Genomic DNA, 72,089 nt, shown 5'->3' on the forward strand with positions numbered 1-72,089 from the left:
GTACTATCGGAGGAGGTTGCTGGTTTCGTAGAGCAGATGCTACTCCTGCTGCTACTGCTCGTGCAATGATATCAGCAACTTGAGGGGAAAATTCCTGATTCTCATTTTAAGTTGGGGAAATACTGCGATGCTGGTTCGCATCCTTGTCCCACGCCGAGACATCCTTTGTTTAAAAAAAAAAAAAAAAAAATCTAACGTCAGTACATTATAATGGACCGACTAAAAGAATACAAAGAACCCTAATACTTAGGCTCTAATTATCAGAATACACAACGCGGAAGTATAGTAATCACAGATCCCTAAGACACTCGAACCTGGAATGCTCTGATACCAACTGTCACACCCCCACATTTTTCACGCATAAGTTGATCAGGCTTATACACGAAAAACGAGGGATATCAAAAACAATTGGCAATATACAAGCATGGAATACAAAATGATGATAATAAAAGAATTTAGACAAGAAAGGAACACTAAATAATACAACATCCATCCATCCTTTATTTAATACAGTACTTCATTACAACTTGGAAATCCTATGTCAAGGATCCCTAAATATAACCCTGAGAGTTCAACGTCAAAAGTAAATAAAAACTGAAACTGAAGTAATACATAAAACTTCTACCCTGAACTGGATCGTAAGAGTAGATGAGTTCGGATGGTGGTCCCACACTGCTAACCTCAACCTTGGAACGGGTACTGACCGTATCCTGAAATAACAACAATGGTGGGTCAACCCCACGAGCAAGTCCTTTCTACTATGACCCAAATCAGAGAATCAAATAAATTAATCATTATGAATCGGTTGAGTACTATATCTGTATACATCCTAAGGGAACTATCCCATGTATAACATGACCTCAACCAGAATAGACGGTGATCACTTAGACTCATACTAAGTGGTTAAGTGTCGCCTTTCCCCACCCGGGAAATCAGCTATTATACATGGTGCACGGTACTGACAACACAGACTATAACGAACTACACAGTGATAACACCTCGCAAAGTACTGATGAATATACTGAGCATATAAGTTAGGCAACACATGCCAGCAATATTAATAAATATACCGAGTATGTTAATTAGGCAACACATGCCAATAATATTAAACCACATACCCCGACAGCCACACATCTGTCTATAGCAACGAATGCATAAGGTATAAATGGGTCTAACCTTATTAGCCAGCTCACATGGTTCTATATGGCAACACATCCATATAATATAAATGCGACATAATTGAAACAGTCCATTTATTTCCTGAAATGCACACAGCATAATAATCATGGTTGAAATATGATTAACAGTATAAATATCCCATAATATATATTGGATAATTTATATGACTAAAACATGGCATTATTTAATTTAATACCATTTAGTAAGATATTAACACTATTTATATTTAACAATGTCATTTAAATAAATCACATTAATATCCGTACTGTGAACGAGTCAATAAATGCTTAGAAAAGATTAATCGGTCATAAGAATAAGTAACGGGTATTAAAATAATAATTTCGTGGCCCGTTAAACCCGTAAATACCAACACAGTACCTAAAAATCCAAGTTTAAGGTTCTGGAATTTACAAAACAGGCCTTAGGGGTATTCTGGTAATTTTCAGCAGCTGTAGAGACCCCACACGCGCCTCCCAGAGCCTCCCACACGCGCCGCCACTTTTCTCACACGCGCACGCGCTTACACGCGCCTTCACGCGCGTCTAGAACCTCCCACGCGCCTCCACGCGCGTCTGGCATCAGCCACGCGTGCGCACGCGCTCCCACGTGCGCACCATGGCTTCCTGCAGACGTGTCACTTCCTGGTTGGTTGGCTGCATCCGGACTCCGTACTCGCGTCACACCGGATCATCTCACCCTATCTTCCCTCCATCCAACGCCCACAGATCCGGGTGTACCGCGGTAACATGGACCGCGGTGCACCGGATCAATCGCTGCTGTTTAATGGTCCAGATGCGCGTGCGTACCTCCTATGGTGCGCCGCATCACACCGGATCACTCCGGTCATCTCCCCCATTGCCGGCGACCGGAAAACTCGCCGGAAGGTCACCGGAAATTGCAGAAACTTACCGAAAAATTCTAGAAAATTCTAAAAAAAATCCCAAAGGCCATAATAATTATTTTTAGCTATATTTTGATTACATAGGCCATAAAATAATTATCGACCACCTTTAATAATTAAAATTTCCTTTCTTTAATAAATAAAAAAATTAATTTAATAATTTCCTAGCATGATCTCTAAGCTCTATAATTATTTAAATAATCTAAACAATTAATTTATGAATTCAAAGGGGAAAAGTAGATAATAACTTGCCTTTTTGGATTTAAAATAAATCCGCCGGTTGCGCGTAGTCGGGTAAATTCCCTACACCGGTCCAAGCTCCTTTCTTTCTCTCTCTTCCTTTCCACACTTTTACAATGGCTCACTAGAATTTATAATTTGTTTCTAACTCCCTTTCTTTCCTTCTAAGGTAGGCTAGCTAATTTATATACAAATTATATAATATAAATATTACAAATATCTATTTTTGCATTTAATTAACCACATTCCCAACCATAAGGCTTTAAGGCTAGCAAGCCAAGTCAAGCAAGATGTCCTAAGGTAAATCCTATCCTAAGATTTAATTTTTCATCATTACATTGATTTAATACTAATATTATTATTACTAATATTATTATTAATAAAACTTTTATAATTATTATATTATTATTATTATTATTATTATTATTATTATTATTATTATTAAACTATTATTATTATTATTATTATTATTACATAAGAATACATTATATCATTATAATACTTTATAACACAAATATAATACTTTAATTAACTAATAATGATTAATATAAGCATAACCAACAAATAAAATTATTAATAATAATACATGCATAATTAAATGAATACATTTACTATTTTAACATACACAATTAATTTACATGCACCATTAAATGATCTTAATATAACAATGTAGCATGCACAATAATAGGTAAAGGAATCCACACATAATTGAATTTAAATAAACTAAACTCTTTAATAAAATACGGGGTATTACAGTATGGTTGAAGCATTAAAGTTGAATGCAATATTTCATGAACAAATTTACAACAAAAACTAAAATACAAGCATTCAATACAGGAAATCAAATAAGAAATTCATATCACTATCTTAAGAAATACAATACAGGTAACGAAGTTAAAGAGAAAAATGCCAAACGAACCACAACATATTCTGCCAACAGTAAGTACCGAAGGCTAAACTTCAGCAGTTTTTTTTCACTTCTTTTCTCAAATCTACTATCATATTTTCTAACTCCAATAACCTTTCATCCTTCACATTCATGGGTGCCTCTGAAATTCGTGTTGATGTTTTAGCTTGTTGCAACTCTTGCACCTCTGTCATAAGATCTTAAACTAATTTACAGTAGTACTCGGGCAATTCTTTATCTTTCCACCTTAAAAAACCACATGAACCAGTTCTATAGTTTGCACAACCATAAAACCTTCTACCCAAATTTCTCTCTGTATTTGAAATCTTCAAAGGACTTCTAACTTTACAATGGCAGTAACATTCTTTCGCCCTTCCATATAAGTAAGAACGACTTCTTGAGGTTGCAGATTCTATGTAATATTATTGTATGTAAGCGGAAAGGAAAGATGAAGGGGGTTTGAGAAGTGGAAAAGAGCCCAACTGACGGAATGAGGCTCCCAGATTAGAACTAAAAGAATACTCACAGACAAGCAAGCATACCAAACATTCTCACTACCAGCAAAGCCGGACCAATATTCCCACTATCCTTCCAGCCAGACAAGAAGCTGTCTCTAGCTGAAAAAATATATATATAGAGAGAGAGAAATACAATGCTAGAAAGAGAGAAATGCTAGAGGAAGTATAGAGAGAGAAAACATTAAAAGGGGTATATATAGAGAAAAACACTAAATATATATATATATATATATTTATAAGGTAATGTGTACAAAACACCCCTATATTATGAGATTCATAACATATATACCCCTTTGGACATTTTGGAAAGAGTAAAAGGGCAAAATAGGTATTACAATAATAATTTATGTCAAATTTCTAACGGAGGGGTAACTTTACACAATTTTAAAAAATTAGGAACGTTTATTATATACTTTTTCAAATAAAAAATAAAAATGTTACGAAAAATATACGACATATTTTCTGCACTTCCCTTTTATGATAAATTATAGGAGAGGTGAGGATAATTTACACTTTTATTTTTGTTCGTCCTTACACACTCGTATGATTCTGATTGACAAAATCAAAATTCAAAATTTTTTTTTTTTTCCTTTCCCAATCCATTTACAACCATGCTATCTTGGGATTTGCGCACTGAAGATCAAGCATGTCTCTCAATTAAGTGGAGTGGGCTTAGCTTTAAGGACAGTGGAATCCTAAGATTGAGGCCCACAATTATGGGATTTTGGGGACATGATTAGAAGTTATGATGCGTAAACCTTCATTCATTTCATGATTGAGTGACAAGGCCTGCAACCCTAGTTGATGGTTAGTTTAACCAATACTACTTACAAGTATCATTGAAGTTTTCATACAATATAAAAAAAAGAAAAAAAAAAAATATTATGGAAGATTTCTCGCGGGGAATCTTTTCTACTTTCAGGTTTCTGTCAAGTTCCTTCTTTGTAGTGTCCCTTTTGCCATTTTATTTGTTCACACATTTTGAGATATTAATGGCAAAACTAGTAAATATGAGACAATTGAGCAATCTTATCCCACCCAGTTATCCTGTGACATGTATTATATTATTATTATTTATTAATCTTAATATATATATAATTTAGAGTTTGGTTTGTTCAGTCTTTTAATGGACTTGAATCCTGAATCCGCAATCGTAAACTAATGATTTTTAATTTTGAAATTGGAATCGAAATCAAAACCGAATCATGAAAAAACCAAACACAAGCGATGGTTTGTATCTACTTACTAGTTCTAATGGTTTTTTGTTCACCTCCGCGTACAATAGTGTTTGATATTTGATGTAAATACACGACCAAATACAATACAAAAAATATCCTTCAGAGATCAAACCAAAGATAGTTTTTATTAAAACATGGTATAGTTATACCTCTTCTGTAGATTGCAAAATAATAGGGATCGCCAAAATGATAGGGATCTCTCTTTTAGTTTCAAATATAATAGTACTTCTGTCCCTAAATAGAGGTCCATGTTTAGAAATTAGAGTTTTTAAGGGGACATGTAATTAATGCATTGTCCTCTTTTAAAATTATCAAATTGTTCTTTTTAATTTAAATATATATAGTTATAAAGAAATTTTTTAAAAAGATAAAGGACAATAATGAAAATATAATAAAAAGATACTTAGACTTTTCAAAGAGGATAACTAATTTGGGACATGTAAAAAGAAAAAAATGGACTACTAATTAAGGACTGATGAGCACTGATCTCCCATTTGGTTCAAGTTTGAGTAATACTACCTTTTTATCATAAAATTTAACAATCTTGTCTATTGATTTTATGTTCAAAATTTCTCTAAAACTTGAGAATATTTTAAAAAACTTTGAAAATGCTATTTTTTTTTTCATACACTAAATTAATAAAAGTTTAATAGATATAATAGTCGAAGTCAATGCTGACGGAGAAGGCAATATTATTTTAAAACAAAAAGTAAGGTCCTTATTATTTAGATAATCTATGGGAGAAGTAAGTATAATTATTCCTTAAAACATAATTGATTTATTTGTAAAGAAAAAAATGACAATTTTTTTTTAAAAAATTTTTTATTATGAAATTCCCAAAAAAGAATTCTTAAAAGAAAGGTACTGTACAACTTGCTGATACAATAAAAGTAAGTTTGGATTGCGAACTTTATTAATGGATATTAGTAATATTATTTGTCTCTAAGATTATTTAAACTTTTGATTTTAAAAAATAAATAAATAGATCATGAACTTTTTTCTTACCACCGTTAAGCCATTAGGATAATACTTTTTGTATTAATTCAGAACATTTGCAAACTTAAAACAAAAAATTGCCCAAATTAAATATATAGATTATAGACACACGTAGAAACTTGAAATTGAATACTAAGGAAGTAACTTGAAATTGAATACTACGGAAGTACGGAGTAGTATATACGTAGTAATTGTGTGGATGAGTATTTATCTTTTACTGAAAAAGATAAAAAGAAAAAGAAAAAGAAAAAGCTTTTATCTTTTCCCTGCTCAGTCGTTTCAAATTCAACAGGTCAGGATAAGAACTGACCATTTTACAATCATATCGATCAGCAGACATGTTTGTCAGTTTGTCTGTTTATCACTAACCAGCCATTTATACATACACACACACACACATATATATATATATATGTTCACGAACTTCACATGTACACATATAGATATAGTTATATAGATATCTATACCTGAGTGAAACCATGAAAATGTTTTGCTGTTTCAAATCAGCAAGCCTCTCTGCTCTTCTTTAGTTGCCATTTTTTTTTTCCCTCAGTGCGTAGTTGTGTGACACTGCTTAAACCACTTCACTATCACAGTCTTACGTTATTTGATATATCTTGCTCTTGATTGACGAGTATTGTTGTAAATATGGAGAAAAAGGAGGGCTTTTTTTCAGCGATGAAGAAGGAGGTGGAGGAGGTGGTCCGAGGACTGTCACCGAGGAGGTCCAGGGGGAAGAGCCCGAACCAGCTGCGAAATGGGTCGCCAAAGTCGGGTTTGCTTCCGCGGATGAAGAGGGCAAACCACCACGTGTCACATCCCGAGCCGTTGGTTATGAGATCGGGCAGTTTGAGGCCCGTGGAGGAAGGCCCACATCCGGATGGATCGGACGGTGGTGATTCGAGGTTGGAGAGGTGGTCCCACTGGATGAAGGGCCAGCGTTACAGGACACCACCACGCTCTGTTTCGTCCTCCACCAGTAGTACTGCTGGTTACCAACGGTCCGATCTGAGGTTGCTGCTCGGCGTTCTTGGTGCGCCGCTGGCTCCGGTGCACGTTAGCAACAATGACCCTTTGCCTCACCTTGGCATCAAGGACATCTCCATTGTTAGTCTCTCTCTCTCTCTCTCTCTCTCTCTCTAAAAATGCTACATTCTCTTTATCAGTTCATTTATCTGTCTTTCTTTCTTCTTTTATCCCTCATTTACTTTATTAAGAAAATTAAAGTTGTGAAGGGAATTTTGTTTCGGCCCGGGTTGTAGATTATCTCTCAATCTAGTGTTTAAGGGTTTTGTGGTACCAAAGAACATTGAAAGCTGTTTTAGAGGGTGGGAGTTACATAGGGTTTGGAGGTAAAATTTGTAATCTCTTATTTTTCGTCCTAGATTTTCATAATGGAGGAAGGCTTTATGTCGAATCACATGTAAATATTTGTATCTCGTGTTTTGTGTGATAAATATGATTTCTTGGGTAATGTACTTATAGGACCTGATAAGAGTCACGAGCTCTCCTATTTAATCATTAGATTGGAATAATATTTTTAGGTCCCTAAACAATCAAATATCTTTCGATCTAGTTAAATAGGGAGAGTTTGTGACTCTTTTTATGATATCAATACTCTTATTTTTGTTATTTTTGTGTAGTGTTTCTTGATTGTGATGTTGGTTTTGGGGCATTTGTTGTAACAAAAATATATTATAATCCTGTGTAGTGGACTATGGGGTCTCTACTTTTGGTAGTTTGAGATCAATATACATTGAACAGTTTGTTCTGTGACAACTCTTTTTATTCGTTTTATTTTTACTAGTTCATATAATAGTCTATTAGCAGTCAAGCTATGTTTGGTTGCATATAATGGTGTCTTGTCCTCAAATTTCAAATTTTCAAGGTGTTATATGCTTCCGGATGCAAAGTTATCTTGAAAACTGTTTCCACACTGAACCAAAATGGTCCTAAAGTTCTTTTGTCTGTATAGTAATTAAATGGTCCAATCCAACAAGTAGTTGTTTCTTCTTCTTCTTTCCTTTTAGCTTTCATGTACATGAACAATTTTATAAAAATAAGAATCTTCATCTATGCATCTCTATTGTCTTGTATTTCTAACATTATATGCTAATTGTGGCTCTTAATGAATATATATATTATATATATTTATATATAGATATAGTATGTTAAGGTGTAGATGTGTGCAATTTATGCTCATTCACGAGTTGCTTCTTTTTCAATTTATGCATATGATAATATCTGCAGCAGTGAAAGGGAGGTCTATATATAGAAATTATTGAGTGTATTTTTCTGGGTGGACAATCATTCTCTTCATTGACAAATGAAGAAAATTAACTCACTGAAAAGAATCAAGAATTCAAAAAAATAAAAATAAAAGAAAAGAAAGGAGAGATGGTCTAACATGCTGATTTATATGGAGCCCTTTGTATTTTGGTTAACTGATAGTGAGTAAATGTTGCTTGGTTATAGTTGCAGGAGAAATTGTCTGCTCAGTACATATTGCAGCAGTATGCAGCAGCATCGGGAGGACAAAAGCTTCAAAACTCAATTCAGAATGCGTATGTGATGGGAAAAGTGAGGATGTCAGCTTCAGACCTCGAGACTGCTACGAAGGTCATAAAAAGAAAGAATTCTTCCAAAGCAGCAGAGTCGGGTGGCTTTGTGCTTTGGCAAATGAATCCAGACATGTGGTATGTGGAGCTTGCACTTGGTGTCAGCAAGGTTCGCGCAGGTTGCAATGGGGAGCTTGTCTGGAGGCACACACCCTGGCTTGGTGCACACGCTGCAAAAGGGCCTGTTAGACCCTTACGCCGTGTACTTCAGGTGAAGATGTCTGCTTTAAATTAGCATTTTTCTTTATCTATTTGGTTTGCTCATTGCTGGTTGATAATTTGATGATCTATCCTCTGTTATATTTATAGGGGCTTGACCCAAGGACTACTGCAAGCATGTTCATTAATGCAAGGTGCAGTGGGGAGAAGAAGATCAATGGAGAGGATTGCTTCATTCTCAAGCTCTGCGCTGATCCACAAACATTGAAATCCAGGAGTGAAGGACCGGCAGAGATTATAAGGCACGTTTTGTTTGGCTATTTCAGCCAGAAAACCGGACTCCTTGTGCACTTGGAAGATTCCCATTTGACCCGCATCCAAACCAATGGAAGTGATGCTGTGTACTGGGAGACCACTATTGGTTCATTCCTTGACGACTACAGGCCTGTTGAGGGAATAATGATTGCTCACTCTGGCCGATCAGTGGTAACTCTTTTCAGGTTTGGAGAAACAGCAATGAGTCACAGCAAGACCAGGATGGAGGAAGTGTGGACAATTGAAGAAGTGGCTTTCAATGTCCCAGGCCTGTCGGTAGACTGTTTCATTCCTCCTACCGAACTAAGGTTTGGTACTATTAGTGAAACCTGTGAGTTCACTCAGGGAGAGAGGGTAAAGACTGCAGTGGCAGTTGCTGCTGCAGCCGCTTATCAAGCCAAAATTGCAGCACGGCGGAAATCACATGATGGTAATGCCAACAATATGGTTTATAAGAGGAATATTTAAGAGAAGGAAAGTGTTTTGTGGAAAATATTCGTCCTATAGGCTAGCCTGTTGGTATGAATTAGGGATAAATTGTCAAGGTAGACACTCAATTGATAAGGAATTTTGAAGTTGGGTTCACGTTTCTTCAAATCTCTGTAAATAGACCAAATGGTTCACAAGGTGTCTGAGGGGCCTGGGTCGATCTCTGTACTCAATGCAGAGTTCCATTATGGAGTTGAGGCATGTTTCCACTTTCAAATAGGATATGGAGCTAATGGAGGTTTGTTTTTCCAATTCACCTTCCCGTATGTGGATGTTGTGTCACACAGTCTCACTGATATCTGAGATTCACTTTCGTAAAATCTGTAAAGGCTTTCATCTGTGATGCCTGAGAATCTTATCTTCTATGATTTTATAAAAAATGGGAAAGCATACAAGAAGCGTTAATGAATGAGCTTTATATTTTGAATCTGTTTATGCAATTTGTTTTGTGCCATGGAAATGAATTTGAACGTCTGAAGCAAGGAACTGTTAGTAGAAGTTGCCCAATCCCATGTATTTATCCCTTCCTCTCTGCAGTTGTTGGGTGCAATACAAATTTGTGGGTGACGAGAAACTTTTACGAGGGTGGGTGAGAAGTTTACCCTTCCTCCAAACCAGTTGTATTAGAGGCTACATTATTGGTTCTGAGCAGGTTTCTGTACTTACAATGACAATGACTGCTGTTGATAAAAATGCAAGCAGCACAGTATTGTTCAGGACACATGATGAATCTTAGAAATAAGCTTTCGTTTTCTCTCTTGTTTTGTGTAAGATGACCAATGAGTGATGCTTAGGGGCATAGTGTCCCATGAAGATTAATTTCTATCTTCACTAACCACTTTGCTAATGTTTTCAGCTTCATCCTCACATTTCACTCTAGATTTCTGAAGAATGTGCTTTTGTTGTCGCTTGTCTGTTTACTTCTCTGTGGTAATTATTGTCCTAGCTTTTTATCAGATGAAACTCCCCTCTTTAGAAATTCCCTATGTTTTTGTGGTGTATGAGTTGATTTTCTCAAGCTATATATGAATGTTAATTTTTGCATCTCCTACAATTATTCTGTTAACTTGTTTGTCTAGCTAAAGCCTATATTCCTAGTTTTGTTGTCTTTAACCATTAATCAATTAAATGGGATCCATCAGGCAGTGGTTTTGGTCCTTATTCAAAACAAAAGGGGAGGATTAGTTGTAACATTAGCTAGGTTTTGCAGGAAAGCAAGGTAAGTGGTGTATACACAAGTGGGCTTCCTTTGTATTTTCAGCACCTTCACAGTTGATTTAGAGGATACGAGTGACCTTGAATCAGTAATGACCTGAGTGCCATTTTTGTTAAGCATTCGGAAGTACAGCATGTGTAAATTCGAGTACTAATACTTAAAGATTTTGTTTGAATTGATGCTGTAACATGCGTTTTGAGTTGATTATGAAAATAGCAACCTGAAGGATTGAACAGCTTACTTGTTTCCGACCTGTACAATTGGATCTATGATTATCTAGGATAATTTGGTTAGCTTAACGTTCTTATTGCAAGAATTATTCATTGATCTACCGTATTGATACCAAGCCTTCTTGTGTCTTCTTGGGTAACATGCTATGTTCGAAGCTTGTTGGCCCAAGGCTCAAGGCTCGGTGGATGATGGAGAAAAAGATCATGAAAATGGGTCATCAAAATTGTTGCAAATTACACAAGGAAGTGAGATAATCCATATTTTAAGAAATATGAGGGAAAGCTCAGTACGTGAAAGTAAATTGGTACTTATGTTATGGATGTTGTATGTAGCTCTGCAACTTTAATAAACAATTTAATTTTGATTTAAGGGGCTAGATGCAAATTGATACATATATTGACTTGGAGCATATTTTTTTCTCTTCTGATAAGTAGATATATTAGCTTAGAGCTCGCATCTGTTAGATTATCGTTATGGCAGTAAAGTTTATACTATGTTAATGGTATTTTTTTTTTTTTTTTTTCCAACATTAAACTAGTTGCTTTTCAGTGAGTTGTGTATTTTCAATAAAATCATATATTAAACTGGTTGCATCAACTATTTAATTGTTAGCGCAAACTTTTTTTGGTGAATATCTAAAGGTAACATTTTTATTTTTTGGACTAAGGTTTATAGGATTTTATTCTTTGTGTTATAGGTAGTATATTTTTTTGTTTAATTATGCAAAGTTATATAGCTATTCAGTTGCCTTTGTTACAAATGCTTGTTAATCTGATTGGGATTGCCTGAAGTTATGAAATTTTAAACAGATCTGTTTGTCTTAAATATATATGAGAATAGGATTTTAGTTCCTCTTATGACATGCTTGGTATTCAATTATGAGCCCTCAAGGGAGTAGATGTACTCTCATCACTTGATGGTAAGTGAAAGCTTATTTTTAAGTATTTCCAACTGATCTTGGCAAATTCTCGAGAGGTTAAATTAAACTGTGACTGTTAGCGCAAGGAAAGCTATGCAGCCTTCAGTTAAGTCATGCCAAGCTGTTTTGAAGTATTCCTAGTTGATCTATGCTCCCATTGTGTTGATCGGATTAGAATTTTCAACAGAACGAAGTCTGCTTCATACCAAATGTTTCAGTCCATATTCAAGTCGTGGCGATATAGTCTGTGTTTTAAAGACAAGTTGCATATTGTTTGTTTGATAGAACAGCTAGGGATGTAGTATGATTGTTGAGCTTTGATTAACATGTGTTAATCTTTCCTAGTCTTAACAATACCGTTTAGAAAAACTAGATGATGCAATGCTTATTTTTGTGGCCAATAGCGATCAACAAAGAATCAATAATACATGGCAGCTTGTAGTTGGTTTATTTGTTATATCTGGACTTGGGTGATCTAGCTCAATTAGAAGGAGATTGTAAAAAAGTTTCCCCTGTTATCATGGATGGATTTAGCCTAAATTTGTATGTGTTTTGAGTGCTTTTGTATGGTATAATTATATGTTTTCTGCAAAGTAGGGAACTTTAACTTCATAACTGAACATGCTGCAATTTTCAAAATGCACAACTAGCTTTTAAAATTTTGATTTAAAAAAAATAAAACTCGCTTTAAAATTATCTAGCATAGAATTAGCTGCTGTTTGCTTTTCAGTAACTTCACCACATTGGCTTCTTTTGGGGATGCAGTGCAGAGTTATATCCAGAGTAAATGCCTCCACACCATACCAAAATATTCTAGTATTTCATTTCACACAAGAAATAAATTTCACATGATCTCCGTATGGCCTTTATTGATTCTTAACTGGTCATACGTTCACTCACTTAAAATTTCCAGACGGTTTTCTATGCCTAATGCACAGTTATATATGTTGGTGGTCTGGTCCTTTGGCATCTTGAAGTTTTGGGGGAAATCAGGTATGTTAAACTACTACTACAAGTTATTCACTATGGTTTTCTATTGCTCCTTACTGGGAACACTCCCAGGCTTGGCTTGATTTTCAGTTCTGTGCTTTTACTTCACACCAAAACCTATTCCTGTTTATTTTGCTCATGAATGTGAATTAATTTTACAGTTTTTACTTCACCACATGTCTTAATGTTTTCTTTCCCTGACCCCATCCTAGAGCCTAATCCTGTTTATTTGCTCATGAATGTGAGTTACCTTTTTTTGTCTTATTCGATGCTGAGGAATAGTCAAAGCTTCTTTACTAGGTGGGACATTATTTGATTAGAAAAATAAGCAGAAGAAGAAAGAAAACATTTAAACTTTCAAATTGGAACACTGCAGAAACTAAACTTTCAGTTTCACCTTGTTTATGGGGATAAGATTTAGTCGTATGCTTTACTTCAGAACATGTACTGTATTAATTTTCTTTCCCTGAAACCATCCTAGAGCCTAATCCTGTTTATTTGCTATGTGAGTTACCTTTTATTTATTTATTTATTTTTTTGTCTTATTCGATATTGAGGGATAGTCGAAGCTTCTTTACTAGATGGGACATTGTTGATTCATTAGAAAAATAAGCAGAAGAAAAAGGCATTCAAAATTTCAAATTGGAACTGAAGAAATTAACCTTTTAGTTTCACTTTGTTTACAGTGATTAGATTTAGTTGCATGCTTTTACTAATCCTGTTTATTTGTTTATGAATGTGAGTTACAATATATATATATTTTTTTGTCCTACTAGATTCTGAGGAACAGTTGAAGCTTCTTTAATAGGTGGGACATTGTTGATTCATGAGAAAAATCAGCAGAAGAAAGAAAGCATTCAAACTTTCAAATTGAAACACTGCAGAAACTAAAAACCTTTCAGTTTCACCTTGTTTACTGTGATTAGATTTAGTTGCGTGCTTTTACTTCAGAACATGTGTTAATTTTCTTTCCCTGACACCATCCTAGAGCCTAATCTTGTTTATATGCACACGAATGTGAGTTACATTTTTTTTTTTTTTGTCTTACTCGATACTGAGGAACAGTTGAAGCTTCTTTAATAGATGGGACATTGCTAATTCATTAGAAAAATAAGCAGATGAAAGAAAGCATTCAAACTTTCAAATGGAACAGTGCAGAAACTAACCTTTCAGTTTCATCTAGTTTACTGTGACTAGATTTCGTATCAAGTCTCCCTAATCATGAGCTTAGGAATTATCGTAGTAATTTTCCACGCGACTGCACAGCAAGCAATAAACAAAACTAAGTTATGCATCGCGACAAAACCAGATGTCGGTATGGCAAGTACACCATTCCTAAATCATCATGATCAAAACACCATGAAAGGTACCAAGGTCTTGGGCAAGTGCCAATTATTTATGCAGTTTACTATTACTTAATGAAGATTAATGTCTGTAAATCTGCTTTTAATGCTTTCTGTCTGTATATAGTATGATTATATAGTAGCCGCATATTATTGAGACCTTCCCCAATTGTACTTGACACTGTTCTTAATCTATTTATTGCTTCTATTCTCTGCTTTGTTGAGCTGTGGAGTAAATATTTATTTGAAGATACAAATTCAGAATCAGGAAGGGACCACAATCTCACTTGACACTCTTCTTAATCTATTTATTGCCTCTATTCTCTGCTTTGTTGAGCTGTGGACTTAATATTTATTTGAAGATATAAGTTCATAATCAGTAAGGGACCACAATGTCACTTGTGATTTTGAATTTGACAATATCCCAATTTCAAGCTGTGGTCCCTCGCCCCTTTTTTGCAGCCCATTTGTATTTTTATTGCAGTTTAACAATCTCAAAAGTATTATCAGAGGCAATTGGAAACTATGGGCTTCAGGGTTTTAAACTACTCTGTCTGATCTTCATCATTGGTCACCCTCATTTGAAGTTAAGATTTGAAGTATCAATATCTAAAGCTCAAGATTACTGTGGGATTCTGTGAGAATTGAATCCAGGAGGTCCGAGTTTATGGACCGCCCTAGGAGACTACTTATCCACTTGGCCATCCCTGTGGGTCACGTCTATTCTTACGTTGATTATATATTAAGGAATATGTCGAGAAGGAGGGGTGTTTTTTTATTTTTATTTTTATTTTTTTTAACTTTGAGTAGCCTTTAGTGCAATTGACAAGAGATTGTCAAATAAGAAAGCTCTTTCACAGACAAGAAAGTTTGTTAGATCTGCATGTTGCCTTGGGATGGTTGTGAATATTTTGACATATCTGTCTTTTTGGTTTATATTCTTACCTAGGGAGGAAGAAAAACACTTAAGGAGATTTAAAGACCTATTAACCTACTTCTGCTATTCTTTGTCACAATAAAAAAAGAAAAAGGTTGTACCAGAAAGGGAAAAAGTGGAGTGAAAATTGCGATAAGGATTGAAAATTGTCCCAGGGAAAGGCGGTGTTAACTGGGAGTCACTTGTTTTGCTGAGGTGGAAAGCATTCTCATGACAAGATTATAAGACAAATTAGCAAAAGAAATGATTTTTTATTATATAAATTCAAATATAGAGAAATTTCATGTTTAGAAATGACGTGCTGTATAGTCATATGATTCACCTTTGATCCATTTTTGCCACTGGCTGTTGCAGGACTAACAACTAGTGCTCTGGTAGAAAAAGAGGGTTAGCATAGGGCATGAGACTTTTGTGATATGAAAAGGATTAGATGTGCGCAGTCTATCTTAGTATGCAGTGATGCTGTTTCCGTGATTCAAATCCGTGACTTCCACATCACAATGAGCTTTAATTTTGTAACTTCTTGGCCAAAGATTCTTAAATTACTGTAAGACGGATGAATGGGGTGAAAGCATAGCAAGGCATCATGAAGCTTGGATACAAAACATGGATGTGACATGACACGTAGATTTCGAAAATTTTGGCCGAATAATATAAATGGCTATTTACTAACCTAGCACATTAGCATAAATGCCTACATTACCTTTTATACAAATGTTCATGAGTGCTTTTTCTTTTACTTTAGTGTTGGTTCAATAATTTCAACCTAACAACAGAAAACTCTTACAATTGGATAACATCCATTCCACAATGTCTGCTAGTGACAATTAGGTCAAGATAGTAGTAAGATCACTACTAATAAAAAGATTAATACACTTGTCTAATTGTTTGTTGTAGGGACAGAAAGTACTATAATCCACCCTTCTCTTGAAAAGAAAGTCCCATACATATACATATGCATATACATATACATATATATCCATGAAAAGAAGTTTTCAACATTTTGAATGTCTATAATTTTTCAAATGCGCTGTGAGGTGTCACAAGACTCACTGCACAAATTTGACCTATTCCAGTAATGCTCTAATCTTTCCATATTTTATATGTTCTACATATAAAACTCCAAACCCTAATAACCCAATGTCAAATCTTAGTCTGAATCTTTTTCACTCAACCATGGATTCTCAAAAGGAGAAAATGAAAATACCCACCACAATCACTAACATGGGCACAGACCAGACTTGCACCAACCCCTCTTGTTTCTTCTGCATCATGAAGGAACCAGACTCATCAGTTAGGAGAGTAGGAATCAAAAACTACCTCAAAAAAATGCCTCTCATGGACAGCCAAGAACATGTTTTGGTGCTGAGTGGTCTATGGCACATAGCCATGACTCAACCTGATGATCCAGAGTTCCCCTTTCTCGGCGTCTTCGGGTGCATGGCCAGGTTGATCCACAGGGGCATCAATGATACAGATTGGCTTCTTAGAGATCAGAACATATACATTCCCTACTATGCAGCTCATGTCATTGGTTCCTACACCATGAACAAGGCTGAGTTCGCGGAGAAAGCTGTGGACTCTGGTGTGATTCCACCCCTATTGGAGCTTTTGAGGGGGAAGATGAGTTGGGTTGAGCAAAGGGTTGCAGTTCGAGCCCTCGGACACCTTGCCAGCTACGAGAGAACCTTTGAAGCCATGGCGTTGCGCGAAGAAGAGCTTGTCAAGTTGTCCATGCACTTGGCTTCTACCTGTCCTGAAGTGGTGTATGCAAAGTTCGTAGGAGTTAAGGATAAGAGTAAGAGACTGAAATATCATAGTGACTTGCTTACTAGAGGAGTAGGAGGGTTAGAGATGGAGAATAGGAAGGCTGAAGAATGGGCTAGCCAAATGCAGTGCTGGTCCCTCTATCTTCTCAACTGTTTTGCCATTAAAGAAAGGTCTATTGGTCTCATGTGTGAGGAACATTTCTTGAAGGACTTGTGCAAAATGTGGGGTGGATTGGTAAATCACACGTCACCTTCTGGGGTTGGACTCATTAGGATATTCTGTTACAGCAAACTTGGAAGAAAAAACATCGCAGCATCAAAAGAGGTCATAGAATATCTATGTAATCTTTCAAGATCATCGGATGATTGGCAATATATGGGCATAGATTGTCTTCTGTTACTTCTCAAGGACACGAATACGAGGTACGGAATTATTGAAATTGCCACTTTGCATCTCATTGATCTGATTGAAGTTAAAAGCATTGGAGGAAGAACCAACATAGGTGATACAATCACAAGAACACTCCTTAGTGACTATAAACGGCGAAAATCGAAAATCAAGAACCATAGTACTGTTCAAAGAGCACTAGAAGAGATATGGGGTTTAAAGGTGGAGAGAAGAAAGAAAGAGAAAGTGATGTCTGAAGTTAAAGTTGAGGAGAAAAGGGTTTTGGTGAGTCTCATAAAACAACGAGGAAACAATAGCTTTTGGTTGGGAAAGGTTGAAGAAGCTCAATTAAAGTATTCAGAAGCTTTAGGATTGTGTCCACTAAGGTTAATAAAAGAGAGAATTGTTCTTTACAGCAATAGAGCTCAGTGCCATTTGCTGCTTGGAGATCCAGATGCTGCCATTAGTGACGCAACGCGAGCTCTTTGCCTCTCAACTCCACCAAACAGTCACAGTAAAAGCCTTTGGAGAAGATCACAGGCCTATGACATGAAAGGGTTGGCCAAAGAGAGCTTGATGGACTGCATAATGTTCATTAATGCCTGCATGAAATCAGAGGCTACAACAAAAAAGCATGTCAAGGTCCCATACTACGCAGCGCGAATGATCAGCAAGCAGATGGATGCTACATGGCTGTTTGCTGCTGCAAGATCAAAGTCACCAAACAATCATGTGGACGAAGTACAACAATCGGACGGTGATGATGAGCTTAGCAAGGAGAAAGGCCTAAATGATGAAATGATGAGAATGACGGTAGAGAACAAAGGTTTCACTTCAGGTAATTAAGTTCCATATATATTTTCTCATCACATATAGTTCCATATATAATTATACATATGCAATCATATCTTTTTGAAATGGGTAATTGATGTATATATTGGCAATCATTTTGAATTTGAATTGGGTTTTTACTTTCTTTTGCTAGCATGCATGGTGTGCTCGTAATTTCAAATTTGTGTATATTATTTGTATATGTGAATTGCTTTAGCTTGTCAACTTTTTTCAGGTTTGTCCACCAGAATAGAAGAACCTTTGGTTGGAAAGAGAGAAAGTAGTAGAAGAAAGCTGGAAAGAGCTAGACGTAGAAAAGTTGCCTTGGCTCAATCAATGTAGTTCAGTTGGCTTAACAAATAGAGTGTTGCACCATTGCATGTTATCAATATATAGATGTCTATGTGATGGGATAATTTTGACCATTGATGATTTTTTTTTTTTAGGTAAGGAAAATAGCATTTTAGTTTTTGGTTACATATGGATGTGGAGAGGTTTCAATGCATCTCATATATGTCATATCATGATAGTTGTAACAAGAGTCATTTTTTCCACGTCGGATCTGGATGGAAAAATAATTGGGTATAAATGGATGGGTAAGCAATACTACCCAATAGCTTGAACTTTTGGGTAAATGGACAAGCGCTCACCCGTTATAGTTGGTATCAGAGCCAGATTGAACCTTTGATCCGGTGTCACGCTAAGCACCCTGTCTGGAAGGCATCTGGGTGAGCCAGCCCGGATAAGCAAGGTGGCCTGAACCGCAACGAGGGCATCACGAGTTTAGGTGGGGGAGAATGTAACAAGAGTTATTTGTTCCACATTAGATCCGGATGGGAAAGTAATTGGGTATAAATAGGTGGGTATGCAGTACTATCCAATAATTTGAGCTTTTGGATAAATGAGCAAATGTCCACCCGTTACAATAGTCCAGTACATAATCAATTATTAAATTCTACTTTGAATGAAGAAGATATGTAATTTTTTCCTTAACCATTATGCACGGGAAAGAGAAAGGGTGGACAGGACCACAAATCCATATTGAATATATAAACTACATAAAAACAAAAAAGTAAGTCATTAAACAAGGAAACTTTACTTCCATTGCATGACTTTCTCTGGTTGCCATTTCCTATGTTAAATTTAGAATGCTTTAAATTTTAGTGTGATTTTGTACTTGCTTTTTACATTTATGTCTCGTTCACAAGAAAAAAAAAAAACGAAAAAAGAAAATTTGGAACAGATTTTTCCATTCCAGTTGTTCATTCAATCTTTTGATGTGTGTAGTAAGAGAGAAAGGGAACATGGCTCCTCTCCAATATTTTTTCCCCCAAGCATTTCCTATGTGAACGATTTAAAATGTGCAAATAATGAAATTATAGGTTTTTAACTGTTGGATGGGACTCGAATTCCCTTTTGTGTTGGGATTCGGTCTATTAGCCTCGTGCACTAAAATGTTTCTGATTTGGTGCATTGGCATGGAGCTTAACACATGATGCCGAATTGGACTCATGAGCTTAGTGTCACGCCCCGCCTATGGAGGTTACGCCACGCAGGCGCTGAGTAGGACGTTGCATGGCGACTTAATGGCATTGGAGTTTCTAGAGTCTTCCGGAGTAGTCTAAAGTTGTGTGGAAGATTCTAGATATGTGTAGTATATTGTAGAAGTGTGTAGAATGTTCTAGAGTTCTCCAGAATTGTGTGGAGTAGTATGAATAATTTTAGAATGTTGTAGATATATATGGAAGTGTAAAGAAGGTGGGAGAAGATTCTAGAGAATCGATCTCCACCATAGGTTAGAATGTATCCTAGCCGTCCATTAGGGATGGAGATGCCTATAAATAGGAGTGGGACTTCATTTTGTAGACATCACGTCCTGGAGTGTGTCTTGAGAGCCTTGTAAAGAGTTTGAGAGCTAGCCTTGTACAAAACATTCTTTGAAGTGATAGAAGTGTTCTTTCCTTACCAACTTAAGTGCCTTAGTATGTGTGAGTGTGCAAGCCAAGTGAGGAGAGGGCAAGGGCCACTACAACACTAGTAAGTGCACGAAGGGAGTGTGTTGGCGAATGTGTGCACGGGTAGGGGTGAGCAAATAATCCGTCAATCCGTTAATCCGATCCGAACCAATCCGATTCGTGTGGTTCGGTTCGGTTTTAAGATTTCATGGTTTAGTGATGGTTTGAAAATTTTACAATCCGGTATTCGCGGTTCGGTTAACGGATTGGCCTCTGAAAAAATCGATCCGAACAGTTAACCGATCCGAACCGATCCGTTACCTATTTGAACTGTTAACCAATCCGAACCGAACTGTTGCCTTAATATATATATATGTGTGCAATATTCAATATACATCCTTATTACTTACAGTTATTTTTTTTTTTAATTAATTATTCTTTTAACTTTTAAGTTAACCCTAACAGTACCCAAACTCATTACTCCATCTCATTTCATTACATAGCCTTAGCCACGCCTCCCTCTTCTCTTCAGTCTTCTCCCTCTTCTCTCTCACAGTCTCAGCCCTTCTTCTCTTCAGTCTTCTCTCTTCTCCCTCTTCTTTTCAGTCTTCTCTCTTACAGCCTCAGCCGTGCCTCTCAATCCAGCACCTCTTCCCTTCAGTCTTCTCTCTTACAGCCTCAGTCGCACCTCTCAATCCAGCACCTCTTCTCTTCAGTCTTCTCTCTTACAGCCTCAGCCGCACCTCTCAATCTATCGATCACCAGATTCGAAGCAACGCGACCTTTGCCAATCGAAGCAATGCCTCCTTCAGCCCTTCTTCTCTTCGGTCTTCTCTCTTCTCCCTCTTCTCTTTAGTCTTCTCTCTTATAGCCCAATCTGTGAAAACCAATTTGAACCGATCCGTTACTTCACGGTTCGGTTTGGTTTGGTTTGAAGGCCCCCACGGATCGGTTCGGTTTCAATTTTCACCAATCCGTGAGGACCGGTTCGGCTTAATCTTTACCCCCAAACAGAACCGATCCGAACCGTGATCAGGCCTATGCATGGGAGTTAGGCTTGTGAGAGTAGAAGCAACATCTTGGTGCCGCACGGGAGTAGCTAGAGTGGTGTTGAAACTCTAAGCCTGTGACAGTTGGTATCAGAATAGGTTCATCAAGGGAGCTTTGTTGGAGTAGACATGGCTAGCGAAGAAGACCACCATGTCCATGTCTTGGAGTAGAGCTTAGAGAAGAAGCTTGCCACACACTTAGTCTACATGGAGACCAAGTTTAATAGGCTTGAGAGAAAGATTATAGAGCTCTACGAGCTGATCGACAACATGGGGATCAAGGAGCAAGAGAAGGAAAGGGACTTGTATGATCGGGTAGTCGACTTGCACGTGGAGATTGCCAAGTGCAAGAAGGAGTTTTCCAAGGTGCGTGAGGTCGTGGTGAAGCCAAGGAAGAAGAAGGTGCCGGAACCCAAGGAGTATGATGGGGCAAGGAATGCTCGTCAAATTGACAAGTTTTTCTAGCACATAGAGCGGTATTTCGAGTGTATGGAGATCGAGGATGATGAGGAGAAGGTATAGACAGACACCATGTACCTCACGGACACCGCCGCTCTATGGTGGAGGTAGCGCTTCACCGGTAGGGGCGCAAGAGCGGTTGACACATGGGAGGAGTTCAAGAGACAATTCAAGAGGCAGTTCTACCCTGAGTGCGTTGAGGACCTCACTATGATCAACCTAAGGCACCTGAAGCAGAAGGGCAGCATAAGGGAGTATGTGAAGGAGTACTCCAATTTGATGCTGGAGATCCCAGAGATGCCAGAGTGGCAATGCGTGTGCTTATTCATAGATGGGTTGCAATCTTGGGTGGCCATGGAACATAGGAGGAGGGAGTCTAGAGACTTGGCATCCACCATGGCCGTAGCGGAACGTCTTGAAGACTTTAGGCGCAATGACAAGAGGGCCACGTCTCCTAAGAGGGACCACGGCAAAGGTGGGGGAGATCGGCGCTTCAAGAAAAGGGGCTCGCCCAAGTCCAGTGATGATGAACACAGCGATGAGGAGCTACGCACACGCCATGACAAGGGCAAGGACCATGGAGAGAGGTCTAAGGTCAGTGACAAAGGGGAGCACCGCGACAATGGCAAATGGGAGTCGAAGTGCTACTTATGCGATGGGCCACACATATTACGACAATGCCCCAACAAGAAGACCATGAACGCCCTTGTGAAGGATAAGGGCAAGGGCAAGGGTAAGATGAACGATGCAGGCAGCGATGAAGATAGGTGCATGGAGGCTATGCAGATGCTGAGTAGCATGGCGCATGACACCAAGAAGAAGGGCAAGGCGAAGAAGATAACCGGGGTGAACTATGTGGATGCGCAGGTTGGTTGCTAAGCCGTGCAAGTGTTGGTGGACACGGGCGCCACACACAACTTCATTACCCCGAAGGAGGCGCAGCGACTTGGCTTGGAGATACGTAAGACAGAGGGCTAGATCAAGGCCATTAACTCCGAGGAAGCACGCGTGAGCAGAGTGTGCAAGGAGGTGGAGCTATGTATGCAACGGTGGAAGGGCAAGGCCGACTTCTAGGTTGTAGAGATGGACGAGCGCGACATGGTGCTGGGGCTGGAGTTTATGGACAAGAACAACGCTGTGCCATTACCATGCCTTGGTGCGTTGATGATACTTGGAGGCGAGGAAGGCAAGGCCGCATGCATGGTGCCGCTCATGGGCAGGAAGGAGAGTCCAAAGGTAGCAGTTAACATGATGGAACTCGTGAGGACCTCACATCTTCTGAGGGGCGTGCGTACATTTGGGCCAAGGACATATTTGCAAGTGCTGATGACCTGCGAGAGGCTGGGTTAGCTGAAGAAACTGTGACGAGGGCGTCACGGAAATGGGTGGGGGAGAATGTCATGCCCCACCTATGGAGGTTATGTCACGCAGGCGCTGAGTAGGACGTTGCATGGCGACTGCATGACATTGGAGTTTCTAAAGTCTTCCAGAGTAGTCTAGAGTTGTGTGGAAGATTCTAAATATGTGTAGAAATGTGTTGTATATTGTAAAAGTGTGTGGAAGGTTCTAGAGTTCTCCAGAATTGTGTGGAGTAGTATGGAGAATTCTACAATGTTGTAGATATATATAGAAGTGTGAAGAAGGTGGGAGAAGATTCTAGAGAATCGATCTCCACCATAGGTTAGAATGCATCCTAGCCGTCCATTAGGGATGGGGATGCCTATAAATAGGAGTGGGACTTCATTTTGTAGACATCAAGTCCTGGAGTGTGTCTTGAGAGCTTTGTAGAACGTTTGAGAGTTAGCCTTGTATAAAGCATTCTTTAAAGTAATAGAAGTGTTCTTTCCTTACCAACTTAAGTGCCTTAGTGTGTGTGAGTGTGCAAGCCAAGTGAGGAGAGGGTAAGTGTGATACTCCTCCGATCCGAGACACGGGTTGATCAGGCCCAGGCCCAAACCCGAGGGAATACTAAACAATTAATATTTTATAACGAACACAGAATACAAGAGCAAATAAGAATAAATAACAAACGCTGACAAGAATACTAATATAAAATCCTCAACTGATAAAACTTAGTAAAATCTAACTGTCAAAACCTCCATGATTACAACTCGGGAATCTATCTCTAGTAGACCCCTAATAATAATCCAAACTGAAATAAAAATAACTGAAAGAAACATCCAGAAAATAAGCTATGGAGAGAGTCCTACGTAGTCGGTGGAATGGAAGTCCGTATCCGCTCTGCACGACCAAGCGCTAACCCTGGAACTGATGAGCACCTGAAAAATAAAAGAGTGGGTCAGGCTCACATGCAAGTCCTAATCTAACTGTAATGTATACAGTACCCGATACGCAGATACACCCTAGATACTCTCAACATAACTAGGTAATCCATAAATATACATATATATCCACACTAAGGACATTCACTGGACTATAGTAGAGGTCTCAACCTGAATAGAAGGCAACAAGTGAAAACGCACCCAAAGGTGGGCATGAGTATCTAGACCTAACAGGGTACACCTACCTACTATATCCAGCTACGCATCCACTGCATATACGCACCCTAAGCAACGACTCTGAGACTCAAGCTTATATCGTGGTACCATAATCATATATCTAAAATCCATCCGAAACCATAGTATGTCATTCAATTATTCAATGAGGAGACATACAAACTACCGTCCAGATAAGCACCCAACTTATCCAGCTGATGTGACTTAACTACAACCAATTAATCCAGGAAGTCATTCAACTTAGTCAGTTGATTTGACTTGAACACATTGATGGATTCAATATTTTATAATCCATCCTTTCCATCCGGTAGGTTAGGTCTTAGCGTTTTGAGCTAAACCGTCCCCAGTATGTCACCGTCCCATACCGGTGCATACAATCCTCCATATCCATGTAAATTACAACATATAAATCATAACTGGGTAACTTACAGTCCCAACTAGTATCCAAATAATTTCATAAATGGTTTCGTTATACTAGCAATTGAAAATCAACAGTAATCTATGTAATAGTAGAAAAAGTTTACTGTTTCAACAATTAAGATCCCAAAGCATGTATAGATCAAAATAAATATATAGAAGACCCTATCATGCATTCAAAATAGGTTTTTATAAACATCCTACATCCCATTACATTGCCAAAATTTAGTTAGGCAATTAATCTATCTTTCCTTCGTTAATCATATAGAAAATTAGTAATTTTATACCGTTTGTCCCATTGACTAAACGTAAGCTTTTAGTACTTTAAAGGTCTTAATAATACCTAGGATTAACTTTTTTAGTCATACAGTGAAGTCCCAAACTCAGTCCAAACAGTTCCCAACTCCTACAGTCTCAAAATTAATCGTAAAAACAAACTTCAGAAGCTATATGTGAGAAAGAGCCTTCTCCAGATTTTGGAGCAGGCTCTAAGAACACTTGGAGCTGCCTCCTAGGAGGGTAGAGCCGGCTCTACCTCTCCTAGATCCAGCTCTTTAATGGGGGAGCCGGCTCTTTGCATTCCAGAGCTGGCTCTTTCCTCCTCCTCGAGCCTCTTTCAATCTCTGTTACTCCTGCGACTTTCTACGGTGTTTCCAGCCATTCACAACCTGTCTAGTTGGTTTTAAACTGATCCTAAGAGTCCCATCTAAGTCCAGTATAATTCCCAAGATGTGTTTATAGCAGTTGAATACAAAAACAGAGGGTATAGGTTCTACAGATTTTTCATGCTTTAAGAAACAAACTGATAATAGATACGCACGAACTGTAATTGAACAAATTTTCACACATATAGAACATTGATATAACATCTATTATACATAAGAAACTCAGTTAAATGCTTAATTAAATCCTAGAGGCTATCTAGGTGCACAGAACACAGGCAAAGGGAAGAAGAAAGAAAATAACTTGTTTTTGAGTTTCAGACTTGAAACTCAAATTCTCAGTTTCTGTATTGCCCGTTCAACTCCCCACTACTGTTCCACAAACCCACGTTTCTTCCTCCTTGCTCCCACCTAGCCTTCCTCTCCTATCTCTCTCTATTCTCCCTTTGTATCTCATGGTCTCTGCTTTTACAGAAATTACGTTTATTTTTTCCTAAAACCCTAAACCACCGTGACATACATATTTATAGGCTTAGTGACTAAACCTTAATCCACGTATAACTCAGCCCATAGAACAACCTAGGTTATACTCACTGTCGGCTGCCTATGTAAACTGTAAACCCAATGTAAAGCTATATGACAGTCACGTTGAACACTAATTTAAATTAACGAAATCCAGCAATTCAAAACAATTAACTTAAGACAATTAAATTATTAAATCCCTTAAAATGAATACAATTAAAATAATTAAATTAAAACAATTAAATTCATAATTAAGACAACTAATTAAACAAAATAATTAATCAATTAAAGCAAAACAAATTCTAATTAAAGAAACCCACAATTAATTCAAACAAACAACCAAACAAATACAAATAACAAATTAAATAAAAGAAAAATACAATTAAACAATTAAATAATTACCAGGACTATTCTTTTAAAATTAGGGGTATTACATTCTCCCCCCCTAACAAAAGGAATTCCGTCCTCGGAATTTGCTCTTACCTTCTTCCAATATCTTAGGAAACTGTAAGCGAATGACATCTTCCCGTTCTCAAGTGGACTCAGCCTTGTTGTGATGACTCAACTGAACACGAACTAATGGAATAACCTTATTACGAAGGATTTGATCCCGCTGGTCGACAATAGACACGGTGGCTCCAAGTAAGTTGCATTCGGCTGCAACTCAATCTCCCCAACATCGATATGGTGATACTGATCCTCATCTCGCAGAAATTTTCGCAACATGGAAAAGTGGAAGACATTGTGTACGCGATCCAAATTATCTGGAAGTGCCAACCGATAAGCAACAGCTCCAACTCGATCTGTAATCATGAATGGACCGAAAAACCGCAGAGACAACTTCCCTTTCTTCCCAAAGCACATAACACCCTTCATAGGAGATACTTTGAGAAGAACCTGATCCCCAACCTGAAACTCCAAAGCACGGGTGCGACGATCCGCATAGCTCTTCTGCCTACTTTGGGTAGTACGCATGCGATCTCGTATAAGAGCTATCTTTTCAGAAGTATCCTTGATGAACTCAGGACCCAAGAATCTGCTCTCGCCAACCTCCATCCAACAAACAGGCGATCGACATGGTCGGCCATATAACGCCTCAAATGGTGCCATACCAATAGTCTTTTGAAAACTATTGTTATAAGCAAACTCCACAAGCGGTAAGTAATCCTCCCAATGGCCCTTGAAATCAAGAATACACGACCGAAGCATATCCTCCATAATCTGATTCACCTGCTCAGTCTGTCCATCAGTCTGAGGATGTGTGATACCCTTCGATTCTAGAGCCATGGGTGATCAAGACCGAGCACAGATTCGAGGGATACCAAACAATTAATATGTAAAACGAACACGGAATATAAAACTGAATTAACAATAAATTAATAATACGCCGAAGGAAATCTAAAATAAAAATCCTCAAACTTTAAATAATAAATTAATATCATTTAAGTCCTTCAAATCCGTACAACTCGGGAATCCACCTAGTGGACCCCTAATAATTCCAAACAATAAATAAATTTATAGAATTAAAAAAAACCGAAACTAAAATAAGAAAGAACATCCTATGTAGTCGGAAGAGTGAGTAACAGTCTCTGCTCAGCATGATCAAGTCTACGACTGGAACTGTCGAACACCTGAAAAATAGAAGTGGGTCAGGCCCACGAACAAGTTCTATCCCACTACAATCCAAACAGAGACTCGATACGCGTGTACATCCTAACCAATTCAACAATAACTAATAGTCCGTAGATATATATATATATATATATATATATATATATATATAATCACACTACAGGACTCTCACTGGACTGCAGGCCCGTCTCAACCTGACTAGTAGGCATCATGCAAAACGCATCTGTGGTGGGCATGACTACCTAGACCTAGCAGGGTACACATCTAACCATCATAGCCAGCTATGCATCCCAATGCATATACGCTCCCTACCCAACGACTATGAGACTTAGGCTCATAACGTGGCACCATAAAATATATAATTAAATTCCATTCCAAAATCCATAGTAGTACCGCTCAACTATATGTTGCCTTGACATTACAAATAAAATAGGATTAAACTTTTAGTTAATCCATTCCTTAATCCAGAGTAGGTAGGATTTAGCATTTACGAGCTAATCCCCCTAGTATGACACCGTCCAATACCGGTGCATACATCCATCCATCCATCTAGTGTTGATAATATAAATGACAGTAAACATTTCAATATCAACCTATCTATAACAAGTACAATACCATCCATCCATATTTAATATAAATGACAGTAAAACATATCAATATCAACATATCCAATCATAAGCATAACCAAAATCTATACTTAGCATGCTTGTTCAATACATCCAATACTTGATTCTCTAACAACTTAAGATGAAGAGAAACAATAATACCATTCTGTACCCCATAATAAAGATAGTAACAGAATTAACACAACACCATTAATCGACTAGACAAAATAAGCACATGTTATAACTCCATTATCAGTGCAATGTAGCATTGACATGACACGCCAAAACAGCCACGACTAACAATGATGTCCACCATCAAACTTACTTAATCCACTACCCTTAATCCATTATTAAAATTCCAATCAATGTTGGTAATTTCTACCAACCATCCTTTCCTGATTAGGCCTACTCCCATTTTGGATATCGAAGTGGTTAATACCTCCAGTGATATCCAGGTATCACTCTCAACCATACCAACAAGTGATACACTTAGAGACAGTGATGTACATGTCCCTATCCGTACCGACTCACCACAATGAACCTGGTATTTCGTGCTACAACTTATAACCATTTGACTGTCCTATAAAATTTTACAAATTGTATATCCCAGTCACTCCAACCTTCCAGACATCATTAAGACAAACCATTCGTCCTCCTTTAGTACCCTGAACTCAGCTGAGTAAGCTACTACCTCCTGTGGGGTCAGCTCAAATATACTAAGTTGACCACCTCCATTCCCCTTCTCCCAATAACTTCCTCCAGACGAAACTTAATGTAAAGTGTGAATCACCACCTCTATGCATCCAAGCCGTCTCGTGATCCGTGCTATTCATATGAACTTATATCTTATCAGTTCCAAAATAGACTCAAACAAAACTGATTTAATTTTATCAGTCAAGCACTATCTCAACCAGAATCCTGACCCTTGCGTAGAATCAAGAATCTCTCAACTAAATCTGTGGAAACTACTCTATCATTCCCACTCTAGTATGAGAAATAGCTGCAAGAATCTAGCGATCTCTGATGGTCCATTTGAATTATCTACTAGATAAAAGACTTTGAGACAAAATCTCTGTGTCCCACTGCCTGCCTGTCCTCCCAACATCTGCTTTATTTCGTGAAGCATTATGTGTCCAACAGAATAAACTAAGAGTTGCGTAACTCAGTCTTTACGTCCTCTTTCCAAATTTGGCTACAGAAAGTACCGTTAGTCTGGTACCACCAGCTTCCATTGGCACCCATTGTTTAATTTGGAGCATTAGCAAAAGCTAATTTTGCAACTATATCTATACATTCCTACCCATGATAAACTTACCGACATAGAAAGTCAATCGATAATTCTATTTATCAGAAGTCAACTAGCAACAGCTTCTCTACCTACATCGTGTACCTTTTCTTTATTTAGGTGTTTAGTCATGACTCTAACATCATACTGTTCTCACACCAGTAAGTGTTTATTAGACTTCCTGTCTAACTGTACAAGAATAAGAAAGCTTCCCATCCTCCAATTAGTCAACAATTTCTTAGCAACAACTATCTATTGCGAACTGTGACCTAAAAAAAAATTTCTACATTATTTGTGCAAATAATGTGACTTTACTTACTCCACTATATGAAATCCCGGTAATTTCTCCTAATGACACACCCTCATGAATCAGATTCTTGATTAAGAATAGACTGATAAATAGATAATCCGTCTACTATCTTCAGTCTGTGTCATTCCGATAAATATATAAACCAGTACAAAATCCCCCCGCTGACTTGGGAATAACTTTGCAAAATCCTAGCGTAACTAACGCTATTCCTCAAAAATAGTAGTTGATTGATCACACATTTGTGTCCCCAGCTAAATCACATCCCCAATCTTGAATAATTGACGAAAAACTAAACACATAAGGCACATATAATAAAAATAAAACACAATAAAAATTTACATAGAACATCACTCCTCCTGGCAAAGAAAATTTCTTTTGGAAGTCAACTGTACCTGATTAGTTCACAACCTCCTTTTCCAGTTCCAGAGGAAATCATCCAACCTCGAAACCTAAGCTTAACCCATAGCTCAAAACAACATCCATTTGCCTCAGCAATTTCCAAAGGCTTAACCGTCATCCTCCTTATACACAGAATGTAAACCGCCTAATGAAGTTGTATAAAGGAACTTAGATCGTCACAACCTAATCCCCATACTCCCCAGAACGTGATATATAATCTTTGCTTCGTTTCGAGAAAAAGTCCATCCTATTCCTGAACCCCTGAAGAGTTCCTTTAGCTACCTTTTTTAGAAGTAAAACAAAAGGTTTACTTTATGTAGGTCGATCCCTACCAACACTACTAGTATCGTTCACTGTACTATCAGCGAATGAGATCACCTTTGCGCGATCCTTGATTGTTAAGATTCAATACCCTCTTTCTTGGGTATGTTGAAAACTCCTCCACTAGAATCCTCTTCGGATTCCTATTCCTCGGTTGTCTCCTTTATGAGAACAACTGAAATCGTGTTGGTCCCTTTATACGGTGACCTAAAACACACTCCTAAATTCTTCCTTGGCTTATACTTCTAAAAGTAGTGCCAACCAGAACTAAACTTTCGATCCCAAGTTCTGCTTCGGATAGAGAACTCGATAACGTACTCCCCTACTCCACGGGTCTGATTCGCTGTCACCGCGGACCCCATCCTTCTTCTAGTGTCAACCATTCTATAATTATGGAATATAATTGACAGCAACTGCTCCTCCTAACGAACCGTAAAAGAGTACAACGAATCCTAATATGGCTCTAAGTTTTTAAGAGACGCAACGCGGAAGACTTCTAACGAAAGACACTCCTTAGGACACTAGAACCTGGAGTGCTCTGATACCAACTGTGATACCCCTCGATTCTAGAGCCACGGATGATCAAGACCAAGCACAGATCCGAGGGATACCAAACAATTAATATGTAAAACGAACACGGAATACAAAACTGAATTAAGAATAAATTAATAATACGCCGAAGGAAATCTAAAATAAAAATCCTCAAACTTTAAATAATAAATTAATATCATTTAAGTCCTTCATATCCGTACAACTCGGGAATCCACCTAGTGGACCCTTAATAATTCCAAACGATAAATAAATTTACGGAATTAAAAAAAACTGAAACTAAAATAAGAAAGAACATCTAATGTAGTCGGAAGAGTGAGTAACAGTCTCTGCTCAGCACGATCAAGTCTACGACTGGAACTATCGAACACCTAAAAAATAGAAGTGGGTCAGGCCCACGAACAAAATCTATCCCACTACAATCCAAACAGAGACTCGATACGCATGTAGATCCTAACCAATTCAACAATAACTAATAGTCCGTAGATATATATATATATATATATATATATATATATATATATATATAATCACACTACAAGACTCTCACTGGACTAGAGGCCCGTTTCAACCTGACTAGTAGGCATCATGCAAAACGCACCTGTAGTGGGCATGACTACCCAGACCTAGCAGTGTACACATCTAACCATCATAGCCAGCTATGCATCCCAATGCATATACGCTCCCTAGCCAACGACTATGAGACTCAGGCTCATAACGTGGCACCATAAAATATATAATTAAATTCCATTCCAAAATCTATAGTAGTGCCGCTCAACTATATGTTGCCTTGACACTACAAATAAAATAGGATTAAACTTTTAGTTAATCCATTCCTTAATCTAGAGTAGGTAGGATTTAGCGTTTACGAGCTAATCCCCCTAGTATGACACCGTCCAATACCGGTGCATACATCCATCCATCCATCTAGTGTTGATAATATAAATGACAGTAAACATTTCAATATCAACCCATCCATAACAAGTACAATACCATCCATCCATATTTAATATAAATGACAGTAAAACATATCAATATCAACATATCCAATCATAAGCATAACCAGAATCTATACTTAGCATGCTTGTTCAATACATCCAATACTTGATTCTCTAACAACTTAAGATGAAGAGAAACAATAATACCATTTTGTACCCCATAATAAGCATAGTAACAGTAGTAACAAAATTAACATGCTTATTGTAATTACCTCACAACATCCCACAAGTTGATATAAACAATTCATTATAAACATCAACTAGTTTTGCATTAAGCATTAACTGAACCTATGTTAGTTGATATGCTTAATCCCATACCACTGTTTCATGATTTAAACATAAACTTCTTAATTCAATTACTAAGTTTAAGAACAAGCAACTTGAATTGTCTGTAACAAAGTCGTCACACAAACTTCCTTAAGTGTTCTCAACCGTTCCTACCTATGCATAACGGAGAGTTATCATAACTGACATACTTATTTTTTTATAACACTGTGACATGATTTAAACCTCAAATCCCATAAATCAATTGCAAATTAAATATGAGCAACTTGCATCATTCACATCCCAACCAAAATAGCAACTTTCTGAAGAGTCTCTTACACCGGTTTACCTTTGTTTCCTAGGATTTGTTCTGTATTACCATAACTTCTGAGATGTTAAAATGAGTTTAATCATTATTGAACAACCCCTAAATAAATCTGGAATCATTAAAATCCAACCACAGTAGCCCAGACACACGCAGAAAACCAAAAACTGGAAGGAGCATGAAGGGAGTTGCCTCCAACCCATTTGGAGCCGGCTCCAAACCACTTGGAGCCGCTTCCAAGTCTCTTTGAGCCGGCTCCAAAATATTTTGGAGCTGCCTCCAACTTCCTCCTCTCCTCTCTGCTTCTTCTCTTCAACAACGTCTTCTCTGGTGACTTCTAGTTTGAACAGTCCTTAACTCCAATGATTTCTACTGATTAAAATTAAGCCCTAGTGTGTTCCAAAGTTAATTAAATTCATTAATCAATGACCAACATCAATCAACACAAGAAGTATGCAAGAAGAATTAAATCGGATCACTTAAGCATTCATAAACACATACTGTTACAAGTTGACAACCATGCGAACCAGATTAATTTTAAGGGTTCCTAATATGTTTTAGAACTAACAAGATTCTTTATCCATCAATTTACATCATTTAACTCACAAATTATGTAAAATGAATGCAAAACAAACAATTTACAGTTCATGAACACATGTTAATTAAACAGTGCAAGCATGCGAACCAGATTGATTTTAGATCTTCATTTACTCCTGGAATTGTACTAGAGATGCAAAGAACACAAATCAAAGGGAGAGAGATAGGATTAGAACTTGCCTTTGAGGTTTGGGTTCAAAACCTCTGCGTCGTCTTCCTAAATTCTCCGGTCATCTTCCTAAATTCTCCGGTGACTTCTACTATCCTCAACTCCTCTGTTTCCTCCTTGGTTCAACACACGAACCAACACTCCTTTGCCAAACCCTAGGTTTCCTCTCTGTTTCCCTCTTAAACCTCTCTCTGTTTTGCCCTACCTCTAGTACGTGTATAGGGTTCTAAGACCCTTAACAGATTATACATGTATATATATAGGCTTATAAAAGTCAACCCTAGTTCTATTTGTAATACAAGAATGCAACCGACAAAATATTTAATTCTACACTAAGTCGGCTAAAAACGTGACTACTCAGAAACAAAACCTTAAATAACAATTGAAGCAAATAAAACTAATATAATTACACAATCAATTAATCAACCAATTAAATTAAAACAAATAAACAATTAAGTTAAATAAAATTTAAATCACAATTAAATAATTACAGCAAAATAAATAAACAATTAAAGCAAACCAAACAAACAATTACAATTAAACACTTAATCAATTAAGCAACAAAACACATAAGTCACATAATTAAATAAAAATGCAATAAAAAGCAAATTTAAATTCCCCTTTTATCCTTTTGAAAACTAGGGGTATTGTAGGATGATAAGCAGTGCTAAGATGCAACTCTGTACCTAAAGCTTGCTGAAAACTTTTCCAGAATCCTGACACAAAGCTCGAATCCTTGTCCGATATGATAGACAATGGAATGCTATGCAACTTCACAATCTCTGAAATGAAAAGCCTCGCCAACTATTCCGAAGTGAAATCAGTGCGAATAGGCAAGAAGTGAGCTGATTTCGTCAGTCTATCCACAATAACCCAAATGGAGTTGTGATCCTTGAAGGAATTTGGCAACCCTTCCACAAAGTCCATAGAAATGCTCTCCCATTTCCATTCCGGTATCGGTAGTGGCTGTAGAGCTCTTGGCGGCCTCTGATGATCAATCTTGACCATCTGACAAGTACTACATCGCGAGACAAAAAGAGCAATGTCCCTCTTCATACTTGCCCACCAAAACTGCCACTTCATATCCTGATACATCTTGTCGCCTCCTGGATGAACAGAAAACTCAGAGTGGTGAGTTTTAGTCATCACATCCTTCCTCAAATCATCAGCAGAAGGTACCACTAACCGTTCCTTGTACCTCAAACCTCCATCAGCCCAAACATAGTGGAACGGAACCTCTCTGGAAGCTATCTCTGCAACTTTGTCAATGCACTGCTGATCCGCGAGTTGTGCCTTCAAAACCTTGTGAATGATAAAAGGTGTAGCTACCATACAAGCTATGAACGCATCTGACAATTCATCCACCTTCTTCAACGCATTCCATTCAGTAGTGAATAGAACGGAAAGACTACCAACAGATCGGCGACTGAGTGCATCTGCTACCACATTCGCTTTCCCTGAATGATACTGTATAGAAAAATGATAGTCTTCCACAAACTTCAACCACCTGCGCTGTCTCATATTCAACTCCTGCTGAGTGAACAAATACTGAAGACTCTTGTGATCGCTAAACAACCTGAAGGACTCACCCAACAGATAATGCCTCTAAATCCGTAAAGCAAAGACCACAGCTGCCAACTCCAAATCATGTGTCGGATAATTAAGCTCATGAGGCTTAAGCTTCTGAGATCCATACGAAATCGGTCGCTCCTCCTGCATCAAAACACATCCAAGACCCTGCAATGAAGCATCCGTGTAGACTAGATACTTTATCCCACTCTGTAGGGTAGACAAAACCGGTGCAGAAGTCAACTTAGTCTTCAGCTTATTAAAAGCTTTCTGACAATTTTCATCCCACACAAATCGTACACCCTTTTTAGTCAAATGGGTGAGTGGTCCCGCTATCTTTGAGAATCCCTGGATGAACCTCCTATAATATCCTGCCAGACTGAGAAAACTCCGAATCTCAGTAGGTGAAGTAGGCTGTCCCCACTTAACCACCGCTGAAATCTTGGCCAGATCCACTGCTATTCCCCTTTCTGACACCACGTGACCCAGAAACTTCACCTCCCGTTGCCAAAATTCACACTTCTCGAACTTGGCATACAACTGGTGCTCACGAAGTGTCTGCAACACAATCCATAGATGTCTAGCATGGTCGTCCTCTGACCTCGAGTAAATCAAAATGTCATCTATGAAGATAATGATAAATTGATCGAAGTAAGCCCTAAAGACTCTATTCATCAAATCCATGAAAATCGCTGGTGCATTAGTTAACCCGAACGGCATCACACAAAACTCATAAGATCCGTATCTAGTGAGAAACGCTGTCCTTGGAACATCCTGTTCCCGAACCTGAAGTTGATGATACCCAGACCGTAGATCAATTTTAGAGAAATAGGTAGCTCCCTTCAACTGATCAAACAAGTCATCAATCCTGGGCAAAGGATACTTGTTACGAATCGTAACCTTGTTCAACTCCCTGTAATCTATATACAGGCGGAGCGAACCATCCTACTTCTTCACAAATAACACTGGCGCTCCCTAGGGGGAAGTACTTCGGCGAATAAAACTTTGGCTAAGTAGCTATTGAATCTGATTCCTCAGCTCGCGCATCTCCACTGGTGCCATCCTATACGGTGCTCTAGCAATAGGCGTAGTGCTTGGAGCTAAGTCTATCACAAAGTCGATCTCGCGACTAGGCGGCAACCCTGGAATCTCTTGAAATACATCCGGGAAATCTTGTACAATTGGTATGTTATCCAATGACACAGTAGTCCCCTCCTCCGTTTCCTCCTCCACATGGAACAAATAGGTGCTAATGACCCCGCTAGAACGTGGCATAGCGACGACATACATGTCCTGACCAGGTATGGTAAACATAATAGACCTATCAAAATAATTAACTTGGGCATGGTAGTGAGACAACCAATCCATCCCAAGTATCACATCATAAGTGTGCATGTCCAAGACCAATAGGTTGGCTAGAAATCTGAGTCTGCCAATGTTTAGTGTCACAAGCCCATCACTCTCATGAAGAATGGCTGTATCGCCTAACGGTGTAGAAATACCCTGTGGTCTATTGCATACCCCGAGTTGTCATCCCAGACAAAACAACAAAAGTCCTAACTACAAATGAGTGTGTAGCACCCGTATCAAACAAAACACGTCCATGTAAACCATGAATAGGAAACTTACCCTCAACAGCCTGAGGTGTCTGTATATCCTGTGGCATGAGGTTATACACCCTGCCATAATGTAACTGCTAAGGTGCCTGTCCCTGAGGCTGCCGCGGTGCCGGTAATGCCGGATATGTCTATCCTTGAATCCGTGGAACCTATGGAGCTGGTAAAGGCACTGACGCCCTCTGCCCCTGCTGTACATGCTGTCTCTGTCCTTGTCTAGTTGTAGGACACTGCCTGGAAGTGTGACCATACTCTCCACAAGTATAGCAACTACCCTGAAAAGTACCAAATGGCCTCCTCTGTCAGTTAGCCTGCGGCTGACCCTGTCCTGCCTGTGGTCCCCCATTCTGCTGTTGCTGAATATGTGCCACAACCCTGGGAGCATCTGAACCACCTTTGTGCTTCTTTCAAGGCTGTTGTCCCTGGAATTTTCCCTTGTCAGTCTGTCGGTGTCCGTTCCCATTCCTTTTCTCAGCTGATTGATTAGCAGGGTTTCTGTCACCCCGCTTCTCACCCTTAGCCTGTCTGAAATCCACGGTCAACTGATACTGCTGTAGCGCGGCGTCTACCACTTGAGCATAGGTAGTATAGGCTGGACTACTTGTAATAGCTCTCTTGATAGACCACATCAGTCCCTTGATGAAACTGTTGCGCTTCTTCTCCTCTATATCCACCTTCTCTGGTGCAAAGAGAGATAAGCGTGTGAATTGCTGCTCATACTCTGCCACTGTCATGTTCCCCTACTACAGATTGAGAAACTCAGTCTTCATGGCTACCCTGACTGCATAAGGAAAATACTTTTCTTCAAAGCGTGCACTGAACTCATCTTAAGTCAATGCCATCCTCTCCTCTATGGTGGTAACTGACTCCCACCACTGCAATGCATCCCCAACTAGCTTGAAGGTAGCAAGCATCTGTTTCTGAACCTCCGTGCACTGAACCAAGCGAAGATGTCGCTCGATATCCTATTTTCACTAGTGAGCTACTCTCGCATCGGTGGAGCCTGTGAACTCAGGTGGGCTTCCTTTTGTAAAAGAACTCCTGGCCTTCTCCCAAGTATCAGTCTGTACAACCGGTGCTGGTAACGGTGCCGGCTGTACCTGAGGCTGATTCCGAAGTGCAGCGGTTACCCCTGTTTTTATAGCCCAGGCAATGAGGTCATTGATGTGAGGAGGAAAGTCTGGATCTTCTTCCTGATCCCGAGTCTGCTGAACATCCTCCTACTCTTCATGGAACTGACCATCATCGTGAAACTCTGGCAAATGCTGCTCTCCCTGACGCTGCCATTCTCCTTTGTCGACTGTTCATCTGTCTTTTTCTAGCGTTAACCATGTTGGTAACAAAGAAAGACAGATATCAGTACGAGTTTAAACGAACCGTAAAGGTATATAATGAATTCTAAATTTAAGCTCTAATCAAGAGAAAAAGCTACGCGGAAATCTTAATACGAAACATCCTAGAGACACTTGAACCTGGAGTGCTCTGATACCAACTGTGATACCCCTCGAATCCGAGATACGGGTTGATCAGGCCCAGACCCAAACTCGAGGGAATACTAAACAATTAATATTTTATAACGAACACAGAATACAAGAGGAAATAAGAATAAATAACAAAAGCTGACAAGAATACTAATATAAAATCCTCAACTGATAAAACTTAGTAAAATCCAACTATCAAAACCTCCATGATTACAACTCGGGAATCCATCTCTAGTGGACCCCTAATAATAATCCAAACTGAAATAAAAATAACTGAAAGAAACATCCAGAAAATAAGCTATGGAGAGAGTCCTACGTAGTCGGTGGAATGGAAGTTCGTATCCGCTCTGCACAACCAAGCGCTAACCCTGGAATTGACGAGCACCTAAAAAATAAAAGAGTGGGTCAGGCCCACATGCAAGTCCTAATCCAACTGTAATCCATACAGTGCCTGATACACAGATACACCCTAGATACCCTCAATATAACTAGGTAATCCATAAATATACATATATATTCACACTAAGGACATTCACTGGACTATAGTAGAGGTCTCAACCTGAATAGAAAGCAACATGCGAAAACGCACTCAAAGGTGGGCGTGAGTACCTAGACCTAACAGGGTACACCTACCTACTATATCCAGCTACGCATTCACTGCATATACGCACCCTAAGTAACGACTCTGAGACTCAAACTCATGTCGTGGTACCATAATCATTTATCTAAAGTCCATCCGAAACCATAGTATGTCATTCAATTATTCAATGAGGAGACATACAAACTACCGTCCAGATAAGCACCCAACTTATTCAGCTGATGTGACTTAACTACAACCAATTAATCTAGGAAGTCATTTAACTTAGTCAGTTGATTTGACTTGAACACATTGATGGGTTCAATATTTTACAATCCATCATTTCCATCCGGTAGGTTAGGTCTTAGCGTTTTGAGCTAAACCGTCCCCAGTATGCCACCGTCCCATACCGGTGCATACAATCCTCCATATCCATGTAAATTACAACATATAAATCATAACTGGGTAACTTACAGTCCCAACTAGTATCCAAATAATTTCATAAATGGTTTCGTTATACTAGCAATTGAAAATCAACAGTAATCTATGTAATAGTAGAAAAAGTTTACTGTTTCAACAATTAAGATCCCAAAGCATGTATAGATCAAAATAAATATATAGAAGACCCTATCATGCATTCAAAATAGGTTTTTATAAACATCCTACATCCCATTACATTGCCAAAATTTAGTTAGGCAATTAATCCATCTTTCCTCCGTTAACCGTATAGAAAATTAGTAATTTTATACCGTTTGTCCCATTGACTAAACGTAAGCTTTTAGTACTTTAAAGGTCTTAATAATACCTAGGATTAACTTTTTTAGTCATACAGTGAAGTCCCAAACTCAGTCCAAACAGTTCCTAACTCCTACAGTCTCAAAATTAATCGTAAAAACAAAGTTCAAAAGCTAAATGTGAGAAAGAGCCTTCTCTAGATTTTGGAGCAGGCTCTAAGAACACTTGGAGCCACCTCCTAGGATGGTAGAGCCGGCTTTACCTCTCCTAAAGCCAACTCTTTAATGGGGGAGCCGGCTCTTTGCATTCCGGAGCCGGCTCTCTCCTCCTCCTCGAGCCTCCTTCAACCTCTGTTACTCCTGCGACTTTCTGCAGTGTTTTCGGCCATTCACAACCTCTCTAGTTGGCTTTAAATTGATCCTAAGAGTCCCATCTAAGTCCAGTATAATTCCCAAGATGTGTTTATAGCAGTTGAATACAAAAACAGAGGCTATAGGTTCTACAGATTTTTCATGCTTTAAGAAACAAACTGATAATAGATACGCACGAACTGTAATTGAACAAATTTTCACACATACAGAACATTGCTATAACATCTATTATACATAAGAAACTCAGTTAAATGCTTAATTAAATCCTAGAGGCTTTCTAGGTGCATAGAACACAGGCAAAGGGAAGAAGAAAGAAAAGAACTTGCCTTTGAGTTTCAGACTTGAAACTCAAATTCCTAGTTTCTGTATTGCCCGTTCAACTCCCCACTGCTGTTCCACAAACCCACGTTCCTTCTTCCTTGCTCCCACCTAGCCTTCCTCTCATATCTCTTTCTATTCTCCCTCTGTATCTCACGGTCTCTGCTTTTACAGAAATTACGTTTATTTTTCCTAAAACCCTAAACCACCGTGACATACATATTTATAGGCTTAGTGACTAAACCCTAATCCATGTATAACTCGGCCCATAGAACAACCTAGGTTATACTCACTGTCGGCTGCCTATGTAAACTATAAACTCAATGTAAAGCTATATGACAATCACGTTGGACACTAATTTAAATTAACGAAATCCAGTCATTTAAAACAATTAACTTAAGACAATTAAATTATTAAATCCCCTAAAATGAATACAATTAAAATAATTAAATTAAAACAATTAAATCCATAATTAAGACAACTAATTAAACAAAATAATTAATCAATTAATCAATTAAAGCAAAACAAAATCTAATTAAAGAAACCCACAATTAATTCAAACAAACAACCAAACAAATACAAATAACAAATTAAATAAAAAAAAATACAATTAAACAATTAAATAATTACCAGGACTATCCTTTTAAAATTAGGGGTATTACAGTAAGGGCCACTACAACACTAGTAAGCGCACGAGGGGAGTGCGTTGGCAAAGGTGTGCACGGGAGTTAGGCTTACCAAGTACTTGCGAGAGTAAAAACAACGTCTTGGTGCCGCACGGGAGTAGCTAGAGTGGTGCTGAAACTCTAAGCCCGTGACATTAGGCTTTCTTTTATTGCTTAACTAGCAAAGAAGTTTTTTTTTTTTTTTTGAAAGAACTCCGACCCCAATAGTTTCCGTTATATCCCTTACTATAATTGACCAAATTTATTTTGAAAAAAAAGCATGGGGCATCTAAGGGCTTGTTTGACAATTGTGCTTGCTTCCTGTTTTCTGTTGTGGATATTGTATTGTGACGGATTTTTTAAACACTATTTTACCTACATGTTTTATTTTATTTTATTTTTATTTTTATTTTTTTTTGAACACACTTTACAACAAAAATATATATATTTTTTCTTGAGGCCAAGTGACTTACTGTAACAAGTCAGGTGCTTGCAATCTGACACAAAAACTTAAATTAGTAGGTGGGGTTAATACTCAACCCGTATATACTCATTTCATTTTTTATCCAGATCTAATGGGAAACAAACTTCTAACACTTACCCACTTAAGCCAATCCCTTGGGTTACTCCCACAATAAAAACGTTGTTTTTGTTTCACATGAGAACAAAAGGGCAAAACAAAAACGGTTGCAAAACAGACCATAAAATATATATAAATTAGGATTAAATGTAAATTTAGCTCTTCCTTTGCAGCAAGCAAAGTTTTTTTTCACCCTAGGTATTCATGCAAGTATAAAATACTCTTTAACCAAAAAAAAAAAAAAAAATACTCTGTATATAGAAGTGTGTGTTGGGCTTGTGAAGACCTTCACCGCCCAAGTAAGAGACTTAATTGGCCCATTTATAGCAGGGCAGTGACACTACAAAAGAGTGTAGGTCCAGATGGACCAGATCCGTGAACAGCCCATGGGTCAGCAAAAAATTTCTATAAGGTTAGAACAGATTTAATGAGTTACAAGGCCGAATAAATAATCACTGTTGTAAAGTAACAGTTATTTATTTATTTATTTTTATTTTTTCCGAAGGTAAAATATTGTATAACTGTGAAAAATGTACAAATGGGCCGAAGCCCCAAAATACAGCCCAGGGCATCCTTGGGACCAAAAGAAAGCCCATACCCAAAGGTGAGCATACGGTTAGAACTTAGAACCTTAACCGTAATTGTATATAGAGAGCCAAAAGTAACAAGTATTTGTCCCTTCAAAGTTCATAGCTGTTTGGTACCCAAAAAAAAAAAAAAAAAAAATAATAATTAAAAATAAAAGGAATCAAAATTCATTATAGAGATGAATTTTGCTTTATATTGTTATGTAGGCTGGTGGGTTGCCTAATTCTTGATATTAAAACATATTGCACGCGATCCATGCTGATCCTTTTTTTTATTTATAAACAGTGGAATGATCCAAATGATTAGCCTCTATGTACTTAATTATTCTACAAAATATCTCTATCACACACACACATATCTATATATATTTTCAAGACAAAAATATTAGATTAAAAGTTAGAGATGCAGAGGTTTAAAAATAAAATTTTCAAGAACAACGAAAAACAACTTAACTGCTGAATTACGATGGCATTCTTCTCTTTCTTTTATATCATGAGTTTTAATTCATTAGAAAAATAAGAATGATTGCATAATTGGCTATTTATTTAATTATTTTTTCTTTTCAAAGGAACTAATACAGGTAATCCATGATGATTTATTTATAAATAATAATAGAAAATTGGATAGCGGAACAATTCTAACTAATTTATTATGATTTTCGAATCCAAATCACATCCAAGAAGGATAGGGAAAATCATTTTAAGGTCCCACCGTGGGACCTATCACTGATGCGAAGTCATGGTGGTTTGTTTGTCCTTGCAAAAAAAAAATGCCAGTGCACCAATAATGTCCACAACCAATAATTGTCCTTAATTTTAATTTTAAAAACATCAATAATTGTCCTTTATTATATAATTCAGTTGGAGCACAAATCAATTCTTCTTCAATCCAGTTTTCTCCTCTTGTCTTCGACTTCCAACAATCTTACACAATGAGTTGGTGGTGGCTTAGATCCGTGGGTGCTCAAAAGGTACTGTATTTGTATATATACCTTCATAGCTTATTACATCATACATATAACTACAGAAATCATATATTGATATACATTCATAAAAAAATTCATGATTAATGTTACAAAAAAATTACTCATATGAATGCATTTAGTGTCATGTATATTATCATATATACTAGCTAAATCAAAAATCTTGAACTAATTTTTCTGAAATTCTAATTTTAAGACATCAATTTCAAGTTACCAAACATTTGTAGTGCATGTAATAAATTTCATTCTTCATTTGAACAGAAGACACTGGATGAAGATGAAGATCCAAAAAGTTACCAGAGCGTCGGCCTCATCATTGGAGTGACCGGCATAGTCGGCAACAGCTTGGCCGAAATCCTCCCGTTGCCCAACACACCGGGCGGTCCATGGAAGGTCTATGGTGTTGCTCGCCGACCTTGTCCCTGGAAAGCCAACTGCCCACTTCAATACATCCAATGCGACGTATCTGACACGCAAGACACTATGGCCAAGCTCTCCCCTCTCTCCGACATCACCCACATCTTCTACGTGGCCTGGACCGGCTCCGAGGACTGCGCCGCCAACGGAGCCATGTTGAACAACGTGCTCAAGGCCGTCATCCCCAACGCCACCAATCTCCGCCACATTTGCCTCCAAACCGGACTCAAACACTACACCGGACCATTCAATCCCAACAGCAGTGTCAAACCACACGACTCGCCTTTCACTGAAGACCTGCCTCGATTAAACACACCAAACTTCTACCATGACCTCGAAGACATTCTAGTAGAAGAAGCATCCAAGAAACAAGGCCTGACTTGGTCAGTCCATAGACCTGCACTGGTTTTCGGATTCTCTCCTCATAGCATGATGAACATAATCGGCACACTTTCAGTGTACGCGGCGATATGCAAGCACGAAAACAAGCCACTGATCTACCCCGGAGCAAGAAATGGCCGGAGAGATTCGTGGAACGTGTACAAGGACGCAGCCGACGCCGATTTGATAGCGGAGCAGCAGATATGGGCAGCTGTGGATGACAGTGGCGGTAAAAATGAAGCGTTTAATTGTAGTAATGGGGATGTGTTCAAGTGGAAGCAAATGTGGGAGATCTTGGCGGAGGAATTTGGGGTTGAGCTTGTTGGGTATGAGGAGGGACAGAAGAGGATGAGCTTGCAGGAGATGATGAAGGACAAGGGTCCAATTTGGGACCAGATTGTGAGAGAGAAGGGATTGGTGGAGACCAAGTTGGAGGATGTTGCACAGTGGTGGTTTGCTGATGTTGCCTTTGGTTCACAAAATTTGATGAATAGTTTGAACAAGTGCAAAGAGCATGGGTATTGTGGTTTTAGGGACTCCAAGAAATCGTTTGTTTATTGGATTGAACGCATGAGAGCTTACAAAGTTATTCCTTGACACACATGAAAAGAGAGCATGATGTCACTGACTTGGACCGGTTACGGGACGTGACAATGAACTGAGTTTTACCCCTACTCTAACCATACTCATGCGACACAACAACTTTATATTCAGATATTCGCCAGCCTAATTCATTTTTGGAGTGTTTTTTTTTTGGTCATGCTTGTTATGAAAAGTTTGAACAAGTGCAAAGAGCATGGGTTTTGGGGTTTTAGGGACTCCAAGAAATCGTTTGTTTATTGGATTGAACGCATGGAGAGCTTACAAAGTTATTCCTTGACACACATGAAAAGAGAGCATGATGTGTAATGTTTATGAAAAAAAAAAAAATTTAAAAAGGTTAGATTTTTTTATGGTGGAACCCACCACCGCTTATCTTCATTTTGTGGCCAAAAGGCCATTAGATGGTCTCATCTCTCTCTCTCTCCCTCTCCCTCTCATTCTCCTTTTTTTCTTTTTCTTTACACATCAATTTCAAATCTTAATCACTCTCTCATCTTTTGGTATTTTTGGGAACCGTTTGCGGCAAAACGAAGAGCGCATCGAGATCTTTAATTTGATCGGAGTAAAGGTGGTTTTGGTGCACCCTAAGAATTTTGAATTCTAGGATTTGGATTGGACAAATTGGGGTTTTTTTGCAATTCTTGAGGTAGGGGTTTCTAATTCACATTTTCTTGGATTTTAGTGAATTTTCCTTCATTAATTGTTGTAAAGTATGTCTAGATTTTTGTGGATTCTTGCAAAGTTGACTTAGTTGTTATAAATGTGATATGTGGTTACATGTTAATTGTTATTTGAGGAGAAAACATGCTTAATTGATGTATGAGAAAAGTGATTTTATGATAGTTGATGTTTTGTGTATAAGCATGCTTATGTGAAATGGAATTTGTGCCTTTTATGTTTACTATATTAAATCAATATTGAATGAAAGCATGAATTATGCATTTTGAAATTTTTTATGGAAAGCATGTGTGAAATTCATTAGTTGAATTGTGGTTAGAAGCATGAAGCATTCATGCATCAATTGGGAAAGAAAAAGGGAAAAGTGTTTTCAAACAAGTGAAATTGCTTTAGGAAAATGTTTTCTAAAAGTGTTTGCGAAAACCCAAACGCCTAGGAGGCGCCTAGTGGTCCGTGGTGTTAGTGTGATCTAGAGGGGGTTAGAGAGAGAGAGAGTCTAGTGTGGTTGAGCTACCCGGACGACGCCATGGAGGTGTCATGTGGTCGCGGAAAAACTAGCCAACCTCTCTCTCGTGACTTCTTGCCTTGGATCGGATTGCACTAGCAGTTTAGAAGTTGAAACGGTATTGTTTCGAAAATGGGGAGCGACATTGCATGGCATGGCATTACATTGGCATACATTGTATATTTGGTAGTTAGACGACTTGCGTATGTATTTGTTAATATCACTGTTGCTTTACTTGCTTTCTCCGAGGCATGATCTCATTTACTTGTATTCTATTCCTTGTATGGATTCACAGGGTCGTAAGAGGTGTGTCTTAGACACTTCCTACTGAGCGGTTGGCTCACCCCATTTTATTATTAATATTTTTCAGGATATGGAAGGGAAGTGACAGACGACGCTTCTCCACAGGTTTTGACGGGTTAGTGGATTGTTTTAACATATTTTGTAGCTATAATTTGACGGGTTAGTGGATTGTTTTAACATATTTTGTAGCTATGATCCCATTATTATTATTATTATTATTATTATTATGTATTGACATAGGAAAGGACGGTAGTGCCCTTAGTTGATCTCGGGTTCGGGTAAGGACCCGGTTAGCGATTTGGACCCTTGGGTTTGGGTCGTTACAAATTTGGTATCAGAGCAATGGTTTGAAAACTAGTAGGACGAGGGGTAGAGGCCTACCTAGGGTTGTATGGAAGGTGGATTATATTGTTTATGTGCTTATGTGTTAAAGTATTTGTTATCTGAGAAGCATGCTTACTTGCTTAATTGCTTATGTGCTTACGGTTTTAAAAAGTATGCTTATTTGCTAAGTGTTCATATGCTTATGTGTTTAATTGTTAAGATGTGTGTTATATGGCCATGACAATGAAATGTATAAATAATTGAGAGCATATTATACGTGATATGATGGCAAGTAGTGAGTGTGGGTTATGACATGTAAATGGTGCATGGTAATGTGATGGACAGTTGAGCACGGGTTGTGTAAGTGGGTATTATAGGAAATGGTGATGGGGATGGATGGGATGTTTAATTTCACATAATAAATTAATGGACTCATTATTTAAAACTTATGTGATAGGACATGATCGTGTCAAGGTTTATGTCCATGTTATTATGTATATATATGTATATATATGTATATCGTGTATATGTACCTATATTTTTATGTGTATATGCTGTTGAACATGGGACTGGTTGTGTGAGTTTTGACCTGAGTAGGCAAAGAGCTCAGTTACTCCAGGGTTGTTGGGTGCCAGTTCTTATCGAACGAGTAGCTTGGACTTTAGCTCGTGGATTTAGCTATTCAGTGTATAGTCATTTTAATCTTCTTATTGCATTTTGTGTGGTGCTTAGAGCGTGATTTTAAAACGGGTTCATATTTTATAGCATGGTGTCTTTGTTGTGTGCAAGTTTCATGCATTAGTGGATGGGTTCGTGTGACCGTGGAGGTCAGGTGTACGAGTGAGGATTTTGAGGGAGAAAGGTATGACCTTAGAAGGTTAGTGTTTGTGACTTGGGTCACGGTTTGGTGCGAAGGTTCTTTTCGAACCGGTCGTGGTAGGTGTAACAGAGGTTGTTTGAGTCACGAATGTAGTCTATGGGTTATAAACGTGTATTTTGGGTATTCTGGTACAGTCTGAGGAAGCATGTTGGTCATGGTTGTTAAAGGGATTGTTAGATTCAGTAGGTCTAGTGTGACGTAGGCATTGACTGGAGTCATGCCAGTGTTGGGTGATTGACTATTTGATGTGATTCATTTCGTGGGTTATAAAAGTCTATTTTAGAGATTGGTTAGTTGAGGAGTGATTCCCATTTTGGATAGCTACAAGAGCGTGTTGCGGGTAATTGACTCTCGGTGAGTTAATTGCATGGCACGGTAGATGAGCGGGGTTATAGGTTGTCCTGATTGTCAAGAGAGTCTCGAGGTGGGGTATGGTGGTCAGTTTTAGCTATATAGTGCAAGATTGCACGATAAGACAGGTAGTATGTGGTCATCAGTATGTTTGGTCATTTGCGGATGAGGTGATAGAGGGTAAGTACTGTGTTGCTGTGTGCATTGTGTTTTAGAAATTGAAAGCTATGGACTGGAGTTGAATTTCATGTTGCGTTTAGGGCATGAGGAGATAGTGCTGGTTATTTGAGGATCCAAAGAGATGGATTTTCAATTGGAATGGTTAGGACGAGGGTGATCTCATAGGTTTAGCTGGTAGCCCGATTTAACTTTTGTCGGGCCAAGGGTGTTATGAGGAATGGTGAAGAGGGGAGGTAATGATGTTGAACCTAGAGTGTGAAGTTTTCTTGTTTAGGCACGTAGGTTGCCTTAGAAAGAGTGGTTTGAGTAGCCAGTTAAGCGTTAATGATTGATTGCATCGTTGATGGTTTTGAGAAAATAGTTGTGTGTTGAGCATTCTGGTTTTCGTGCTAATTTTTACTTGGAGATGTGTCGGCATGGCTTTGTCGTATAGAGGTTATTTTCTAGTGGTAAGTAGTGATCATTGTGGGGAGTATTAAGAGTAATGCCCATTCTTTTGTTATCATGGTGTTATCTTGAGGATGTTTGAGGAAGTCTGGTGGGATGATAGGTTTGAACCGTTGTTTGGGATGAGTGGCAGTAAAGGTGTTATAATGTGATGTTTAGTACTGATGAGTGGGGCGGTTTAAGGTATGATCCAAGGATGGTTTAAAGACTATGAGTTATTTGTTATGTGTTGTCAGGTATGTGATGGGGTTGTATGCATGGTCGAGGTGATTGTAGACGGTTTAGTCTTTAGAGTCAGTGAGGACGATGTTACCAGATAGGTACCTTTTTCTTTCGACTAGTAGTGGGTTGCTATGACTGAGGTTACGGATCTTGGGTGCACGTTGTTTGAGGAAGTGTCTCCTAGAAAGGCAGATATAGAATGAGTGATCTAATGTCATCGTATAGCATAAAGGTATAGCATAAAGGTTGTCATTTAGGAGTGACGAGTTCTAGATGGAACGAGACGCAGTGCCAAAGGGCTATGATTGTTTCTAGTGTGGTATGTCGGGAGCGTTGATGCTCTTGTCTGATGGTTGTGTCGTGAGTTGTATCTTAGTACTCGACGAATGGGTGGTAGGGATATGATTGGTTTTGGTTAGCATGGGTGTTGCGGGGTATCGTATGCGAGGTTTCTGTATTGATAGTGTATAATGATCCTTTAGTGGCTAGGTCACCTAGAATTGAGTTTGTAATTCCGTACGGGTATCCATTTGGTTCTTCTCTTTGTGTGTAAGGAGTTTAGTGCATCTCAGGTGAGATTGGGTGTTCATGGTTGGACAGTTGGTGTGTAGCATGTGACAAAGTATCGGGTACATTCAGGTACGAGTCGTCAGTCTCTTGTGAGAGCGGGGTTTGTTACCTTTTCCATTTGTTTTAGTCCTAGCAAGGACATCGTTTTTCGTGAGTCTTGTTTTCCATTTAAGAGTTGTGCGTGTCCGTGGGTGGACGGAACTGTGTGTGATTTGTTATGTTGTTGAGTTCATCGGTAAAGGTTTGGTTGATTTGGTCAACTCACTCCCACGGAGGGAGATAAAGTCATCGTTTTTTTTAGTAATGTTTATTTTGAGGGTGGTTTTGATGGCACGAGTTGTCAAATAGGGATTGTGTTTCCGATGTCTGGTACTTTCGGTGATGGTTAGGGGTGTGCCGTGAATTGTAAGCTTGAGACTGGTTAGGTTATGTGACATGAGTTATGTACTCGGATATTTTTACAGGCGTTTGATTCGAGCAGTGTCTTGAGGCCAAGTGTCAATGTTACCTTAGAACTATGTGATTAAAGAAAGTGAATGCATGATTGTATTGAGGAATAATAGGACTGATTGACTTTGGTTTTGAGATCTCAGGCATGAAATAGTTACATTGTGTGTTTTGATGAGGTAAGAATTGAATCGAGTAATGCTATGGAGTTGTTTACCTAGTATGGGTGTTAAGAGGAGATTAGAGATCTTTTATGCTAGTTGATGACTGTGGTATTTGGTACCGTATTGCTTTTAGTTTTTTTTTTTTTATGGTTGTTTGATTAAAGTATGATTGGGATTTTTAGAGTAGGTATATGATTGTATAGTTATTGAGGTTACGTAGGACGATGGATTGATAGTGAGTTGATCTCATGGTTGTTTTGTAGACTGTGTAAGAGTGTGTTTGAGGTTAGACTTGAGGATAGGAACGACGTCTGTGTTGAGACTGGATTGATGACGAGAATGGCCTGGCCAACCATTTCTCCTGAATCAGTCCCTTTGTAGCACGATGTCGGGTCAAAGGTCAATGATTGTTTCAATTTGCCAGGGGCAGTAAGAGCATGGTATCGTGTGTTATGTCGGCGTGACGGTGTGGATTCGGGTGGTTAGTCTCGGGTGACGAGGTGTGTTAGGTGGGACCAAGTATCCGATAAAGGTTTGTGGTGCGACCACTTGATTATCGATGATCAGTTTTGAGGATTGTGTCCTGAGTATGGGATAATGCGCTGTACTATTTTAGTGACTAATGTCTATGTAGCCGTTGGGGATTCATTGTTTAGCAATCTTGAGGTTATAGGTGTAATGATTGTCGTATAGTGGGGGTAGTAGTCATTGGTAAGATTATGTGATGGTGTAGATATGTATTAGATGGCAAGTATTGGTTTGATAGTGACATGTAGATTTGAGTTTGAGCTTGATTGTGAGATGGACGGGGTTCTTTGTCTGGAGTTTTGTGTGTCCTTTTAGGGAGGAGTTGTGATTGGATATTGTTGTGTTCGGTGGTCTAGAGACCGTTCTTTTTCCGGGCTTCGGAGTCTTGCGTAACAGAGTATAATGAACTAATGTCCGTTGAAAGTAGGATGTAGGGCCTAGTTGATCTCGAGTTCTGATGTCGTGAGTAATGAGTACCTTCATAGGTGGTGAGCATTGTGTTTTTGTGGCAATGGTGTATGATTGCCTGGTGACGTCCGGTGTCAAAGGCAATAATGTTGGTGAGTTCATAGTTTTGGAGTTTTGTGAGGTGTTCTCGGGAAGATATGTGGTTGCGGGACTCTTTCTTTAAGGAGGGTAGATTTCGAAGACGAAATCTTTTAAGGAGGGTAGATTGTAATGTTTATGAAAAAAAAAAATATTTAAAAGGGTTAGATTTTTTTGGTGGTGGAACCCACCACCACTTATTTTCATTTTGTGGCCAAAAGGCCATTAGATGGTCTCATCTCTCTCTCCCTCTCATTCTCCTTTTTTCTTTTTCTTTACACATCAATTTCAAATCTTAATTACTCTCTCATCTTTTGGTATTTTTGGGAGTCGTTTGCGGCAAAACAGAGAGCGCGTTGAGATCTTCAATTTGATCGGAGTAAAAGTGGTTTTGGTGCACCCTAAGAATTTTGAATTCTAGGGTTTGGATTGGGCAAATTGGGGGGTTTTTGCAATTCTTGAGGTAGGGATTTCTAATTCACATTTTTTTGGATTTTAGTGAATTTTCCTTCATTAATTGTTGTAAAGTATGTCTAGATTTTTGTGGATTCTTGCAAAGGTGACGTAGTTGTTATGCATGTGATATATGGTTACATGTTAATTGTTATTTGAGGAGAAAGCATGCTTAATCGATGTATATGAGAAATGTGATTTTGTGTTAGTTGATGTTTTGTGTATAAGCATGCCTATGTGGAATAGAATTTGTGCCTTGTATGTTTACTATGTTAAATCAATGTTGAATGAAAGCATGAATTACGCATTTTGAAATTTATTATGGAAAGCATGTGTGAAATTCATTAGTTGAATTGTGGTTAGAAGCATGAAGCATTCATGCATCCATTGGGAAAGAAAAAGGGAAAAGTGTTTTAAAACAAGTGAAATTATTTTGGGAAAATGTTTTCTAAAAGTGTTTGCGAAAACCCGGACGCTTAGGAGGCGCCTAGTGGTCCGTGGTGTTAGTGTGATCTAGAGGGGGTTAGAGAGAGAGTCTAGTGTGGTTGTGCTACCCAGACGATGCCATGTAGGTGCCATGTGGTTGGGGAAAAACTAGCCAACCCCTCTCTCGTGACGCCTTGCCTTGGGTCGGATTGCACTAACGGTTTGGAAGCTGAAATGGTATTGTTTCAAAAATGGGGAGCGACATTGCATGGCATGACATTACATTGGCATACATTGTATATTTGGAGGTTAGACGACTTGCGTATGTATTTGTTAATATCCCCGTTGCTTTACTTGCTTTCCCCGAGGCATGATCCCATTTACTTGTATTCTATTCCTTGTATGGATTCATGGGGTCATAAGAGGTGTGTCTTAGACACTTCCTACTGAGCGGTTGGCTCACCCTATTTTATTATGAACATTTTTCAAGATACGGAAGGGAAGTGGCGGACGATGCTCCTGCACAGGTTTTGACGGGTTAGTGGATTGTTTTGACATATTTTGTAGTTATGATCCCATTATTATTATTATTATTATGTATTGACATTAGAAAGGACGGTAGTGCCCTTAGTTGACCTTGGATTCGGGTGAGGACCCGGTTAGTGAGTCGGGCCCTTGAGTTCGGGTCATTACATGATGTCACTGACTTGGACCGGTTGCGGGGCGTGACAATAAACTGAGTTTTACCCCTACTGTAACCGTACTCGTGCGGCACAACAACGTTATATTCATATTTTCGCTAGCCTAATTCGTTTTTGGAGTTTTTTTTTTTGTTTTGTTTTTGTTTTTTTTTTTTTTTTCACGCTTGTTATGAATAGTTTGAACTAGTGCAAAGAGCATGGGTTTTGGAGTTTTAGGGACTCCAAGAAATCGTTTGTTTATTGGATTGAATGTATAAGAGCTTACAAAGTTATTCCTTGACACACATGGAAAGAGAGCATGATGTCACTGACTTGGACCGGTTGCGGGGCGTGACAATGAATTGAGTTTTACCCTTACTCTAATCGTACTCGTGCGGCACAACAACGTTATATTCAGATTTTCGCCAGCCTAATTCATTTTTTTTTTTTGTCACGCTTGTTATGAATAGTTTGAACAAGTGCAAAGAGCATGGGTTTTGGGGTTTCAGGGACTCCAAGAAATCGTTTGTTTATTGGATTGAACACATAAGAGCTTACAAAGTTATTCCTTGACACACATGAAAAGAGAGCATGATGTCATTGACTTGGACCGGTTGCGAGGCATGCCAATGAACTGAGTTTTACCCCTACTCTAATCGTACTCGTGCGGCACAACAACGTTATATTCAGACTTTCGCCAGCCTAATTCATTTTTGGAGAGTTTTTTTTTTTTGGTCACGCTTGTTATGTAATCCTTAGCAGGGGAGGTGGTACATATATCCTTCTGTAATTTGTGTCACGTAGTCCTGATTTTGTGTGAACCAAATAAAATCGCGTTTTTCTTGATTGTCGTTTTGTGCTATCAGTTTTGACAACATGAGTTGCATTGCATCTTCGACTGCATTTCAAGGTGAAATTTTATATCTTAAAACAGGGCCAATAAAGAAAAAAAGGGACTTCACCATATTTCATGGAATGCAATATTTTTGTGGCTTTAGTATTATGACAGAGCTTTTAACATCATTGACTGCCATATTCTTGACTGACTCAAGAAGATAGGGTTCTCAGCAAAATGCTAAATGAATGAACTTTAAATGGACTATCCAAATTCAAGGGGACATTCAAATAATTTATGTTTAAATTTAATAGAGTTTGAACATGTCAGTCCAGCCAAATTCTAACCTAGGGATATTTAGGCATGAAATATGGTGTTGGCCCAACCAGTTAATCCTAAAATTATTCGAAAGAGGAGAAGAAAAAATTAGCTTCCTGTGTTGCTAACAACTTCTTGTCCCTCAACGAGTTGAGCTAGTGAAATGCATAAGACAATTGGGATGCTATGCACCTTCGTCAACTGCACCATCCAACTGTGGACACGCGTTATGTGGGCAGGTGTCCAAAGCAGTCCACATTAAATTATTCGAATTAATTTACCTATTCAACTCTAGACAGTTAGGGCCCGTTTGGCATGCGTTTTACTTTAGGCGTTTTGTTTTTGGCTAAAACAGAAACAATGTTTTTACTATTGGAGTGTTTTGGCAAAAATCGGAAGCACGTTTGGGAACGATGTTTTGTTGTGGAAATGTCGGAAACAGAAATATAAAAAACATGTTTGGTAAGCCATGCGTTTCAAGAATTTTGAAAACAAAATATGTTTGGTAACTCTAATTGTTGTTAAAAATAAATAAAACAGAAATAAAAAAACATGTTTGGTTATCATTGCTTTTAATTTATTTTTATAAATTTTAAATATATTTATAAATTTATTTCTATATAAATAGTCTATATATTTTTAATAAATATATTGAAATTTGAATACACAACCACACACACACACACATATATATAACCAAAGTGTAATTACAGAAGTGTTGCTTCAGCGAGACCAATGTTTTGGCATCAACTTGAGTCTTGATGACATGTAGAGTTATATTTTTTTTACTGTATTCTTATGATCTAGATATTAAGATCACCTTTTTCATTTATAATCCATCTATTTAGAGTCAAACTTCACAAAACATCTATCAAGGAATCATAAAATAAAATAAAATAAATAAATAAAAAAAGAAGCACCCTGCTAGAATGGAAGCTTGCAAGGAAGCTTCTCAAATCATACTCATTCTTCTATATTAGGAAAAATGACAAAGAAATTCAGAACAAATTAAACAGCAGATTAAATTAAATAGGAGATATAATTCAAAGTTCAAAAACAATTGACTTCATTATTTACAAATTTCAACAATAGGATTCAAAAACGAAAAAAAAGATGCTTACAAATAAGAAGATGTTTCCTTATGTTTTCCTTACAGGAGACATACTTCAAAAAACACAAATTTCACTTCCATGGAACAAGCTTCAATAGTAGGACACGTCATCTTCATAACAGCACACATCACCTTCAAGAAAGTATCAACACACTTCACATCTGTAATGGTAAAATTTAAGTTGAAAAATATTAACAATAATAGCAACAAATATATTACATATAAAAGAAAAAACATACCATCAGTTTCAGAAAGATCAAGAGTGCCCAAGAGAATTCCAGATTCGATCAGCAATAGTATTACGCAACTGATTCATTTCTCGAGGAGGATCGTCACCATCAAATAAATCATCAGGCTTATATTGATTTCTAATGAAGTTGTGTCAAAAACACATCGGCTGACGGGATTGAAGCCCAGGTCTCCATGGCAATAACTTATTTATTAAAAAAATCAAATAACAGCATATCCCTCAAAATGTCTATTATCTACCTAGCATGAACTCATGGTTCCTCAACCTCAACAATGAGCTTGCAAGAGAGAGTACCAAATTTTACAAGTTCCATGCAAAAATTTAGATTACTAAATAGTTTATCATTGGGATATGAACATGTAAAAGCAAAATTATAGAAGATTTGTTTAAATCATGAAAATTAGATGAGGGAGACATAAAATTTAACATTGGTATAATAGATGCACAATATGCCAAAGTCAAAACAAGTGACCTCAGTAAATAAATTTAGTAGAAATTATATAACAAAACAACCATTTTTAAATTAATATTATTGCTATAAGTTTCTCCAAACAATGAATCATGCCAAGTGATTGAAGCCAAGGTCTCCATGACATCAACTTATTTATTAAAAAAATTATCTTATAATTCTAGATAAAGCTAAAATTTCTAAAACCCATACGACAAGTAGAGTCTTATGGCACAATACATTGTAGGACAATAAAGCATCATAAGTATATTTGTGCTAAAAAAATGAAGCCAAAAGGAAAAAACAAAAAGAAAATATTAAAATCAAACAACAGCATATCCCTCAAAATGCCTATTGTCTACCTAGCATGAACTCATGGTTCCTCAACCTCAGCAATGAGCTTGCAAGAGAGAGCACCAAATTTTACAAGTTCCATGCAAAAATTCAGATTTCTAAATAGTTCATCATTGGGATATGAACATGTAAAAGCAAAATTATAGAAGATTTGTTTAAATCATGAAAATCAGATAAGGGAGACATAAAATTTATCATTGGTATAATATATAAAAATTAGGAATCTAGAGTGAATCAAAATTTTGACTCTTACAGGTTGATTCAAAATATATAAAAATTCAAATAAGCAATGCGAAAGATTCCAACATTTCTTCTCTTTTCCTTAATCTTGGAAACAGAAAGGGAAAAGAAAAAAGAAAAAAAAGAAGAAGAAGAAACATAAGTAATATAATAATAGTTGACTCTATGAGATAATCATAATGATATAATAATAGAGAGGACAGGAATAGTAAATCAAAGTGAGCATTTTTTTTAATTTTATTTTTCATATTCTTTGTTCTTGATATTCTTCATTCTTTTAACAGGATCAATAATGTTCTATAGTTTCATACATATTCTGAGCTAATGTTGTTTGGGTTCTCTCTTGTTGCAAATCTTGTAAGAGTTTGATGAAAGGGTTTCAAGTTATGATAAATTTATTGAGTTAATTTATACTTTGATACATATTGGATAAATCTGACTATACTCTATGATTTTTTGTGTATTACATAGCACACAATTGGTAAGTACATTAGAAGTGAAGTGAGACTGGAAATAGTACTCCTCAATACTCAACTGAAAATTGAAACCTCACATTCATTGATTGATCAACACAGTCTTCTATTTAACTACATAGTATTTCATAGTATTGCTGTCTAGATCAAAAGGGAAAGGAAGAGGGAAAAGGCTGCTACAACATATTGGAATGAAAGTTAAATGGCAGATCCTCAAAAGTTTTTTGATAAACATGGGGACATTAACAACTTGAAAATTTCTTTTAGATGGGGACATTAATGGGAGGGTTTTCCAAAGTAATGACTCCGGGCACCTTGTTTTGCTTTTTTAGTATAAGCAGTTAATAATCTTATATATATATACACACACACACATTATTTCTCTATAAAACTATCCATTGCTCTATTATGAAAGAAAACATTGAGTTTTCATTGGTTTTCATTACTTCGTCATGTTTGTAACAAGTCAAGCTTGATCTGATTATTTCAATCTTTTGTATATGGTAAGAAAATCCAGAAAATCAATATATAAGATGTAATTTTCAACATAAGAATGGATAAGAGAGACACAGTAGAGCAAAACCCAAGTTGAGTCAATAATTGTGTATATAATATCATCCCATTAGCATGTGAGTGCAATGAATATGGTCCAGTTCATCAAGCAACTACATTAATACTACAATGTATTCCCCCCCCCCCCCCCCCCCCCACACACACACACACACAAATTTCAATCTTCTTGTTGTCTATTTATTTATGTCTTAAAAAATCTTAATCCATATATATTACTATTTCTACACATACGTGATCATATATATATATATATATATATATTATGTATGTATATATTACATGCTCGCACTTGATATCATACTTATATTGTAAGATGGAGTCTACACTTAAATATTAGGTAGAATAAAATATATATGAATCGCAACAAACTCTCTGTTCCTAGCTATTAGCTTAGGCATGCAGTAATGGAGAGTCACCATTCCCGTCACCACTTGCCATTCATACTTGTTTGATAATCAGTTTGATCACTCACATAACAATAACAATCAACCCAAAGACGTGGACAAATGAAGATGATGATGTTAAGTCATTATCATAAATAAATAAAAAAAAAAAAACAAACAAACTTAAGATTGTATTTGTAAATTAAATACTAAAATGAAGCCTCATCAATGTCTCCTTGGTTTCTGACAATATTATTTATTTCTATAAATTTGCTGAGCTCGATCTCCCCATCTGATCCTCCTCCAATTCAAACGCATAATATAAAATATTGTTTAATTTATACATTTCAAAATAATTTAAAGTTAGCATCCAATTTGAAAGTGTCTCTTAATTGTACAGAACAGCCAGGGGTAGCTCCTTGGATTAAACTTTAGAGCTTCATACATATATATATATATATATATATATATATATATATATATATATATATATAACTGTACGTACTTTAGAAAGCTAGCTCAGTAAGGGTCAATGTTATATCAAAATTCTCAAGAGACATTTATCATGACAAACTACCTTCATTCAGAAAGATAAAAAAAAAAATTCTAAATTATGCCATGTAGTGGTCACCTCAATCATCAATTATTAACTCGTTAACTGTGGCTATGGTGGAAATTTCAAAGAAATTGTACTCTTTATTTTTCCAATTACATTTTATGAAGAAAAAAAAAAGGTCATGATGGAATGTTTCTTACTTGTACTTTTCTTTTTCTAATTCAACTTTTATATACACACCCAGAAACACAGAAAAAGAAAACTACAAGTATAGGTGCGTTTTGGTCCTTGGAAAGATGTATTTCTTAAAAATCTGATATAGGAGTAGAAGAGTTTAAACAAGTTAAAAATTTTAACTGTTCTAAATCACCAAATTTTCATAAAATAATTTCTGAAATGGAATACCTCAAGAACACAAATAAATCCAGAAAAGCATTAAGGGCGTCACAATCAAATCGACTGAAATATGGGGGGATTCACGCAGCAAGAAGAAAGAGGTTTTTCGGAAGTAAAGCAACATCAAAGGAAACTTTAAACAGGAGAGAAATAGAAGAGAGAGAATACTCACAGTATATCGCAGTCGCCTCCCAAATCGCCTCCCAAATCGCCTTCTCTAGGGTTTCAGAGGAGAGAGAAGATCGGGCGAAATGTTGCAAACGACGTTTTGAAGTTACTTCCTCCGCTACAGTGCAAGACCGAACTTACTTCAAGCGCTACAGTTGTTTTTATTGGGTTACAGTTTAGAAACAACAAAAAACACCAATTCGGTGTTTCACTTTTGGGCCCAAATTGTGCACTGTTAAAAACAATGTTTTTGTACTGTTTAAAACAAAACAAATGCTACCAAACATGTTTTTGGGCCTGAAATAGAGCCTGCAACAAAAACAGCAAAGTAAAACACTAAACAAACAGGCCCTTACTTCTCCAATAAACAGCCAAATGAGGGTCATTCATGTTTTAGCCCAAGTTTGATACATATTTACATACAAATGAGAATTCATTTTGTCGTCTGTTTTTCCACAAGGAAATAGAATTAAGTTGCGCGCTTCTGTACAATTATGTTTTACCGTCTAATCACATCTCTATCTCTTCTATGATGCCACTTCTTGTAATGTAATGTGGCTTACATGCGAACATGACAAGGAGATGAATATATTTGGCTATTTTCCTTGGTAACTCCTAAAAATTAATATCAACCAATTAAAAACAATTCCAGAAACAAAGGATCCCCTGACTTGTACCAATAAATCCCATCATCTCACTATCTCTTATTATTCAAAGAAAATTCTCTCCTCAACCATCTCTCATCTTAATTGCTCCCTATTTATCTTCCGAACTCTTGCACAAATAATGGGTGTCACCACTTTCACTGATGAATATACCAACACCATTGCTCCAGCAAGGTTATTCAAGGCATCGATCCTCGACTCTCACAACTTGATCCCGAAACTCATACCACAGGCTATTAAAAGCATTGAGATCCAAGGAAATGGAGGGGCTGGCAGCATCAAACAGATCAACTTTACTGAAGGTTAATTTTCTTACTATTACACACACATATAATGATCAAACTGAAATTTGGCTAATGTTTTACATGTGCGTTTCATTCCAGGAAGCACTTTGAATTGTTTGAAGTACCGAATTGATGAGCTCAACGAAGAGACGTTCACTTACAACTATACTCTGATTCAAGGTGATGCATCAATGGACAAGCAGATTGAATCAATTTCTTATGAGGTTAAGTTGGAGCCATCTCCTAATGGTGGAACTGTTTCTAGGATGACAAGCAAATATTACACTAAGGGCGATGTTGAGCTCTCGGAAGAGTCCATTAAGGCTGGCAAGGAAAAGGCCACGGGAATGTACAAGGTTGTGGAAGCCTACCTCCAGCAAAACCCTGATGCCTATGCATGATGTTCTTGTTTTGTAAACCAATGTTTTTTGGTCCTCAAGTCTATGGTGTGCTGTTGCAACTTCTGTTTGCTTTTTGTACGAGAAGAAATACACCCCTGCTTATAATCATGGGTGAATAATGATTTTTCTTCCTCATGAGAAATCCTAGTCTCCCTTAGTTATGAGAGAAAAAATAAAAATAAAAATAAAAAATTGAGGTTTGGATTTTGAATTTGATTGTCATGTGATGTGATATGAATTAGCCCCCTTCTCAACAAGTCATGCTCAACCTAGTTCTAAAAATTGCCAGTCTGGTGAGGCACTGGGCTACTCATTAGTTACTAGCTAGATTTAATGTAATGGCTCTAGCCACTACACTAGCAATGCCTCTTTATAATTGGGATGTAGTGTGATAGTTTAAGTGGTAGAGCATGTGCTGCTTGTAACCAAAGGCTCGAGTTCAAATCCCCACTCTGTCAGTAAGTTGTTTTAACTTTCTTTTTTTTTCACCAAAAAAAAAAAAAAAAAAAAAAAAATGCCTCTATATAATTCCTTGGAATCTTCCTTTCAGTTCGGGCCAAATCTAAAAGTCTAATCTACTACACGGCTCTGCAAATATGTGTTGCAAAATATAAATTCATCTCTTATGAACTAAGGGGTTAATTAGTAATTACGCCCCTAACTAGAAATTCTGGTGTGCAAGTGGTCACTTATCCCTCTGGATAGAAGAATCCTTCATTTAGAAACAAGTATTGGCCTGGGAAATGAGTTTCGTGGACTGCCTAGCTTGGGTCAAACTATGTGAGAAATAAGTTTTCGTATTACCAAATTTTGGCGTCAAAACTTGTCAAATTGAGTTGTAATTCTGCTTAAATATAATTAAGAGGGACCAGGCCCTTTTTTCGTGTCCTGGATCCTTTCTTGTCCCTCGTCCTGTCCAGTGTCATCCTGTGCACTATTAAATTAGCAGTGCATTCCGTCCGGTGTCCTGCTGTGCACCATATATGCAGCCTAGAATTCAATATCATTAAATTTAGAATTCAATATATATTCATAGCTGCTTTAGTCGCACTGGACCTAAATTTGAACATGTGAGAATCTTAATCCTTATTGTCATGTCTGTAAAAGTATTTTTTTTAAAAAAAAAAAAAAAAAAAAAAAATATATATATATATATATATATATATATATATATATATATATAGAAAAAGAAAAAAAAAATAAAGGAGTAGGGAATGATCTATTATGTGTTCAAGGCTTTTTGTTCTTCTTGACATATGTTATTACGATGGTGTTTGATAAAATTGAAAATTAAGTACTGAAAATTGTAAGTACTGAATTTTAAGTGCTGAATGTATTAATTTGAAAACCTGTTTGATATTGCCTTATTGTTAAGCGCTGAATTCATTAAGATTGTTTGTTAAATGTAAGAGTTGAAATCTGAATGTTGTACATATTACATTTTTGCCCTCAATTATCTTCTACACATAGGTGCTGTTTGACAAAATTGAAAATTAAGCACTGAAAATTTCAAGTACTGAATTTTAAGTGCTGAAACTTTAAGTGCTGAATGTATTAATTTGAAAACCTGTTTGATAACATTTTAATTTTAAGTGTTGAATGCATTAAGATTGTTTGTTATATACAAAAGTTGAAGTCTGAAAGTTGTACATATTACATTTTTGCCCTCAATATCTAATACTCATAACATTTTTATATTTATAATACAAAAATATAGATAAAACAACCACATTCGCTCAATGAAATAAATATATATGAAAATTTAAAATATATAGATTTTGCATTACATAATATTTATGTATGGTATCGAAAAGGGTGTTACAAAGATTAAAGAAAGTAAAATTTAAAATATATGAGTTTTGGATTGAATAATATTTAGGTAGGATATTGAAAAGGGTGTTACAAAGATTAAAGAAAATACTTGAAAAAGAATTCTTATTTAGGAATAAAATTCTATTATATAAATAATTGATGGAAATTTTAAATCTATGGGTTTTGGATTACATAATATTTATGTAGGTATAGTGTTACAGAAATTAAAGAAAGTAAAATTTAAAATATATGTGTTTTGAATTACATAATATTTATGTAGGGTATTAAAAAATGTGTTACAAAAATTAAGGAAAGTGAAAAATGTAATATTTGTAATTTATTTACATATGTATATATTTGTGGTGGCAAAAAAAAAAAAAAAAATTTAAAAGTAACTGATTTTTCATTAGTGGTTGGACTCACCACTAACATTAATTTGTTGCCAAGAGACCAATTTGGTCTCATTTCTTCTCTCTCCTCGTAAACTTTTTCTTCTCCTCACTTTTCTTCTCTTTTTCTTTTTCTTTTTCTTTTGATCTCAAACTTCGCTCTTCAATTACTTTTTCAATTGTTGGATTTTTTGGGTACCGTTTGCGGCAAATCGGAGAGCTCGGCGAGATCTTCAAGTGGGTGCAAGCAATTTCAGTTTTGGTACATCCTAGGAATTCCGAAAATTTGGACCCATTTGAGGGTTTTCTATAAAATTGAGGTAGGGGTGTTCTAATCCATGACTTCTTGGATTTTTATGAATTTTCCTCCTTAATTTGACCATAAGCATGCTTAATTTTAATTATCTTGTCCATAGCTATTGTGATTGTATGTGCTCAAAATGACAAATGTGTTTTACATGCTAATTGGGTTATATACATGGCTATTTACATTATTGTGAAGAAGCATGCTTAATTTTGGTATATTGTGTGACTTGCGAATTCTCAATTGCTATGGAAATTGATGTTGTGGTTGTGAAATAATTGTTTAGAATTTCCTATAAAAAAAAAAAATAATAATAATAATAAAATGATGAAAATGTAAAAGAGCATGTAGAATTTTATTGTTGAATTGTGCTTAGTAGCATAAAGCATTCATGCATCCATTGGGAATAAAAGAGAAAGAGAGAAGTGTTTTAGAAAACAAAGGAAATTATTTTTTGGGAATTTTTTTTTTAAAATGTGTTTGCGAAAACAAGACGCCTAGGAGGCGCCTAGTGGTCTGTGGTGTTAGTGTAGTCTAGAAGGGAGTGTGGTTGAGTTAACTAGGCCAGATATCATGCCTTGGAGGTGCCTTGTGGTCGTGGATAGTTAGCCTTCGTGATGCCTTGGAGGTGCCTTGGGTCGGATTACATTAATGGTTTGAAAGTTGAAACGGAGATGTTTCGGATAAGGGGAGCGACATGGGCATGGCATTGCACTTCATTGTTATATATGGTATACTTGTGACTTTGATGACAATTGTGGTTATATTTGACGTTGTGGTTATGGATTGTATCTCTAGTATAGTATGATCTCGTTCTCTTGATTTCTATTCTATACGTAGATTCACGGGGTCATAAGAGGTGTGTCTTAGACACTTCTTACTGAACTTATGCTCACCCCATTATTTTAACATTTTTCAGGTTTGGGAAAGGAAGTGGCGGACGGCGTTCCTCTAAAGGTTTTGATGGGTTAGTGGACTGTTTGACCTATTTTGTAGCTATGATCTCATATTATTATTTATAAAGGAAAACTATATATAGGTAGACTTAGGAGCCTTAAATAATAAAATAGTCTAATTTTAAAGTTGTTTTTTCAATTCGATTGAACTAAACAAAATAATTACAAATACATCAACAATAATTATTAAGGTTCAAAACACCCTCTAAACTATTATTCTAAAATACCAAAATATCCTTAGAGTTATATAATTTCAAAATACCAAATATCAATTAAGAAACTATGGAATCTTGACGGTGGATCCTGTGTTTGGAAGGAGCGTGACTGAAGAAAATCAGATCCATTACAACAAGCATGACAAACTATTAAAGAGTATTTTATAAATCCAAATTTATTTTACACAGTATTTTCTCCCTATGTATATGTACTATTTACATGTTTATACATATAATTTTTAATCTCCTTTTATTGGTAGAATAATATTTTCTTGTTCTAAAGCAAGAAAGGCACTTTGTTTATAAATATGACAATTTAAGATGTATATATTTGTTGTGCGTATGGAGGAATTGTAGAAGGCTTGGTTTTATACAAATAAATTGTTTGATTAAATGCCCAATTGAAGAAACAAAACACTCTTCAAGACACAGAACACTATTTTCTTATCAAATTTAGATTCCTTGATACTAGCATTGCCATGTCATCTGAGCCGATTTTAGTCCAACTCAAACATGGCATTGCCATGGCATTTCCTCTATTTCTGCATTAAAAAAAAAAAAAAACCTCTCTTTCTTCAATTACATATGGTCTGTTTTTTTTTTGTTTTTATTTTTGTTTTTATTTTTTTATTTTTTTTATTTTTTATGTGTGACGATACTGGGTATAGATCAATTGACCCAAGACCAAAATTTTTAGTATATTCTATAATTTTTTTAGTAAGCAAATCATTGTAGATAAAAAAATGAAGCTTAAGCCACTCTACAAGAGATCTGAGGAAGACGACAAAGACAAGGGTCTGTATAATAATCTTTTAGGCATGGCGGTTATGGCGATCGCTCCCTCATCAATGTGATTGTTCAGAAAGTTATCAAAACCAGAAGCAACAATAATAACAACAATCAAGTAAAGAAAGAGACCTAGAATGAGAGGGGAGAGAGAGAGACGATGAAGATAGAGAGGGACATAAGAAGAAGAAGAGAGAGAGACGATGAAGATAGAAAGGGACACAAGAAGAAGAAGATAGAGGGAATGGAAAGCAATTTAATTAAACAAAGAGTGAAACGTCGTTTTGGAAAGAAAAAACAAAATGGTAAGAGCAATGATGTGTCCATGCCAAGTAAGAATCGGACCAAAATCGGTTCCAAAATATTGGACCAAGTATCGTTATTATTATATAATTATAAGGATATTTTAATATTTTCGAATAAGAGTTTGAAGGGTATTTTGGACCTTAACAATAATTGTTGATGTATTTGTAATTATTTTGTTTAATTTAATCAAATTGAAAAGTAAAGTTTAAAATTAGACTATTTTGTTATTTAAGGCCACTAAATTTACCGATACGTAGTTTTCCCTATTTATAAACCTTGGGATGACACGTATATTATGTATTGTCATAGGAAAGAATGGTAACGTCTTTTGTTGACCTCGGGTTCGGGTAAGGACCCGATTAGCGATTCGAACTCTCTGGTTCGGGTCGTTACAAAAATGGTATCAGAGCAATGGTTCGAAAACCAGTAGGACGACGGATAAAGGCCTACTGAGGATGCAGCAAGTGGCATGGGCCGGATATAGTTCGCTGAAACGGGATCGGATCGAATGATTGAAGTAGGATCCATGCCAAAGCGCCCTGGAATGGGTTGAACCTAGGGGATCTACCGAGGAAGGTCAAGCCCATTGGAAGATCAAGCCCAGAAGGAAGAGAGCTTTTGAATATAGGCCCAATCTAATAAGTAAACAGCAATAAGGGTGATGGCATGGATCAGTAGACCATTACAGGTGGAAAGTGAGAAAGAAGAATTCTAGAGAGAGAGAGAGATAGGAAAAGAGAGAAGAAATGAAATCTTGCATCGTCAATTGGCGCTGTCTGTGGGAAACGAAGACGAAGATCAATTCGAGCCCGATCAGTACCATGTTAGTTCAATCGAGTTTGTGAGTACGCAGTGTGGTTTCTGGAAGTTGAATCCAGATCAGTGAGATTGTAGTTTGTTCAGAGAGAATTCTTGCTTATTGTGGATTCTGAGACATTTGCTTTGGAATGACGCGATTGTGATTTGCTCAATTGCAGTCAGATCCGATGAGTTTGAAGCTAGAAAAGTTCAGATCTAGCAAATAGTGATCACGATTCGGTGAAGTTAAGCCCAGATCTAACGGAGTTTGCATCGGAAATGCTTCGATCTGTTTTGGAGTTCGTAATTCATGCCTTTGCTTCGATCCGGAATCATGATAAGGGGTGACAACTCTTATACGGTTGAGAACGTCCAGCAAGTGAAACTTGATGAGTTAATGAACATGATCGAAGCTCTCCGGAGAGAAAATGCAGATCTAAGGACTGAAATGCAGCGTCAAGAAGCTTCAGTAATTCCACGACCACTCCCCGTAGGAGAAGAAGGTGCACGTACCGATGTAGCACATCACGGTGAGGAGGTTGGAAACAATCTAGTAGATCCTCACCGCGAGGAAATCCGGCGAGACAGTTTGCCGCCAAATCTTCGTCGTATTGATGATCGTGAAAGATCGACTCACATAGATCCACGGCGTGAGCAGATCAGGCGAAACGAAGCAATGACTTTTGATCCACATCAAGAAACGCTCAGCTGAGGTGAAGCAACAGAGTTGATTCGTCAGAAAGCTATGCCTCCATGGCGCAAAGACTTTGTTGAGGACAGATCATTCGATCGGACCTATCGGCCTTCCATGACGACGTTCGACTATCATAACTCAGAGAGGAGATCAGTAGACCAGAGAGCAGCCGCGGGGTTCCAGAGGGAAAATGAAGCACTCTGTTCAGCAGCTCGAACGGTTGATTCACCGTTCACCGATGAGATTCTGAATACTCTGAGTCCGAGGAAATTTTCGATGCCTGTTTTCATTCTGTTCGACGGAACGATTGATCCGATCGATCATGTGTATCACATCCAGCTGAAAATGGCTCTAAACACTGAGAATGACTCTTTGATGTGCAAGTGCTTTCCTACGAGTCTGGCCAGACCAACTCTGAATTGGTTCAAGAACCTGCGGAGGGGTTCAGTGGATAGTTTCCGAAGCTTGTGTGATCGGTTCATAAGCCAATACTATGGAAACAAGCGTCCAGGGAAAGATATTTCGAGCCTATTCACAATGAAGCAACACGCTGAAGAGCGTCTCCAAGCTTTCCTAACCAGGTTTAACCTTACCAAGAGCATGGTTATTGAATGTCACCCTTCAATGGCAGTTCAAGCATTCATACTGGCCATGAACCGTGGCACCCCGTTCCACACAAGCTTGGTGGTCAACACGCCGAGGACTATGGATGAACTTAACGAAAGAGCCGATGGATTTGTGCGCTTGGAAGAAGAAGAGGCGGCGAACGCTCGGAAGACATCCGTTATATCCACGGAAGAAAAGACCAAAGCAAAGATCAGGCAAAAACAGGTTCAGCCGCAACGCTCCTCGTGGAAATCTGAGAAGAGGCCCAGAGAGGAAGAGCTGGTTACTCTATTGAAAGTTACCCTAGCGAGACTGTACCAAGAAAATAAAGATAAGTTCCGACCTCCTTTACCAGTCAGACAACCTCTCGAACAGAGGGATCAGTCTAAGCACTGTGCATTTCATTCTGATTTTGGCCACCAGACTAACGAATGCAGGAACCTAAGGAGACAGGTAGAGATGCTGATAGCCAGAGGGGAGTTTGCAAGTTATATTCAAGGGCCAGCGGTGGAGCAGAACTGACCAATGGAGTACGTGAAGAAGAATCAGAAGTCGAATTCTCACAACACGCAACCAGTTCGAGTAATTAATGCAATTCATGGTCGGCTAGAACCTGCCAAGGAATCAGATGAACTGCTTCGAACACGCCTTCGCCAGGCACGGATGAATAGAAGGATAGGCAGTGTAAACACTCTGTACCAACAGAGCGCATCAACGCAGATAAAGTTTGACGCAACAGACTTGTTGCGTGTTCAGATCCCTCATGAGGACCCGCTGGTCGTAAGTTTGACAGTGGCCAAATGCTTGGTGTGCAGAGTTCTAATTAACCCTGGAAGTAGTGTGAACATCATGCCAAGAGATACATTCGATCGGCTCGAGATTAAACAGGATCGGCTGAAATCCACCGGGAATCCACTATCAGGGTTTGATGGAAAGCGAGTGGAGCCCGTCGGCACAGTGGAGGTAGCGGTACATGCTGCCGAGAGGGTTTTGATGGAAACCTTTGTAGTTGTTGAAATTTATCCCTCTTACAATCTTCTGATGGGTAGAGGGTGGATCCATAGAGTTCAAGGTGTTCCTTCCACTCTGCATCAGGTAATGAGATTCCTGTGACCGGACGGAACCAAAGTGATTGACATTCATGAAGACCAAGTTGCAGCTAAAGAATGTTACTCTGTAACGCTGAAACATGTCGGAAAGGGGAAAGCTCCCATTCGTTCAGTAAGTCCGAGATAGTAATTACAGGAGCCTCCCTCCAAGCAGAATGGAGAGGAGGAACCAGTAGGCTTGACTGAAGAACCCCTGTTTGATGTGCAGATCGATCAGTTCTGACCGGAACGGACAACCAGAGTAGGGGAATGACTCGTTGAGGAGGAAAAACAGGAATTAGTTGATTTTTTGTCTCAAAACGCAGATGTGTTCGCATGGAGTCACCTAGACATGCCAGGGATTGATCCTTCGGTATCCTGTCACTCCTTGAACGTTAACCCCAATGCAAAACCTGTAAAGCAGAAGCAGCGACGGTTTGTCCCCGAGCGCAACCGAATTATTGCCGAGGAGGTTGACAAGCTGCTTGATGCGGGGTTTGTAAGAGAAGTGTACTACCCCGACTGGCTATCGAATGTGGTCGTTGTGCAGAAGAAAAATGGGAAATGGCGCGTATGCATTGATTTTACCAATTTAAACAAAGCTTGTCCGAATGATAGCTTCCCACTGCCAAAGATTGATCAGATGGTGGATGCAACTACTGGATATGAACGCTTGACCTTTTTAGATGCTTATTCAGGTTATAATCAGATCCCCATGGACCCCGCTGATGAAGAAAAAACTTCTTTCGTTACCGAACACGGGACGTATTGCTACAAAGTTATGCTATTCGGACTGAAGAACACCGGAGCAACTTACCAAAGACTTATTAGCAAGATTTTTAAAGAACAAATAGGGAAGACAGTGGAGGCTTACATTGATGATATAGTGGTCAAAAGTAAGAAGAAAGCTGATCATGTGCAGCATCTTCGAGACGTGTTTGATGTGTTGTGGCGATATGGAATAAAGCTCAATCTGACCAAGTGCTCGTTCGGTGTAAGTTCAGGCCAATTCCTAGGGCACGTGGTTAATCTCAGAGGCATCGAGGCAAGCCCTGCCCAAGCAGATGCTCTGACTAAGAATGTCGAGCCGACGACAATCAAAGAAGTGCAAACACTTATGGGACAGATTGCTGCACTGAGCTGTTTCATTTCCAAATTATCAGATCGATGCAAACCAATTTTTGACACAATACGGAACCACGGCAGGCAGGTTTGGGGATATGAACAACGCCTAGCGTTAACTGCTCTGAAAAAATATATGCAGAACCTTCCGATACTGTCAGCTCCAGAATCAGGCGAAAAGCAGTTTTTATATCTTGGAGTATCCAGCATCACGACAAGTGGCGTTCTGATCCGCTACGCAGAAGGGAAGCAATATCCAGTGTTCTATGTTAGCAAGACAATGACTGAGGCCGAAAGACGTTATTCAAAGGCAGAGCGGGTGATACTCCCGCTAGTGCATGCGAAAAGAAAGCTCAGGCATTATTTTGAATCCCATCCTATCATCGTTCTAACCACTTTCTCTATCAGAATAATCCTGCACAAACTAGATCTCTCCGAAAGAATGACGAAGTGGGCTATAGAGTTAAGCTCATTTGATATCACATACGAACCTAGAACAGCAGTCAAAGGGCAAGCGGTGGCAGATTTTTTACTAGAATGTGATTCAGAGGATGTGGAAGAGGATCTTTGTAGTTGCTTATGGAAACTCTTCATCGATGGATCCTCAAATCAGATGGGTGTAGGTATTGGGATCAAACTGCAGACGCCAGAAGGTACAGCCTTAAGCCAAGCGCTTCAGCTTGAATTCGCAGCCACGAACAATGAGGAAGAGTATGAAGCGTTGCTGGCATGAATAAAGCTTGCCAAGGAACTTAAGGTCAGGAATTTGAATGTTTTTAGTGACTCACAGTTAATCGTTCGGCAGGTGAGGGGTGAGTATGAAACCAAGGATGAAACGATGGAAGCATATCGTTCTGCTGTTATGCGGGAGGCGAAGAACTTTGAAAAAATTGAATTCATTCATATTCCGAGGGAGTATAACGAAGATGCCGATAGGCTAGCATGTAGTGCCTCGGGTTCTGGAGAAACATTGGCAAGGGTGATTCCAGTGGGAATATTAAACCGGCCATCCATTTTCGAAGAACCTTCAGGCTCGGATCCTTGGCAAGTGAATGTTATTCCATATGAGCCAAGTTGGATTGATCCGATCATAACTTACATCCGAGATGGTACTCTGCCTGAACAAAGAGATGAGGCTAGGAAAATCAAAGCGAATGCTGCAAAGTACGCCGTAGTGCATAACCAGTTATATAGAAGATCTTTTTCCGGACCGTATTTAAAGTGTGTTACCCCCACAGAGGCTTGGCAAATATTACGAGTTATTCATGAAGGCGTATGTGGAAACCACTTAGGGGGGAGATCATTAGCACACAAAGCAATGGCTCAAGGGTACTTCTGGCCAAACATGTCACGAGATTCAGAAGAATTCTCCAGAAGGTGTGATAAGTGCCAAAGGTTCGGACCACTGATTCACCAACCGCCTGAAGACTTGCATGTAATGGCCACACCATGGCCTTTCGCACAATGGGGGATGGATGTAGTTGGTCCTCTACCAACTGCCAGAGCTCAGAACAAGTATGTGTTACTGGCTACAGACTACTTTACTAAGTGGGTGGAAGCAGAGCCATATCCGAGCGTTACTCAAACTCATGTGAGACGATTCATTTGGAGTAATATTATTTGCTGGTTTGGTGTTCCGAGGTCAATCGTCATGGATAATAGTACCAACGTTGACAGTAAGCAAGTAAGAGAGCTGTTGGAGGAATATGGAATTAATCAAAAGCTGGCAGCAGTAAGTCACCCACAGGCCAATGGACAAGCGGAAATTACAAATAGAACAATCTTTACTTGTATCAAGAAGAAAGTAGAGGAAAGGAAAGGAAGGTGGTTAGATGAACTGTCGAATGTCCTATGGGCCTACAGAACGACCCCTCGACAACCGATCGGAGAAGGCCCATTCACCATGGCGTATGGAACCGAGGCAGTTATACCAGTCGAACACTTAGTTCCGACTGTTCGAAGCTTGGCATGGAACCGTGAGCATAATGACAGTATGCTAAGGTTTAACCTCGATTTGCTGGAAGAAAAAAGAGATGCAGCAGTGGTAAGGCTCACATCTTACCAGCAGACGCTTGCGAACAGCCATAACAGGAAAGTAAAGCACAGAGACTTTAGGCCAGGTGACCTGGTTCTGAAAAAGAAGGTGGGGATAGTTAAAAAGATGATGCCAGCATGGGAAGGCCCATACAGAATTGCAGAGGCCATAGGAAAAGGGGCATATACCTTAGAAACCATAGCCGGAAGGCTGGTTAACAAGCCTTGGAATGCTACTTCTCTGAAGAGGTATTATCAATAAAAAGTTGAGATTCAATACTGAATTTTGTTTATTTTAAATTGAAAACAGTTGAATGTATAAGTTTCTAAGATTTATAAAGATTGCACTCCTCTTTAAAAGGTTAAGCAAAGTAAGTGGCAGCTGGCACTATGAGCCGAACGCCAAACACTTGCTAAGAAAAATAAAAGGCCAAGTGGCAAGTGGCATTCCAGCCGAGTGCCAGGCACCTAAGCAAAGTTAGTGGCAGCTGGCGCTATGAGCCGAACGCCAAACACTTGCTAAGAAAAATAAAAGGCCAAGTGGCAAGTGGCATTCCAGCCGAGTGCCAGGCACCTAAGCAAAGTAAGTGGCAGCTGGCACTATGAGCCGAACGCCAAACACTTGCTAAGAAAAATTAAAGGCCAAGTGGCAAGTGGCATTCCAGCCGAGCGCCAGGCGCCTGGGCAAAGTAAGTGGTAGCTGGCACTATGAGCTGAACGCCAAACACTTGCTAAGAAAAATAGAGGGCCAAGTGGCAAGTGGCATTCTAGCCGAACGCCAGGCGCCTGAGCAAAGTAAGTGGCAGTTGGCACTATGAGCCAAACGCCAAACACTTCCTAAAAAAAAAAAAAAAAAAAAAAAAAGAAGGAAGTTTACATAAAAAGTTTGATCAAAAGTCGGCCATCTCATTAATAAGGTTCAGAGGGTTACAAAAAAAATGAGGTGTAAAGATGGCGAATATACCAAAGTCGGTACATTTAAAAAAAAAAAAAAAAAAGAAGTTCTAACTAAGAGGCGTTTGCCTCGTCGGCCTCTTGATGATGTTGGGTTGCCTCCTCATTATTGGTGGTGTCGCTGTCCTCACGAGGTGGAGAGTCGAGGTGAATGACAGAATCGTTCTGTTGAGTCCTACCCTCAACAGCATTGGAAGAATCATTCTACTGAGGGTTATCTTCAGTAGTAACAGCAGATGGAGTCAAGGTGGACAGAGGAAGAATGTCCAAAGTCAGAGCAGCAGGAGGAGTAGGAGTGATCTGAGAAGACGCAATCTCCTGACATTCATCAAATATGCCCTCGGCAACGGTGGAGTCTGGATCGGTATAAACACCAGGAGGGTCAATATCCAGTTCTTTATCAACATTATCAGGGGTAGAACCAGTCTGACCCTTATCCAGAATGCGATCGGCGTAACCCTCTCGGAACCCCTGAGCATATCTGAGGGCTCCAACTCTCGAAAATCGAGTATGTAGAGCTAGCATACCACCGTTTACCCTGCTGATGGTATCAAGTAAAGCGTTGCGCTCGTCCAAGGCCCTTTTCTCAAAGGCCATCCGAGCGGATTGCTCATCACTCAGAAGGCGTAGCAGTTCTTCCTTCTCAGCCTTAAGGGATTCTCGCTTGGTGTGCCAGACGCTCTTTTCAAGCTGCAGAGCATTCCTCTCATCCTGAAGAGAGTCAGTCTCCTTCCTCAGCGAATCCCTCTCTTTTTCAATTTTACC

The 72,089-nt window shown here is 38.1% G+C and overlaps 5 protein-coding genes across 5 annotated transcripts; all 5 read left to right on the top strand.

Annotated features, from left to right (window-relative positions):
• Nucleotides 1–6,262: 6,262 nt before the first annotated feature.
• On the top strand, nt 6,263–9,995 carry LOC132273992 (uncharacterized). The gene is made up of 3 exons (XM_059775126.1): nt 6,263–7,086; nt 8,455–8,808; nt 8,907–9,995. The coding sequence occupies exons 1-3, from the start codon at nt 6,628–6,630 to the stop codon at nt 9,537–9,539; spliced, it is 1,446 nt and encodes a 481-aa protein (XP_059631109.1). The 5' UTR covers nt 6,263–6,627; the 3' UTR covers nt 9,540–9,995.
• A 6,473-nt stretch (nt 9,996–16,468) lies between these two features.
• LOC132272636 (uncharacterized) lies at nt 16,469–20,995 on the top strand. Its single transcript, XM_059773739.1, has 3 exons — nt 16,469–18,191; nt 18,420–18,522; nt 20,746–20,995. The coding sequence occupies exons 1-3, from the start codon at nt 16,469–16,471 to the stop codon at nt 20,993–20,995; spliced, it is 2,076 nt and encodes a 691-aa protein (XP_059629722.1).
• Nucleotides 20,996–22,730: 1,735 nt separating this feature from the next.
• Nucleotides 22,731–44,875, top strand: LOC132272637 ((S)-8-oxocitronellyl enol synthase CYC1-like). The gene is made up of 3 exons (XM_059773740.1): nt 22,731–22,992; nt 42,579–42,688; nt 42,962–44,875. Exons 1-3 carry the CDS (start codon nt 22,731–22,733, stop codon nt 44,093–44,095), a joined length of 1,506 nt encoding a protein of 501 aa, XP_059629723.1. The 3' UTR covers nt 44,096–44,875.
• A 13,821-nt stretch (nt 44,876–58,696) lies between these two features.
• Nucleotides 58,697–59,897, top strand: LOC132273296 (major strawberry allergen Fra a 1.07-like). The gene is made up of 2 exons (XM_059774282.1): nt 58,697–58,877; nt 58,959–59,897. Exons 1-2 carry the CDS (start codon nt 58,697–58,699, stop codon nt 59,258–59,260), a joined length of 483 nt encoding a protein of 160 aa, XP_059630265.1. The 3' UTR covers nt 59,261–59,897.
• A 6,754-nt stretch (nt 59,898–66,651) lies between these two features.
• Nucleotides 66,652–67,458, top strand: LOC132272638 (uncharacterized). The gene is made up of 2 exons (XM_059773741.1): nt 66,652–67,221; nt 67,372–67,458. Exons 1-2 carry the CDS (start codon nt 66,652–66,654, stop codon nt 67,456–67,458), a joined length of 657 nt encoding a protein of 218 aa, XP_059629724.1.
• The last annotated feature ends 4,631 nt before the right edge of the window (nt 67,459–72,089 follow it).

Source organism: Cornus florida, unplaced genomic scaffold, assembly GCF_030987335.1.
Source record: "Cornus florida cultivar Cherokee Brave unplaced genomic scaffold, ASM3098733v1 CherokeeBrave_3.0.0_Hap2_Chr09, whole genome shotgun sequence".
NCBI lineage: Eukaryota > Viridiplantae > Streptophyta > Magnoliopsida > Cornales > Cornaceae > Cornus > Cornus florida.

Coding starts and splice junctions, on each gene's coding strand:
- LOC132273992 (XM_059775126.1), top strand. CDS start 6,628: ATGGAGAAAAAGGAGGGCTTTTTTTCAGCGATGAAGAAGGAGGTGGAG. Junction 7,087..8,454: donor GCATCAAGGACATCTCCATT/GTTAGTCTCTCT, acceptor GCTTGGTTATAG/TTGCAGGAGAAATTGTCTGC. Junction 8,809..8,906: donor CCTTACGCCGTGTACTTCAG/GTGAAGATGTCT, acceptor TTATATTTATAG/GGGCTTGACCCAAGGACTAC.
- LOC132272636 (XM_059773739.1), top strand. CDS start 16,469: ATGAAGGAACCAGACTCATCAGTTAGGAGAGTAGGAATCAAAAACTAC. Junction 18,192..18,419: donor GAACAAAGGTTTCACTTCAG/GTAATTAAGTTC, acceptor AACTTTTTTCAG/GTTTGTCCACCAGAATAGAA. Junction 18,523..20,745: donor GTTGCCTTGGCTCAATCAAT/GTAGTTCAGTTG, acceptor TCTTCTTTTCAG/TCTTCTCTCTTACAGCCTCA.
- LOC132272637 (XM_059773740.1), top strand. CDS start 22,731: ATGGACGAGCGCGACATGGTGCTGGGGCTGGAGTTTATGGACAAGAAC. Junction 22,993..42,578: donor GATGACCTGCGAGAGGCTGG/GTTAGCTGAAGA, acceptor TATATAATTCAG/TTGGAGCACAAATCAATTCT. Junction 42,689..42,961: donor GATCCGTGGGTGCTCAAAAG/GTACTGTATTTG, acceptor TCATTTGAACAG/AAGACACTGGATGAAGATGA.
- LOC132273296 (XM_059774282.1), top strand. CDS start 58,697: ATGGGTGTCACCACTTTCACTGATGAATATACCAACACCATTGCTCCA. Junction 58,878..58,958: donor ACAGATCAACTTTACTGAAG/GTTAATTTTCTT, acceptor GTTTCATTCCAG/GAAGCACTTTGAATTGTTTG.
- LOC132272638 (XM_059773741.1), top strand. CDS start 66,652: ATGGAGTACGTGAAGAAGAATCAGAAGTCGAATTCTCACAACACGCAA. Junction 67,222..67,371: donor TTCCTTCCACTCTGCATCAG/GTAATGAGATTC, acceptor TAGTAATTACAG/GAGCCTCCCTCCAAGCAGAA.